At 46.3% G+C, this 67,664-nt stretch overlaps 2 protein-coding genes, 1 non-coding gene and 1 pseudogene across 4 annotated transcripts in view; 1 reads left to right on the top strand and 3 right to left on the bottom strand.

Annotated features, from left to right (window-relative positions):
• Positions 1 to 20,261: 20,261 nt before the first annotated feature.
• On the bottom strand, positions 20,262 to 24,803 carry LOC110297026 (amiloride-sensitive amine oxidase [copper-containing]-like). Its single transcript, XM_021165826.1, has 5 exons — positions 22,922 to 24,803; positions 21,595 to 21,871; positions 21,179 to 21,311; positions 20,797 to 20,935; positions 20,262 to 20,293 (listed from the first exon to the last, which is right to left on the bottom strand). Exons 1-5 carry the CDS (start codon positions 24,801 to 24,803, stop codon positions 20,262 to 20,264), a joined length of 2,463 nt encoding a protein of 820 aa, XP_021021485.1.
• Positions 24,804 to 32,929: 8,126 nt separating this feature from the next.
• On the bottom strand, positions 32,930 to 36,717 carry LOC110296945 (amiloride-sensitive amine oxidase [copper-containing]-like). Of its 2 annotated transcripts, none has more exons than XR_003836980.1 (4): positions 34,962 to 36,717; positions 33,910 to 34,199; positions 33,493 to 33,625; positions 32,930 to 33,240 (listed from the first exon to the last, which is right to left on the bottom strand). XR_003836980.1 is itself a non-coding variant. In XM_021165751.2 (4 exons), the coding sequence occupies exons 1-4, from the start codon at positions 36,520 to 36,522 to the stop codon at positions 33,046 to 33,048; spliced, it is 2,172 nt and encodes a 723-aa protein (XP_021021410.1). In that variant the 5' UTR covers positions 36,523 to 36,717; the 3' UTR covers positions 32,930 to 33,045. The 2 variants fall into 2 exon arrangements, 1 of the variants encoding a protein (XP_021021410.1); XM_021165751.2 differs by having other exon boundaries at positions 33,917 to 34,199.
• Positions 36,718 to 47,553: 10,836 nt separating this feature from the next.
• Positions 47,554 to 63,162, top strand: LOC110295598 (annotated as a pseudogene).
• A 4,501-nt stretch (positions 63,163 to 67,663) lies between these two features.
• Position 67,664, bottom strand: part of LOC115031423 — a 128-nt gene continuing 127 nt past the window's right edge. Inside the window, exon 1 of the small nucleolar RNA XR_003837057.1 lies at position 67,664. This exon is cut by the window's right edge and continues 127 nt beyond it. This is a non-coding gene — a small nucleolar RNA (small nucleolar RNA SNORA17).

Genomic DNA, 67,664 nt, shown 5'->3' with positions numbered 1-67,664 from the left:
TGGCTGTCCTGGCACTCACTTTGTAGACCAGGCTGGCCTCGAACTCAGAAATCCACCTGCCTCTGCCTCCCGAGTGCTGGGATTAAAGGCGTGCGACACCACGCCCGGCTGTCAGCCCGTGTCTTTAACAAGCTCTCGGTTTAGTTTTTTATTTGTTGTTGTTTTTGTATTGTTTTTATTCTATTCTAACAAGATTAAGAGCATCCTTTGAAATGAGTGACTTGTAGGGTTCCACTCTTATAAAAGATGGCTGTTTGGCTTATTGTTTGGATGTGCTAATCTCAGAATCATCTCAGAATGTACCCATCTCAGAATCCTTAGATTAAGGACTTTCATTTTACATCAAACCTGACAAGTGAGGCAGCCAGTCCTATCATGACAGCAGCTCAGCACCTTACAGCAAAGGGCGGCAGGCAGGAAGCACCTGCTTCCCCAACCCCTCACTACGTAGAGCGGAAGAGCTAGCTGCTTACTGGTTACATCTAGGGCAGTGTGGAATGGTGGAGACCCACCAGAATCCACCTGGAGTTACGCCAAACAGCTGAGATGTGTCCCTGACGACAAAATCTTTACTTTCCTACAGAAATGATTGCTGACGGGCACTGTGGCCTGAAGTCTCTGCCTGTGTGTGTGTTAGAGGATATTGTATGACAGAGGCCCGGGAAGCCACTGCTGCAGACCCTAGGGTGATCAGCTGGACCTGCTGGCACACGTCTGTAGTCACAGCCCTCGGGAGTCTGTGGATGGCATGTCAGAGGTCATCCTGGGCTGTACTTTGTCTCAAGACCTTGTCTGAAATAGAATAGATAAGGGGTTTTGTGAGAAGGATTTGTGGTTAAGAACACAAACTTTTTCCAGGGAATCCATGTCCAGCATTCACGTTGGGCAGCTCACAATGACCTCAATTCCAGCTTCATGAATTCTCCTGTAGTCAGATGTTCACATACCTCCCTCAACTTATACACATAGATAAAAATGAAAAGAAACAGAAACCTGGGCCCAACTCTGCTACTGCCAGCAACAAACAGGAAGCCCACACAGAGCACTTTTTGAGGTATCATCTTCAGTTTCAGCTTCCTGTCATGCTTCCTGTCTTCCTTTCCCCTTCCCCATCTTCCCATCCATTGATCTAAATCTGTATCTTAATGCGATGCAGTTTTGAAGTAGGGTCTCACTATGTAGCTCTGGCTGCCCTGGAACCCACTATATAGACCAGGCTGACCTTGAACTCACAGATCCTCCTGCCTCTGCCTCTCAAGGGTTGAGATTAAATATGTTTGTTGTGCCACCAGGCCATGCTGCATTTTTGTAAGTCATTTTATACCCTTTCTAGAACATAATTATGTTAATAAATGTTAATGACAAAATCCAGCCCTGCAAGTTTAAGCATGCTCTTCCAATAAAATAGGAAGATGGTTTAAAATCTATTCTCTTACTCAGTATTGCTGACCTCAGAGTGACAGGGAAGCCCCATGTAGTCATGGGACTTGCTCTGCCTGTTCATGAGCCTGGTGTTGCAATGCCTCCAGGCCACCGACCCTGTGACACCAAGTCAGCATGCCAGGGCTTTGCACGACATCATTGCCATGCTCTTCCTCCTTCTCAGAAGGGTCTCAAATGAAAATCAATTCACAGGCCATAGGCCCTTTGAATTCCCAGTGACCTTTTCTGATGCCCAGATGTGACACATTGAGTCTCTCAGGCCAGCTCCACTGCTTGCCCTTGAGCATGGAAGGTTCCCTAGAACCTGAGGAGTTAAATGTGCATTGGGCGAGTGTGGCAGGGTAGGTAGCACTTTACAGTGGGAGTGGGCACTTTACAGGGGAAAAGACCAAGGGGAACTTCTGTCCTAGGAAGTGGAGTTAGAAAGTGGACTTGGTGGCAATTAGCAGGGCACAACTAGGAATTTGAAGGCAAAAGGGAAAGACAAATTGGAAACAGTTCGTATACCCCTACCCCATCTCCAGAACAAAACAAGCCTTTTAGCAGCAATTAAGCAGAGATGTGAAATATAGTCAAGCTTTAACTCCCTGGAGGGTGTTAAAAGTCAGAAATGTGCTGGCCTAGGGATATGTGTAAGATGATGATGATGATGATGATTCGGAGGAGGGGGAGGAGGAAGATAAGGAAGAGGAGGGGGAGGAGGAAGAGGAGAAAATAATAATCAAGTATCGGAAGCAGAAAGAGCATGTGACATATTTCTAAAACATACTCTGGTAAATCAGCTAAGTAGGAAGCCATGGCTTCGATGTGGCTACAGACAATGCATAATGCAGGAACAGGGCACTGTGGGACAGCCAGGACCATTCGTCATAAAGGCAAGGCATAGAACAAAGCTGAGTAGCCAGGTCCTAGACTTAGGGCTAGATTGGCTCTTTGGAGATAGAAGTTGGAAGGCTATAAACCATCCCCCATTAAAGAGGAGAGGCTAAATGATGGCAGGCTCACACAGTGGGATGGGGCACTATGCAGCTATTAAAAGATTGAGGTAGATTGTTATATTGGATTTAATCTGATGAGCAGAAAGGCACCAGCCTGCATCAAGTGTGAGGGCTTCACTGAAGGGGATTCTTGCGAGGTCCAGGGTGGGGGAAGCGGTGAGGGGAGGCTACTCCAGCTTGGGTCACAGCAGCCCTTAGGCAACAGCAAAGGGAGAAAGAAATTAAAAAAAATTCAATTCTGTCTTCTCCCTCTCTCCTTCCCTCCCTCCTCTTCCTTCCTTCCTTTCTCTCTCTCTCTCTCTCTCTCTCTCTCTCTCTCTCTCTCTCTCTCTCTCTGTCACAATATTGTGGGAAGGACTGAGTGTGATGGCCTAAGTGTGGAGTTTCAGGTTTCAGAAGCTGAGGCAGGAGAATCCCAAGTCCCAGACCAGCCTGGGGTACATGAAGAGACCTTGTCCCATAACCCCAAAGCTAAACCAAAACAAATACCCATCACCAGCACTAATGACAAAATACTGTGGACTGTTACGGTGGAACCGAGGCTGAGGCAGGCTTAACAAGGACAAGGGTAAACCTTACCTCAGGTGACCAAGATAAATTACACAGCTTTCCGAGGGTTTTCCGAGGAATGGGGCTTTCCGAGGAATGCGGGGTTCTGTGCTTTGACTTGGAGGACACGGCAAACAGCCTCATGCCAATGAGATTCCATCTGCTGAGTGGAAGACAATGAAAGAAAGTCCAGCTGCTGCTGTCATGTCCCCTTCTCCACAGTGGCCACAGGAACTCGGCTGGCCATGTGACAGGAAGGTGACAGGATGGAGAGTTCCTTAAAAGTGCGAAACCTCCAACTCAGCAGTCATGAGCTTGGTTGAGGCTGTTGAAGAAAGAGCTGTGTGCATCTGAGTGTGTGCTCCAAAAGGTGTGCCCTGGAATTCTGTTTGTACATTGCTACAAAAGCCTTCCTGTTTAGAGAGAGAGAGAGAGAGAGAGAGAGAGAGAGAGAGAGAGAGAGAGAGAGGCTAAATTAGATGGTTCACACAGTGGGATGCTATATTATGCAGCCATTAAGAGACAGAGGCAGATGGTTGTATTGGATTTAGTCAAGCCAGCAGAAAAGTGTGAGGTCTGGGTGGGGAAACAGTGAGGAAAACTCCCATAGATGCTGTTCACTGGGAGAACCAGAGCACTTCCTATAAGGTCGCAATGGGCTTCCTTTTGAATCTCCCAACTTCTACCGAATCATCTCCTCTGTTTGACCAGGCTCTTGTCTGCCCTTCCTCCAAGAATGAAGTGGGAATTCAGTAAAAGGAAATCAAGTTGGGGGATACCTTTCTTGCACGGGGACAACCATTTGAATAGGACAGTAAGGTCTCAGACTCTATGTGGACAGGATGCCAACCAAGAGAGGTTGGTAGTGTTCCCAGCTGAGCCCAGTCCTTTGCAGAGTGAGTGTGCAAGTCACTGCCAGGGCAATGCAGGACACTTCCAGTTAGATGGTGCCTGCTTGTGCCTGTATCGGCCCAGGAGGCGGGATCTTTATGCCAACAACCTCTCCCCTTGCTTACTTACCTATTGCCTTGCCTCTCTACTGAAACATACCCAAACTGAGAGGCTGTCCACGCCCAAGACCCTACCATGGCTCTCCATTCCCTGCCTACACAATGGAACCCCACGTTTCATGTTGGGGCACGCACGCTCATGAGTCACAGTAGCCCACTGGTCTGCTGGCTGTGTGGCCAGGCGGCCTCCTCACTAACTCAGACAGGTCTTTTGCTCTCCTGTCTTCCATCTTGGCCCTCTGGTTTCTCGCAGTGAGCTACTTCTGCTCAGTGCTTGATTCAAAGCTTACACTTCCCCCAGGATAGTCCTGCTGTGTACTAGGCTTTGAGTTATCCGTCAGTTTCAAAGCATTCAAGATACTACTACCATTGCTTTTGATCTCTAATTACATGTCTGTGATATCCTTCTGTATTCTCACTGGAAAAGCACATTCTTTGAAAGAAGGTGTGTGCTTTTGGTCTTTGTGCTTTGTTTTTGTTTTTTTCTCTTGTTTTCCTGAAGGCCACCAGGAGAAGGAGTTTCTTGGGCTTCTCTGGACAGTGTCCAGTACACTGGCTTACCAAGTTGGTGAACTATGGCAACAAGAGTATTCCCATACTTGTCTGTATTGTTTGAAATTATTATTGCATGGGTTGGATATGTTAAAAGCACTTCTGCTTTTGCAGAGGACCTGAGTTCAATTCCTAGCACCCACATTAGGTAGCTCAGAACTTCCTGTACTTACAGGAGATCTGATGCCCTCTTCTGGCCTCCTTGGGTACTGCATACACATGGTGCACATAAAACAGGCACACATATAAACGCATAAATAAAAATAAAAATAAGAATACAATTATCATTACAGACCTACATTATTAAATAAATATGCAGATTCAGGTGCAATCAAACTTTATTTTGTTGGAGCAATAAAAATATAATTGCCAGGGGGAAAAATGCAGGATGGACAGTTAAATATAAATATAAATTTCAGATAAAAGACAAATACTTTTCTAGGGTAAAAATGCCCTGGATATTGCACTGAACTTAAACTAAAAACTGTTATTATCTGAGATGCACACTGGACTGTGTCTCGGGTTTGTTTCTGCTCAGTGATGCAACTTAAGCACCAGGGTGAGGTAGGAAATCCATCAAATCCTTGCCGCACGGAGACATCACAGCAAACCCCAATTACTTTGCATGATTAGTGGTGTTAATTGAAAAGCTCCTCATAACAGCCTTGGTGAGCATGAGCGGGCCACACTCCTCCCACTTCTAAGCGACTCCCGGGGAGAAGATGAAACGTTCAGCGCAGACTCACACACAAACGTTCACAGCAGCTTTAGTAATAAAAGTTTAAAAAGTGCAGAGGCCTGGGAGGTAGCTTAGTGAGGAAAAGTGTTCTCTTTGCAAGCTCAGGGACTTTTAAATTCAATCTCCATAACCCATGTAAACATGCCAGGCCTGCTGTAACCTTAGTGCTCGGGAGGCAGCCACAGTCTCGGCTCTCTAGGTTGTCTTGTCTAATGTGTTGCCAAACTGCCTTCCCTTGGGGGAAACTCTTAAACAATGCTTACCTCTCCTCCAAAGGTTCCAACACTAAAGTTCATGGGGGAGGGAAGGGGAAAATAAGCTTACTTGGCTTACTTACAGAGCAATGGGTGAGGGGTTAGGAAGGAGAGGAGGTCTCCACCCAGCCAGGATGACTCCTCCTCCTGGCTGCAGAAATGGAAGCCCCGCCCCTCTCCTTCCTCACCTCTGTTATCCATCTCCGTCCCCACAGAACCGGAGGCTACCTGCAATTAGTGATGATTTGCATCCAATTAGTTGGGGGCAAGTGGTTAGACTCTCAGGTTGAGGGTTCCGTGACCCTCCATATCTACGCCTTTCATGAGGGAAGGGCAAAGGTCAGCAAGCCCAGTCGAGGTGATTTTTGGTGAACATGCTAAGATGGACTTCTGAAGATGGCTCTGGTTGGCCTTGGAGGACAGTCCGGTACAACACCTTATCTGAAGGGAGGTAGACAGGATTACTGAGAACAGCACCTGAGGTTGTCCTCTGGTCTTCACCCACACGCTCATGCACAGATGTGCAACTGCACATACCTGAGCACGCACTTTCCCTCACACACTCCAAAAGGTGGGAAGAACGCTCCAGCAGAGGAGTGAATGAATAAAACTGTGCTATCCAAACACAGGGATGCTATTCGGCAACAAAAATGCAGGCTGCCGATGTTTACAATAGTAAGTACGAATCTCAGAATTATTACAGGAGGGAATAAAAAGCCAAGAAGCAATGAATGTACAGTGTGAGGCAGGTTGGTTCTGTGCAAGGGCTGGGGACTGCTGGCTAAGGGGCGAGATAAAGACGATTCCGGGCAAAATGATACTTGTCGCCTTGGGACTTTCAGCGGTTTTGAGGCTTTTGCTTCTGGTAGGAGCTGCAGAAGTTGGGCGCACGGGCTCCATCTACTGTTCAGTTAGCGTTGGTTCAGGGAAGTTGTACCAAGGTGGAGCCTGGCTCAGGGTCAGGACAGGGGACAGGGCAGACAGGAGCAGCCTAAGCTCACTTTCTTCTTAAGAAACACCACCAACCCGAAATTTATGTCTAAATGGCATCTGGATGCATAGCTTATGGTTATATGGTATGTATTTGTATATTAATGTAAGTTTTGGATTTAAAAACTTTCTGGGACTGGGAAGGTGATTTATTGGGAAAAAAATGCTTGCATGCAACTGTGAAGATATGAGTTTGGATCTCCAGTACACACACACACACACACACACACACACACACACAGATTAATGAAGTATATAAACCAGATCTGATATGTATTTATAGATGGATGTAAATCTTTATGTTTAAAATAGTGCTTTAACCATATTTTTCTATCTACATGGTCTTTGTTATTTTTAATAAGGTAGAAATTTCTGGGTTGTTTGGATTTATCTTTTGTAGAGATAGGGTCTGGCTATATATCCCTGCATGTTGGGAACTTACTAACTACATATCTTAGGCTGTCCTTGACCTTGCTGGATTCTCCTGCTTCAGTCTCTCTAATGTGGGGATTCCAGGCATCTTCTGACCTGCTGGGCTGCATGCCTGCTCAGTGGCAAAGGTAGATCCTTTGTCAGTTCCTGTCTGGGACTGAAGGTCTGGAAGACTCCTGGAGAGTTGCTGGTCTTCAGGCTGTGTTGGAAGGTTGAAGAGCTGGAGTCTGTGTGGGTAAAGGACAGTGGCCGCAGAGAGACACAGCAGTGCTCTGCCCCGGGTCTCTTCGGGTTGGGATACAGCACCCATGATGAATGAAGGCTTTCTCTCCTTAGCTAGTCCTTCTGCAAATGTCCCCATAGACCACCCAGGGAGGTCTGTCTCATAGTGGAGTCCAGATCCTGTCAAGGTGACAATAAGATTAATTATCACAATGGATGTGGGGTGTAGCTTGGGTTCAATGTCAATACCAGAAGACAGATATTAGTGTAGACTTCAGAATTCAGACAACTTCACCCCTCCTCTCCCTCCCTCTCCCTTCGCCCCTCTCTGTCTGTCTGTCTGTCTCTCTCCCTCTCTCTCTGTCTGTCTTCCTCTGTCTCTCTCCCTCTCTCTCACTCTCTTGCTCTGTCTCCAGCTCCAGTTTTAGGCATTTTTGCCTCACCCATAGATTTGTTTAACTGCCCCACACCTGCTGACACTTCAATCAAGACACTAAACTGCTCCATTACTGAGAAGGAACTCTGGTGGCTCCTTCACTTATATCCTTGTCCATCTCCTGCAAACCAGCAGGCTCCACCCATCTCTGCAGTTCTCTCTTGTAGAGAGCGTGCTGTCTGAGTGATGTCCCCATGGGTGTTCTCTGACTACTGAGCGTTTACTTGGTGATATCCACCTACCCACAGCTCCTTATTGCCCAGAAGTAGCAATTTTGTTTCTTCAGCCTGCTCAAAGTGTTTCTCATCTGCTATCTGAGGAAAGCTGCTAAGAATTCTAGTCATAAGGCTTTTGTGTAAACATAAGTTTTATTTCTCTGGCATAAATGACCAAAATGTGATGGTTCTTTCTGTTTATACTAGCAAGATACAACAGACCTCATTTCTCAGAATCCCCGTCCTCAGTTCATGCTATCAGTATTGTTTCATGTGTGTGGTGTATGTTTGTGGTGTATGTGTGTGGTGTATGCATGTGTTTGTGTGTGTGTGCGGGTGTGTGCGTTCATACCCAGAGGCCACAGAGGACATCATGTGTCCTGCTCTGTCACTCTTTGAGATGGGGTCTCTCCCTGAGAGCCATGGAACCCCAACAATCCTCCTATCTGTCCTAACTAATCTGTCCTCTCCAGTGCTGGGACCTCAGGCATTCCTGTGGCCATGCCTTCCTTTTTATGTGGGCACCGGGATCTGAACTCAGGCCCCCATGGTCACACACCAAGTATTTTTATCTGCTGGGCCATTTTCTTAGCGTACTATTACACTTTTAAGTCAACCATTCTAATTGATGTTCTTGGAATCTTGATATGGTTTTAATTTGCATTTTACAGTGGGGTGTGTGTGTGTGTTCAGTGAATGCTTTTCTCTATTAGTCCTTTTTTGCAGTGTGTCTTGGTTTTTGAATGAGACACTTCTGTTTTCTACATGGTCCTAGACATGACCAAGGAGCAGGGGCCTGCCCCTCTCTACCTTATGCTTCCTCCCCATCAGGCCATCTTTGCCCAACCCCCAACCCCAGCTCTTCTGGGCACTGGCAGAGACCTGATAGTTAGAGTCAACCACAGGTACAGTCTGGGACCGTAGGCCAAAGTTGTTCTTTCTCTTTTGTACTGAATGCTTTTGTGTCAACTTGACACAGCTGGAGTTATCACAGAGAAAGGAGCTCCAGGTGAGGAAATGCCTCCATGAGATCCAGCTGTAAGGCATTTTCTCAATTAGTGATGAAGTAGGGAGGGCTGGTAGTCTTGCATTCTATAAGAGAGCAAGCTGAGCAAGCCAGGGGAAGCAAGCCAGTAAGTAACATCCCTCCACGGCCTCTGCATCAGCTTCTGCTTTCTGACCTGCTTGAGTTCCAGTCCTGACTTCTTTTGGTGATGAACAGCAATGTGGAAGTGTAAGCCAAATAAACCCTTTCCTCCCCAGCTTGCTTCTTGGTCATGATGTTGGTGCAGGAATAGAAAATATGACTAAGACATCTTTAGTTTTCTAGGTCTTAGCTCCCCAGAAAAATCTAACTCCATCTCAGTGTCTACTTTCTGGAGAACTTCCTGGCATTTTGTGGTACTCAGTACATTTGACTCACTCATTCTCTGATAGATCTGAATTTGCTTCCAATGCCCACATCCATGACACACACGGATGAACAGTTTTCTCGTCTCGTGATAGTCCTGGATGGGAATTTCCTCCAATCATCTACTCCCTTGGATGTGATGTCTGAGTTTTATGGGATGTAGTCATGTTCAACTTCATAATGTGCATTCAGATTGTGCTCCACAGGGTCTGCATCAGTCTGTGTTGGCACCCATGTCAGACCCACTTCTGTCTGTCTCCCAGTTCCTTGCTTATGTCTTGCTTATGTCTTCCTTGATGTATTTGCTATCACTGTGGGTTTCCCTATAGATCACTTAAATACTTTACTGCTAATACAGTGAATCACTGGCTTCTCCTTATTGATTTTCAGAATTCTTTATATAGTTTAATTCCTAAACTTTTGTTAAGTTGAGGAACGAGAAGCATTTCAGCCCATCAGCTTGGTGATTTTGTTTTGTTGAATAGAAGTTTGTAGCCTTTAAAAAAAATGTTTTTACTTTCCTTTTTTCCCCACATGTATAGGTGTTTTGCTTGTATGTCCGAGTGTGCAGTGCCTGCAGCATCAGGAGAGGGAGTTGGATCTCTTGGAGTTAAGGATTGTTGTGAGCCACCTTGTGGGCACTGGGATCCAAATTCTAGTTCCCTGCAAAAGCAACAAGTGTTCTTAAAGCAGGAAGCCATTCCTTCAGAACCAAAGTCTGCTGCTCCACTCCCATTCCATCTTTGTTTACCTCGGGACTTAGGGTTTTCAGGTCTTGTTTGAGAGAACTTGCATTGTTAGATCGATCAGGCAGTGTTTTCCTCCGTCTTTGGACTGACTTCCCATGCAAGGCCTTCACTGCGTCTGGAGCCTACTGTTTCAGTCTTTTCCAGACGGTGAGAGATTTGATCTATCATAGTGCTGAGTTTTCCATTTGTCCTTTTACCTTCACAGTTTACAGTTTGAGGTCTCCGCTTCCATTGTTCTGTGCTTGAGCCGACACCATTTTTTTAAAGAATTCTAGAGCTTCATTGCATACTTTAGTATCTTATAGGACAAGTTCCATTTTACCATTCATGCATTCGAGTTTTTCATACGTCTTAGAAGGAACTCACGAGAGCTCTTAACTACCACAGTTAAGGATTAGACTGGGGCCAGATGCCTTTACGGCGAGAGCCAGAAGATTCCATCAAAGAGTATGGCTTCCTTCTCACTGCATCTTTTTGTGACCAGTGGTTCTTTCAGAACATGGTCTGTGTGTTCTCAAAACTTTAGAGTTTGGGACTTCCTTTACAATCGCTACGTGGTCAGTTTACTGGAATACATACGCTCTGTGTGCACGTTCTTCCTCTGCTGAGGTTGGAGGCCCATATGTCAGTTTGCACTCATTAAATGCCATTCAGAGAACCTGTATATTTGCTTATGTTTTTATAATGCTGGTCAGTGCCTGAGAGTTATATACTGAATTCGGTCACACTGTTGGTTTCTTTTTTTGAGCTTATACTTGAGAATAATTACCCGTATGCTGTATCTTGATCTCACATTTCTTCTACAAAGATGCATCACACCTACCTTGAGCGATACAAAAGGAGAGTGAAGGATGCAAGGAGCCTCCTAAGACTTGTCCAGCCTGACAAGTCACCGTTTGTCCTCTATGTTCTATAAACTCTTCCATACCTTAAATTGAAGTAAATGATAAATGATACATGTCTTAAGAGTAAACATACGTGCACCTATTCATGAAAAACAAATTCTTTAGAAAACATAACTGAAACAGGATCATGTGTCAAAAACAGAGTTCCCGAATACAGTGTCTATTAGTAAAGTTTTACAGCTGTCTCATACATTACAGTTCTCCTCACTTTGTCTTACCAAGGTTTCTACATTGTATTTGGCTAATCTGCCTCTTAAGTCTGCTTGTCCCAAGTTGCAGAAAATATTAAAAAAGTGAACCTGCCAACTCTCCATGGGGTCAGAGAACCCCTGTTCCTGCCACTCACCAACTGGACCACAGGGCTCCAGCGGGCCATCTCTTGGACAGGTGCTCTCGAGTTCTTCTGCTTGCATGCAATGCCCCACACACCCTATGATCAGCCATCTCAACACCCAATTACCCAGTATAAACATGACTCTTAAAGCTTAATTATCCAATCAGATTTATATAACAATAAGATCACAATTTACAAGATGCCAATACAATAATTTCAGAGCCGATTGATAGTGATAAAAGCTTTACCCCAATTATTCTAACTTTGTGAAAATCTTAGCTGCTTGTGGCTGTTTAAAACCACGTGAGATCAGGATCTTCTTCCTGTCCATCTGCCTCCATGTTGACTTCTCCCCCTTCTCCTCCTTCTGAGACCTCTCTAATCTGTCTCCCCAACTCCTAGCTCTGCCTCCCTTTTCCTGTCCAGTCACAGGCCTGCCACTGCCCTAATGTGATTGGAAAGGGAAAATCCTGCAACAGTCCCATTGGTATTGTCATCAGCTCTGTTTTAAGGAGCAGAACTGATGACTGAGCAAGGAAACGTAATTTGGGTTATAAAATTCTTGTTTTAATAAAAATTCCTTAAACAGTACAAAAAAAAAAAAGATTGCTGCCTTGTGATGAAAAGCCTTTGCAAAATTACAAAGGCAGTGTCTGAATAAATGATTATAAACTATTAAAACTCACATGTATGTCATCCCTTTTATTTATGTAGATGAAATCACATGATGTTGGTTGTCCCGTGACTTGCCTTTGTTGCTGAACAGTAAATATCTCAGAGTATTGTTTCTTTCAAACAATTATAGCTTTAGTGGGATTTAGTTCACATACAACTGAAGTGGAAACTTTAAGGGTTCCTTGGAGAGTCAGTTGTGTTGAATGGTGTTTTGCTGGGACAAACACATGAAGAAGGAATGTTTTCCTGTAGTAGACCCAGGTGAAAGACTAAGGCAAACTCATGAAGGAACGTTTCACTAAAGCAGACACAGGAGAGAGGATGTTCTACTAAAGCAAACACGTGAAAGGACACGTGATGGAGGATTCTTTGCTAACAACACACATGCATTGGTCCACCTTACATTGCGTATTTGAGATCCATTGTCAGGACTCCACTGACTTGAACTGCACGTGCTGAGGCAAGGCACATGGAGGACACGAGATGTTTGGAGGGTATAAATAGGACTCCATGGACAGTGACAGAGACAGAGCTTGGCTTGCTGGTACGACTAGCTGTGCAATGTTTGTGGGTCTCGAGACTTTGCTGATCTTTGCTTCCCTGAGAGAGGCACAGCTGAGAACTTCTCCTGGTGTTCCTGCTGGTTCCTCCGGCTGACTGCTGAGGCCTGGATGTCTCTGCTAGGTAGTGTCACTCCTGTTGCTAACTCAACTCTACAGAACTGGACTGCTGGTGTATCTGTGAAGTGTTTGTGAGTGGATAGAGCTGCTGCTGACCTGTGAACTGAACTGCTGATTTCCAGACAAAGAACTTTTATAAACATATTTACTTTCCCCGTATCCGTTCTTTTTCACTACCTCTGGTGGGTAGTGGTGTACAATGGAGGTTAAAGCATTTAAGAACCATTATTAAAAATAGGATTTGAAAAAAATTAAAGTTCCCGAGTATTGTTATTTTCAAGCAATAATAACTTCAGTGGGATATAGTTCACATAAAACATTTATTCTCTTAAAGTGTATATGCAATGACCTTTAAGCATATCCAGAGTTGTATGCCTCTGACCACAATCATTCAGAGCATCTTCATCTCCCCATCTCAGTCAAATGTTTTATTGCTGTGAAGAGACATCATGATCACATCAACTTTTATGTAAGAAAGCATTGAACTGGGGCTGGGTCACAGCTTCACAGGTTTAGTCTGTTATCGTCATGGTGGGGAGCCTGGCAGCACGCAGACATGATGCTATTCAGTAGCTGAGAGCCTTACATCTGGATCCTCAGGCAGCAGGGAGAGAAAGAGAGAGAGAGAGAGAGAGAGAGAGAGAGAGAGAGAGAGAGAGAGAGAGAGAGAGAGAGACTGGGCCTGGCTTGAGCATTTGAAACCCCCAAACCCACCCACAGTGACATACTTCCTCCAGTGAAGCCACACATCCTCCTACGCCTTGTCAAGCAACGCCATTCCCTGAAGACCAAACACTGAAATATGTGAGCCTCTGGGGGCCATTCCTATCCAAACCACCATAACCGCCAAAACCTCTTACATTTTCTCTCACCTACAAAAGTGTCCATATTTTGTCCTTTACTGAGGTCTCAGTTGGGACCATTCCTCAGCCAGGGACACCACGAGTCACATGGTCATGTAAGGCTTGGTCCTCAAGGGCTACCATGAGCTAATGTCCTGGTGAGCCAGAGGTCTGTACTGGCAGAAAAATGGCCTTTTTGATGCAAGGAATTATCTTTTATGGGGTCATGCTTTGCAATTTAGTATAGATGGTCAATGTGCAGCCTGTTAGTCATGCTGCCTGAGTGACAGTCCTGGAAACTGACATAACTAAGGACTAGCAATGTCACCTTGACTGTGTCTTTCAGGTCCCCATTGTCTCAACTATTAGTTGGGAAAGATAACAGCAGCATGCTCTGCACATGGCAAACCCTGGAGTTGCTGAGAGACACAACCCTCAGAGTGAATACAGTATCTGAGACAATGCCAGCCTTCTGGAAACACCCAGTGTCAGTCAGTTCTTCCTTTTCTAAAGAGAATCCCAGTGATACAATATGGATCCCAGCAGATTGGAGATTCTGAGAACTGCAGACTCTCTGGACTGAGTTATGGGGTAAGGATGGAGACAGCATTTCTCCCCTTCTCTAATCTGGCCTCCCACTGTGGGATACTCTAGTCAGTGTCTGTGTGCCATCCAGGTGATAGAAGCACCCCTGTGGGGTCATTCCAGATAGTGAGCCAGGGAAATAGCACGGCCGGGATCTGTACCCCCTGATTCTGACCCAAGTTAGCAGTAAGATACTCCACATACACCAGGGCAGGGATGTTTGTGTTGTTGTGTATGTGACACCATATCCGTGGTGTCTCTACCTTCTTTAGTAGCTGGAAGTGGGGCTTTGCTATGTGCAGAGTATCTGGGAGACCTTGGCTCTTGGGTATGTCCTGGCTGCTGTCACACTCACAAGGACTGATTTTTCCTGACTCCAACCTGACCTTGATGCTGTAGGGCCTCAGCAGGAAGCTCTTTCACATTTCATCTCTCGGTGGAACTTCCTGAGGTTGGAAGCCTCTGCAACAGTGGCTTTTTACTCAAGGTCCCTCTGGGTTTCTAGCTGCTCTTCTCACACCTGTGGGTGGGGGTGAGGGCCTGAGACTTTACTTATGTTTGGACTGTGAGGGGGTGGGGAGACTTTGCTATCTACCATAGGCAATTAGTTGCCCTGATCAGAATTGTTTGGGAGAAGACTGGGCTGAGAAGTCATCTCCATGTTCCAATCACCCACATGGACTCTCAAGTTGGCCCAGTCTTGCCTCTCAAGTGTTGGGGAGCAATCCCCCAGACCATTTCCTTTTGAAGCAGAAGGATGCCAGTCACTTCAGAGAGTGCTGTGTAGGTGGGACCAGATGGTGCCTCAAGTACCAGAGTTTAGTGATATCTTCAAGTTTCAGGGTGTGGAAGCTGTTCTTGGTGCTTGGAACAAGAATTGGAACAGAAGCCCCGTCCCTTGACCCAGGGATCTCCAACATATCCAGGGCCAACTGCCAGTAGGAAGCCAAGGTGGGGACAGGAGCTGGGCTTAGCAGTGTGCACAGGGAAGCTAGCATACAAATCCCACAGGAGTGTGGGGAAAGTCTAGGAGTAAATTATGGCCACTGCCGCAGTTTCAATGAGACAGTAGCTGGTTTTCTAGGGAGCTATGCTGCGGTCAGTCTGCTGGGTTTAACCACGAAGCAGAGGCAGCTTGTGTTTCTGAAGGCCTGACAACCATCAGTATACAAAGAGCCAAATGGGTAGGTACTGAGGAAGCTGCTCATCTGCTCTCAGTGGCCTTGTTCTGCTGAGACTGATGTCAAGCGGACAGCCCCGGCATTTCTCAGTGGCATCACCTTTTAACACCAAGAAACACATGGAGCATCCCCAGATGATGCTACCATCTCACAGTGCTAGGCTGTGAATATTTCTCACCTCCGTGGCATTCTCCCACTCTGTGCACCACTCCGCTTATTCCCAACAAGAGCAGACATGTACCTCACATTCAGGGTACTCGAGGGCACCATTCTCTGCCACCATTTTTTCCAGATGTGTGCAGTGTTTTATTTCACATGGAAGCAGGCTGAATAAATACTTCTGATTTTATGTCAGAGAGTCTTGGATTTGGCTCCAGTGGGTGACATTATTGGTAGGAAGCAGCTGAGTAACTGGGAGGGCCTGGTCTTAAGTCCTACCTGCCATACCCAAGTCAACTTGTTAATGCTCTTGGTGGGAGTAGATATTTCCTAGTATGTGAGTATGCCAGTGGGTGCTGAGGTTAGCCCTACCCCCAGGGTGGTAGGAAGTGGTGTGTCTGTACCTGGTGGTGTGCATCTAGGCCTCTGCCTCTCCACTAGGATAGAATATGTATAGTTCCAGATATAACAAATTATAGACTATGTTTTTCCCAGCACCTCTGTGAGTCTCCTCAGCCCGGCATAGGTATTGAAGCCGTCTGTAAAGCTGGACTTCAAATGCTGCCTAAGAGGCACCTATGGGCATCTTAAAGACACAGAGGGCTCATTGAGAGTGGATGGGACAGTCAATGTCATAGAGGTAGACGACATGTTGAAAAGTAGCTGTGGCTGGTCATTGATGCCAGGGGCTAACTGGCAAGTGACACTGTCTAGACCCCAGCTCACATCCATGTACTCAGTCTGCATGATGTCTTCTGTTCAGTGCCCCAGCTGTTTGCATGCTGATCTCATAGGTGATATGTCCACCTCTACAGAGCACATTAAAGATCTGCAGCTCAAAAGAGGGCTGCAACTAGAAGGAGGAGCTCTGGCCTCTACAGAGAAGGAAGGAGAAGCTCCGGTGTCCACTGAACACAGAGTCATGTTTTAGGTCATGAGTAGGGAACACTGGGCAGGACTACTTGAGGGCCAGCCTTCTGATGAACTGTGGTGACTGCTCTGTGCTCTTGGGCAGTGAGTCCTTGAGACCACCATGTCCACTTCTCCATCTGCGTATTTCTGAGCCAGTTCCTCTGGGCTGTTGTAGAACTTGCCGCGTTATACCAGAGCTATTCCACTCTTTGGTCCTGGACATCTGTGCTGCTGTGAACCACTAGGACCTCTAGCCCTGTTGGGGACAGGAAGTGTCCTTTTGCAAAGCGTTGCCAGATAAACCATATAAGATGCCTGCTGGACTCCTCTGCATGAGGGGCCACATAAGCGAAGGTCAGGCAGCAGCCATTACAGAGTCCTGTAGTGAGAAGCCACTGGTGTGTAGAAAATCTCTAGCAAGGCCTTGGTGGCCTCTTTAGGGTGCTGTAGAGGAATGCAGACTCTACTTTGGATATGTCTGGATGCTTAAGACAGCTGATGCCAGGCCGGGGCTCAGATGTCTACACTGCTGAGTGTCCTCCACTCTCCTGGATGGGGCTAGCATCTGGGTAAATCTCACCTAAAATGAGTTGCAGGTTAAGATGGAGGCAAGAGAAGTTATACATACTTATCAGGCATACCAGGGAGACACTGAGCCCCAGAACCTGAGCATCGTGGATGCTTCATGTTTTCTATTTGAAAATGGGTTTCCTTGTCAGGCATGTGCCTTCCCCAAGGGTTGGAAACACATACTATGGGTACATGAGAGTGCAAAGTTTTCTGGAAGATTTTTTTTTCTTCCAGAGATGCTTTCTCCCTTAACTCTATGCCACATTTATACTCAGCCCCTTTTCAAAGTTAGCTAAAATCCTGCCCCACCAAGGGACTTCCTGTCTTGGTCCTGGGCCTGGCTCTGTTCACATCCTACTCACTGCCCCTCGGCATGTTGGTATTTAGTCTGCAGAAAACGAGGTCAGACTGTAGCAGTGAAGGTGTGTGCTGCCCCTGCCCCATCCCCTGTGAGCCGTGGGAGCCCCAGCTCTTCTGTCCTGTGTCTGCTGGCCCTGATGATCACTGCCAAGGCTGGTCTGAGAATCCTTTTACATTCTCCAATTCTCCTACCTGTGGATCATCATGGTTGTTTGGCTCCATGGACATCATGTGCTCTGGGAACGTCTCTCTCTCTCCTTGTCTTGCTCCTTGACTAGCCTTGCTGAGCCCCTGTAATTGATCAGGGGTTCACAGGGCTCCAGGCTTTCAGGGTCCACCTAAGAGTGGGTGAGACAGGGGATCTTGGTAAACCCAAAGCCAAGAGGCCGGCAGGAAGAGCATGAATTCTAGTGAAACTTGGTCATGCTGCCCTTAAACAAACATTATAAACTGGATTCCATTTCTCTCTTTCGCCCCCTCTCTCTGTATGTGTGTGCTGGTGGATGAATATATATGTGTGTTAGTGTGTTACTGTGTGTGTGTAGTATACTTGTGCATATTCACTTTTATACACATATGTATGCGGGTCAGGAGACAGAGCATACATCCTCACCCCCTTCCCCCTTACTTTTGTTCCTTTTCTTTACTTTCATTTTTTTATAGACAGTATCATGGCCCAGGCTTTGTGCATCTTATCCTCGTGCCTCCACATCCCCTGTGCTGGGATTGTAGGTTAGTAACAGCACACTGCACCTTATTTTTTTCTTTCCATTTTGGAACAGGGCATCTTATTAGCCCAGAGCTGGACAAGTCCACTAGGGAGGCTGGCTAGGGTGCTTCAGGTATCTGTGTGTGTCTCCTGCTCTTCACATCTGCGGTTACAAGTATGCACCACCACACCCTCTGTTGTCCTCTGGGTTTTAGATATCAAGGTGTTGTCCTTATTTTGCAAGACTGTCACTTAATTCAGCTATCTGTCTAATCTCTAGACTTCATCTAGAATGTTTTTATGAGAAAATATTAATTATATAATTTGAAGGGATATCTTATACATATACACAGTGTACTCTCTCACATTATTCTCTCTTTTATTCCTTCAAGTGCTCCGAATCTCTCTCCTCCTCCATCAGCCCCTTCTATTAAATGCCCCCTCCCTCCCTCCCTCCCTCCCTCCCTCCCTTCCTCATTCCCTCATTTCCTTCCTTTTGTTAATCCAATAGTTTTGTTAGTGTGGCTTACTTGATAATGGGTGAGTTTTGTGTACATGAACATGGGTGACTTGCCAGAGACTACACCACTGAAGGAAAGGACTCCTTCTTCAGTCAAGTGTTAATTCCATATACATCTTCAGGGAGAAGAGGGCCACAGGGACTCCCCCCGCCACCTCCCTGTCCACGATAAGGTGTGGTTGGGCCTAATTTTGTATGGTCTCAGACATCATTTGTGGTTGTTTTCAGGGGTGTAGAGCACTGCCCCACATCTCCTCCCTATGTCTTATGCCTCTCCCACTCTAAGCATCCACCCTATGGTTCACATGCTACAGATTCTAAACCACAGAGACGCTTCACTACTGCCCAGCATCTATTGCTATTCCAGAATTCCTGCTTGCTGGGCAAGCACGTGACATTGAAGGGTCAGAGAGTGTTCTCACAGATCCCTAATCCTGAAACTCTCTCGTTCTTCCCTCCCTGCAGCTCAACCTTTGCCTACCTCTACTCTTAGCTGTCTTTCCAGAAGGGAGCTGGAACCATGCATTCCTGATGCTTTCTTGTCATCTATGGCTGACTTCCTACTTTCCAATCGCTCATCCCCAGATGTCTTTTTTCTTTGCCCAGAAGGCTGAAAGTGTGGAAGAGGCTGAGAACAATCTCTTCCAACATAATAACATGGGCATCCCAGGGAAGAACACTGTGGCAAAGGAGCCACAGACAGGAGGCATGCCTGCTCTCCAAAACATACTTACTAGCAATGCCATCCTCTACCACGAGTGGCCTGGCCCTTGCTTTCTTGGCCTCTGTGTCTTTTCTCTTTCTCCTGTTCCCTGCATCATACCTGGTCCTCTCCCTCCCTGCTAGCCTTCTTAGTGTCCTATTGGATGTACATGTGAGCTCTGGTCTGTCTGCCTCTGCACCACTAAACCTCTACACACACAGTACGAGCAGACATCGGGAGAAAGACAGGATAAACATGACAGGTAGTCCTCACATCTTTTATCTTTTTGCTTGTGTGTACTCTCTGTGTATTTGTATATGTTGTATGTGTGGCCATGTATTCTTCGGTGCATATGCATGAGGCAGAAAGTGGCAGTCAATATTACGTGTCTTATTCATTGCCCACATTTTGTTTTTTTGTTTTTTTGTTTTTTTGTTTTTTTGTTTTTTTGAGGCAGGTTTTCTCGGTGAACCCAAGTTCACTCAATTCTGCTGGAGCAATTGGCCAGCAAACTCAAGAGATCACCCTGCCTTTGCCCTGCCTAAAATCAGTGCTGGGCTACAGACATGGGTCACGGTGCCTGACTTTGCATGTATGCTGGCATCTGGACTCAGGTTTCTATGCTTGATTGCAAGCACTTTGCTGACTGAGTCTCTGTTCCTCCTCCAGCCCTGCAGTTCTCTAGGGCTGGGTTCCTAATGGACACATGAGGGAAAATCTGTTTCCTTGCCCTTTTCAGCTCTTCAAGGGCATCTGTATGTTCCCCTTTATTCCTCCCATCCTTACACACCACAGACACACACACATGCACATACACACTACACAGACACATACAGACAATATGCCCATAGACACACACATACATACACACAGACACAAACAAACATACACACACACACACACACTGAGTGCAATACATACTAGTCCTTTTCTATTTTCCTTTGCTACTTGTGCTTGGTATGCCCTCTAGGGTTCTTCTGTAGATCACAGATGTAAAAGTCACGAACTTCTTTCATCATCTGGCACCACAGTGGTGCAGTGCCCTTGTTTATTGAGCTATTTTTCACTTCAAATGGAAAGTCAGTCGTCTCCAGGCTTCTGTTGTTATAGACAGCGATGCAGCGAATCAGCACACACACTGGGCATGAGTCATAGAGGCTAGAAGAACACCCAAAAGGTGAGATGCTGGTAACCATGTCACATTTCCCATAGCAGCTTCCTTCTGCCTACCCATCATTTAGTGGGACGGTATCTCAAAAGGCTCCCTGAGAGGGATCTGAGAGTGATCAGAGAGTCTCAGACACTGAAAACTCACCTGGTAGAGGACTCCAGTGTCTCGCGCTGCTTCCTTTCCCCTCCCTAAGGTAAGTCTTTTGGGATGCAGAAGGGAAATGTGAATGGAGCCCATGGCTTACCATCTGAGCATGTGGCTCACACTCCCCTTGGCCCCCAGCCCCTGCCCCCACCCCGATGCCTCTGAGAGCCAGGATACAATGATAGAGACCGAAGGGTTTGTTGTCGCCTTTGTGGGGTGCGGGTGGGTGTCCCTGGAGCTATTAGGCAGAAGCTGGGCCAGACACAAGACTGTGTCTCATGTAGCTGAACTGTGCAGGCATTGAGCCTAGGGAATTTGGTGTCTGATGCAGCTGTGGCTTTTGTACCTGTATATCTCCGGAAGCTGTTGTAGAAATCAAATGGCTGGAGCGAGAATCCCGCAGAGTTCCCTGGTGTAGCCACACTGGGGACAATCTCAGAATGGTGATTGTGTGAGAGGCCGACTGTCACCCAGGCCACCAAGTCCTATGGCAGAAATATGAGTCTCAGTGGGCAGGGCAGTGCTGAATACTGGCTAACTGAGGACCCTGGGAATTGGGATATATATATATATATCCCAAGATATCCTTAGCCTCATTTAAAAGAGGTGAACCCATCTGTCTTGACCTCTGAACTTGCCCTACACCGCCAGCCACAATCCTGGGGCCTAAATCTCGTCATTGACTAGTAACCAAACCAGAGGTAGGCAAAAGGAGACTGGATCAATACCTCATCTTCAATGTTTTCATTGTTGTGAATGAAGTTCTCAAAGACCATAGGATAAGCCCAGTGATGGTTCTGGTTGTAAAGGCTACTGTGGAACCGCTCAGACTCCTGGTACTTAGTCACTGCCAGCTGGTACCTGCAAGCAGAGACGCATACGAGTAACTTCAGAAATGAGGGCTGCCTCTGATCCCTTCCTAGAGACACCATCACAACCAAGGATAGGGAAATTGTGCTCCCTAGAATGAGTGATAGTCTTCATGGACCTGAAATGTTTTCCATCTGTCTGTCAGCCGGAATTCCCATTAGAAGGCAAACTCAGAGGCCAGCAAAAACATGGCCTCTTGGACAGAAACTGATCATACACAAGGTCACTGAGGGAGCCCTTGGCCTTCCTCAGCAGTTTGTCTGAGTCCCCTCACCTGGGCCACGTGAAAGCGGGGGAGGTCTGCCAGCCTGGGGGTAACACTTGCTCAGTCATGGAGGGGACATGCAGGCGGTAGCTGTGGCTGAGACCTGACACACTTTTCCCAGTGTTGCTAAAAAGCAGGTACTTGGGCAGAGTCTGCCAGAAGTGGAAGGCAGCCTGGCGTTCCCAGGAGTACTGGGTCTTGTCAAGGATGGGTTTGACCTGCTGGCTCCAGGGGTCCATGATGTTTTCCAGTCTCATTTTCAGTGTCTGGAATCTATTCTTGGTACCTATATCATGAGGAGAGGAGGGCAAGAATCAGGGCTGGGACAGAAACTTCCTCCCCATTCTGTATGATCTCCATGCTAGGCCATACCCACAGTCAGCCCATAGGAAGAAGCTGGGGCCAGGCACTCGGTTAGCACTGTGGGAAGAAGGGAGGCCTACAGATGAGCTAGACAGCTGTGTCAGAAGGGTGCCCACAGACTTCTAGAGATCCAGTCAGTTACCTTAGAGACATGAGTACTCAGGCATGAGTATTACTGGTATACTCTGGGATAGAGGCCAGTCAGGGTGGAGACAGTGGCAGCTACCCATCTGGTCCTGATAGCCATATTGAGGATGTTGTTCTGTTGTAGGATTTGATGTCAAGCATCACAGCCATGCTATGCCTCTGTGATGACATCATTACCCAAGAAACACTGGACACCCAGATGACACTGTGGTCATCTCAGTGCTGGGAGGTAGCATTTCTTTCTTTTTATTTATTATTATTATCATCATCATTATCATTATTTATATTTTACTTATTCACTTTACATCCCGCTCACCCTCTCACCCTCTCCCACAATCCTTTCCCCAGACCCCCTTTGGGACCCTATCCCCCCACCATGGCACATTAATACTCTGTGAGGCTAGGTGCATCCTCTTCCACTGAGGCCAGATAAGGCAGCCCAACTAGAAGAACATATCTTACATACAGGTAACAGCTTTTGGGACAGCCCCTGCTCCAGCTGTTTGAGACTCATATGAAGACCAAACTGTACACATGTGTGTGTGTGTGTGTGTGTGTGTGTGTTAGCATTTCTGACCCTTCATGGCACTTCTTCCCCCAACCTTGTATACCATTCCACTCACACTCAACAAAGGGACCACACATCCCACATTTAGGGCCATCCTAGAGTACATTTGTCGTCCCCATTTTTTAGGGGTGCATGATGTTTCTTTATGTTAGAAGGCTGAATAAACATGGCCGATTTTATGCTGGGGAGTCTTAGCCTGTCTCTTTATGAAGTGTTTGGACAGTTTAGTGCCTGGGAGGGTCTGGTCTTAAGACCTACCTGCCACATCCAGGTCAATGCGGTAATGCGCTAGGTGGGAGTGGACATTTCCAAGTAGGTGGGTGTGCAGGCGACTGTGGTAGAGCAGCCCTTCTGAGCTGTAGAAAGTGGCATGAACATACCCGGTGGCGTACATCTTGCCCTCCATCATGCCATTGGAGTGGAAGATGAAGTCCCAGATGTAATCATGATTGTGGATTGTTGATGCTGTCCGCAGAACCAGCATGGGTCCACTCAGCTTGGCATAGGAACTGAAGCTACTTCTAAAGTTGGAGTTAAAGTACTGCCTAAGGGGCATTTCAAAGATACAGAGGGCTCGCCGAGAGAGGACAGGACCATCACTGTCATAGTAGTGGATGGCATCCAGGAAGGTGGCTTCATGGGGACAGTCAATGCCAGGAGTTAGCTGGTGAGTAATACCTCCTAGGCCCCAGCCCACATCCATGTATTTGGTCTTTCTGCCTGCAGCTGTGTGTCCTCTATACAGCGCCATAACCTCTTGCACACCAACCTCATAGGCGATGCGTTCACCTCTAAAGTGTACATTAAAGAGCTGAAGCCCATAAGAAGAGTGCAGCTTGAAGAAGAAGTTCCAGTCTCCGTAGAGCACAGTGTTGTGTTTTAGTCTGTAGTGGGGAACATGGGGCTGGGCCATCTGAGGGCCCCCCTTGCTGATAGGCATGGGAAATTTAGCCTTGGGCTGGACTACTTGAGAGCCACCCTTGCTGATGGGCATGGGAAATTTAGTGTGGGGTGGGGCCACTCGAGAGCCACCCTTGCTGATGGGGATAGGAAATTTAGGATCAGGCTGGACCACTCGAGGGCCACCCTTGCTGATGGGCATGGGAAATTCACGATAGGGCTGGGCCACTTGAGGGCCACCCTTGCTGATGGGGATAGGAAATTTAGGATCAGGCTGGACCACTCGAGGGCCACCCTTGCTGATGGGCATGGGGAATTCAGGGTAGAGCTGGACCACTCGAGGGCCATCCTTGCTGATGGGCATAAGGAATTCAGCATAGGGCTTGTAGGTGGAGAACTGTGGAAACTGCTCTGTAGTCTTGGGCAGTGGGTCCTTGAGGACCACTATGTCTACTTCTCCATCTGCATATTTCTGAGCCAGTTCCTCTGGGCTGTTGTAGAACTTGCCATTATACCAGACTTGTTCTACTCTCCAGTCCCGGACATCTGTGCTCCCATGATCCAAAAGAATCTCTAGCCCTGTGGGCTGCAGGAAGTAGTCATTAATAATGCGTTGCAAAAGAAACCAGCTATGGCGCTTTCCAAATGTCATAGCACGAGGGCCAACATTGGTAAAGGTCAGGCAGCCACCATTGCAGTCCTGCAGTGTGAAGCCAGTGGTATCAAAGAAAAACTCTTGTAAGGGCTTGGTAGCTGTCTTCAGGGTATGGAAGAGGAGGGCAGACTCTACTTTGGACATGGGTCTAGATGCCCATGACAGCTGCTGGCCTCCCTTGCGGTTCAGTTTTCGCATGTACATGGGCTGTTCAACGGGCCCCACAGCATACTCGGTGACATTGGGGTACTCCTGGGCACCAAAGTAGATCAGAACACGGGCTTCCCGTAAAGGAAGCACGGCCCCTTTATCTAGGAAAGCCAGCACCTCATACTTCTTGGGCATCAGCATCTCAATGAGGAACACGGAATTCTTGGCCAAAGTCAGTAACGTGGATGGCTGCAGCTCCAGCTCCTTGATGCTCATCACGAAGTTGTGCACAGCCTCCATCTCCTCGCCATTTAAGTCCCACAGCACCCAGGGCTTGGTCCTCAGTGCCCACCTGGAGTGCTTTGCCACTGACATGTGTACCACCAAGATGGTAGTCATCCAGCCCAGAACCAAGGTCCTTCCTACCAGGCTCATGGCTCTGAAACACAGCAGAGGAGAGGAGAGCTCACCTCAGAGCCCCTAGTTCTTAGGTGAACTCCTTCCTTTGTCCAGATGAAGTCAGAGCTTTCCTCAGTGGTATCTAGGCTTCTCTGTGCATGGCGTTGTTTCCTTTCTTATTGCCAAATCTCTTATACTCTCTCTTATCTAGATAGTGCCCATGTGTTTCTCTTTTTCTCAGGGTTTTCTCTGCAGGAGAGCATTTATCAACCAGAAATGCCATGAGTCACAGCAGCGGAGCCTTGGTCCTCACTGGCTATGAAGCACTTCTGTTCTGGAAAGACAGGGGCCTGGGCTGACAGCAAAATTCCCTTTTGAATGCAACCAATTTAGTGTGACTGTTCAAAGTGCAGATTCTGGGCTCAAGCTGCCTGGGATAAAGTCCTGGGAAGTCACAAGGCTACTGTGTGAGCTTGGCCGGCTTGTGAAATTCTCTGAGCACCCCACTGTGTTCACCTGTGAAGTGGAAATGGTAGCAGCAGCATGCACACCCTTAAAGGCTCTGGAGAGAAAGAAGCCGATAAGTGTGAATGATAAGTGTGAACGTGTGGATGTGGAACAGCACTGGCCTTCTGGAACTCACAGCATGCTGTCTACTCTCTTTAAAGTGAACCCTGATGATAGTCTGGTCCCCCGCACACTGCATGCTGGCTGGACTGAGTCTGGGCTGTGGAGCAAGGACAGGGTAGTCAAGGCTATTTGAGCACGCCTGTAAGGTTATCCTATGAAGTACATCAGGGAGTACCAAGCCAGGAATATATCATCCTCTCCTTGGAGGAGAAGGCATAGTCAGACATTTTATTGTTCAACAAGGTCCCCCGAACAGCAGTAAAGGATGTCTTGTCATGCTGGCTGTCATGCTGCTCTCTCTTGTACTTGCGGGTGAGGTGGGCTGGTCAGTTGTGATATATGCAGAGTGTATGGAGCCTTTGTCTCTTGTGTACATGTTGCTACTGTTACCACACCTGGTCCTTTCAGATCCTAACCTGATCTGGATACTGCTGAGTACCAGCAAGCTCTTTTTTGTGTATCTACATACACAGGAGGGACCTCACACCTGTCCTTGACCCCACTCTGCAATCCCACTCAATGGTCCCTCCAGGTCTCTAGCTGTACTCCCTCTTGTAGGTTTGGTGAGGTTCAGAGGACTGAATTATGGCTTGGTCCTCAGTGTAGGTGGAAGGATTCTGAGAGATCCTTGCAGTCACAGGTTAACTGCCTTGAGTTTCGTTGATTGGCAGGAATCTGGAGAAAATGCCTCTGTTGACGTATAGAAGTGGTCATAGGTCAACACTGCTATGTATTCTCCACCAGTAATAGGGTAAGGGGCCAAGGACCAGGGCGAATTTCACCTAAAAATGGCTTTCAGGGTAGTAATTAGGCAAAAGGAAGCATAGGTGCTCACGAGGGACATGAAGGAGGAACTGGATCACAGGCCTGGGCATCATGGATGCTTCATGGTTTCTGTTTAGAAATGTCTTGTGTTGTATGTGCCTCTCACAAGTGTCAGGAACAGCCTGTGTGCTCACAAAGTGCTGGTTTTCTGGGGGGGGTTCTGTTCAGAGAAGTGTTTCCACTTGATTTCCTCATGTCAAGTTTGTATCCTCTGTCTTCCTTCAAAGTTGGTTAACACTCTGCCTTACCAAGGGACTTCCTGTCTTGGTCCTGGATGTCCCACTCACTGTCCCTCAGCACGTTGTTATTTAGTCTCCAGGGAACAAGATCTTCTGAATGCAACAGTGAGAGATGTGTACTGTACCTGCCCTATCCCTTGTGAGCTGCTGGGCTCTGGGGGTTCCTTTGCATTCTCCTAGCCAACCTATAGAATATCATGCTTGTTTGACTTAATGGAGATGGTCCACCTAGAGGACTTCTCTTTGTTGCCTTGGTGCCTTGTGGATGAGACAAGAGGCTTCTGGATGAACTCAGAACCAGGGAGGACATGAACTTCAGTACGGATTTACTAGCTATTTTTAGACAGGATTCTTTATTTAAAAGTGTATTTCATATCTTTATGTTGCCCCCTCCTCTGCTTTCTTACATAATCTTGGCTGGTTTCCCTATACTGTTCAGGATGGAAACCATGCCTAGTACTGTTAACTAGGTCAAATCCCTCCTAGGAAAAATCTAGTACTACTGTTGACATATCTGACATAGTTCCCTAAGTTTTATTTTTATACCATAAATTAGTGTATTTCTCTTCTCTTTGGAGTAGATGGTACTTAATACAGACGCACACCTGTTAACATGTAGGGATAAAGAGACCATGGGACATCTATATTATATCTCTTCTCTACAAAGCTTGGGACAATTTTAGAAGAGGGAGCAGAAAGATTATAAGAGTTAAGGGAGTCGATATCTTGAGAGACATAGTATTTGCTGGACATGATGGGGCCATTGCACACATGAATCACACTAGCTGTTATTGATGGACAAGATTTTCACAAAATCAAGCCAGCCCCAATCCTAGCATGGATGGGGGGGGGCTTATAACATCCCAGTACTCTCTGAGAACTATTGATAATTGAAGGCTGCTAGGAGAGAGTCAGTTTTCTTCAGGAATGTGGGCCCCGATAGCTACCCATGGTCCAGTAGACGCTCTCACACTCCTGCACATATAAGCAGAAAGAAGTGGACTGGATGGGTATTAACAAAAGAGCACATGAAGAGGAAAAATGGGGGAGTAGTTTGGTCCAAACACATTATATTCACATAAATATATATTTATTTTGAGTAAAAAATTATATCAATATATAGTAATGTTATAAATATATAATGTTTAGTGGATAATAAACATTTAAATTTTATTGCCTCTCTAACTCCAGCTCATCCTTTTCCATTTTCTAGATAGACTCTTATTCTTTTTGAGTCCATAAGTATATGAATTTTGTGACCAAATGAGTTTTATTATAGTTGTTTACAATAGCACAAGAGCAAGTATGCATACATGATTATGGGCGACTTGATGGAAGATAGACTACTGAAGAAAATTTCTCCTTCTCTTATCCTCAGGGAGATTGGGTCCCCATGAGCCCCTCTAAATCTTGTGGAGATCTAGACTTCATGTTTTGGTCTGAGACAGGGCTCACTATATAGCCCTGGCTCCTTTGGAACTTGTTATATTGATAAAGGTAGTTGTAAACTCACAGAAATATGTCTGCCTTCGCTGCGCAAGTGTTGGGATTAAAAACATGCACCAGCACAGCCAGCTCGGATTTCTTGTTTTTGAAAATGTGTTTAGTCTTTCACAATTTCACACCTCTACAACATCTAACTTCACCAGCCCTTCATTGTCCTCTCCTGTGGCACCACCTCCAACTAAATGGCTTCTCTCTCCAATTAATCCCTCTCTTCATTTCATGCCTTTATTTTTGTAGCTCACTGAGTTAGTGAGGTTGCTTGCACAAGCACATTTGATGGTTATTTACCTGACACAAGTAACTGAGGAATATGACTTCAGCAACCATGAGCTGCTTAAAGCTCCCAGAGGAAAACCGGCTTTATGACTCCCCTGCCCTCCCATGAAGGGATGCTGATGTGTCTGTAGACTTCATTTTTAGAGGAGTTTTGGCATCATAGCAGTTTGAAGAGGAGGGATAGGGAGCTAGCTACTCCATATCTTTGACTCTTCCCCTGAGTCTCTCCACTATCAGCATCCAACAGTGTGGTCCATGAGTGACAATTGCTGACCCATAGAGACACTCCATTGGCACACCAAACTCATACTTTATGACCGGGGTCATCTTGCCACGCATCCAAAGAATGCTGACAAATGTGTAATGACAGTCCCATGCCATCACAGTACTGAGGAGTGTTCGTTCCAATGACCTTAAATCCTCTACACCCTCCCTGCTCCCCCTCCCTGCAGTTATACCTCTGCCAACCACTGATATGTTTCGGTCACCCTGGACAGTATGAATCCTATAGAAGGGACTGTGTTTTCCTGTGTCTCCATGTCCTTCTCAGCTGATCTCCCTCTAGCATCTCTTATCTCCAAATGTCATTTTGCTTTGAGGAGGAGGAAGAAGACAAGGAAGAGGGTTTAGAATCCTTTTCTCTGACGTAAAGTGGGCAACAGGGGGAGGGCTCCAATGGCAAGGGAGTCACAGGATAGGGGAGAGCTTAGCAGCCAGTGACCCTCCCAGCTGCAGATCAGAGACATGTCTGCTCCCTGCAACCCCCTTCCTGACTGTGCTGCCCTATGTTCCATCAGAATGCATTGAAGTGACCTTTAGTTTCCTCTGTTCTCCTGGCTTTCTTGCAGCCTTCTCAGTGTCCTATTCCATGGGCCTCTAAGCTGTGCTCGGCTGCCTCTGCTCCCACTCAGCAAGAATCACTGAATCCCTACTGCATGCACAGTACCAGCTGTCAGCTAGGAAAAGTCAGGATAAAGGGAGCCGTGGCTTTCAGTCAAGCTATACATTATGTGGCTGGAGTGGTAACCACACACACACACACACACACACACACACACACACACACACACACACACACACACTCGTGTATGCACAAGCAGTTGTGTATATACAGCTTCCTAAGGCAAACCATCATTTAGGCAGGAAAATATACCCACAGCCTCCATGAGAGAGACCCAGACATTCCAGACAGTGAAAAATTCAGTACCTCATTTGGCTTCCTTTGCCCTGGACATGGAAGGAGGCTGTCTTTGGACAGTTGATGGCAGAGGAGCTACTTTATAGGTGATAGTACCCAAGCCACATATCTGTGGTCTTGGTCAGCTATCCTGTGGGGGTGTCTTCACTATGCAAAGCCATAGTCTCTTGAACACTGACCCAAAGGGAACAGCCCCAGCCTTTGGCAGATTTCAGTGTTGTCTCCTAGTCTGTATTAGGGACCATTGGCTTGTTCCACATGAGGAAGGTGCCTTGGGAAATTTCCACTAAGCTGATTAAAGATACATGGCTTCTCTGTGCTCTTGGACAGTGGGTCCTTGACAGTGAGTCTGCTATGTTCACTCTCCATCTGCATATTTTTTGAGCCAGTTCCTCTGGGCTGTTGTAGAGCTTCCCATTATACCAGACCTGCTCTACTCTCCATTCCTGGATATCTGTGCTCCCATGATCCACAAGAACATCCAGACCTGTAGGTTGCAGCAGGCGATCTTTTACAATGAGCTGCAAAAGGAACCAGGTGGCCCGATGTCTAGACTCCACACTATGGGGGGCCACATGGGTGAAGGTCAGACACTGGCCATTGCAGTCCTCTAATGAGAAGCCAGTGGTGTCAAGGAAAAACCCCTTTAAGGGTGTGGTTGCTGCTTTGATTTTGTGGTAGAGAAGGCTTTGCTCTGCTTTGGACATGGGTCTGGATGCCCAGGATCGATGTTTCTCTGGCCTGGGGGACAGTTTTCTCATGTAGATGGGATTTGGTAAGGTCCCCTCCTCCCTCCTAGCAAACTCAATGACATAGGGTGCTCCTGGGTACAGTGAATCTGACAACATGGGCTTCTTGCACAGCACATTTTGTTCCTTATCCAAAAATCCTAGGACATACTTCTTGGCCAGCAGCATCTCAATGAGGAACAAAGAGTACTTGTCTAAAGTCTGTGTGCCTGATGGCTGCAGCTCCAGCTCCGTCCTGCTCATCAGAAAGCTGTGCACAGCCTCCATCTCCTGGGCGCTCAGGTTTTCGAACACCTGGCCTTGCCATTCAACATCCAGCTGGGGTACTCTGCCATGGTCACCTGTAGAACCAACAAGGATGGCAATGCAGCCCAGTGCCAAGCTCCTTTGTGCCAACCCCATGTCTCTGGAACTCAGCAGGAGAGAGGAGAAAACTTAGGTATATCTGTCTCCAAGCCAGCACTCCAGAGCTCCTTGTCTCTAAGCCCTGACTTTCCCACTAACTGTGCTTCCTCCCTTACCCAACTGAAGCCAGAGTTGGAGTCTCTGGGTCCTTACTCATAGTTCACAGTGCTGTCTGGGTCTCCATTTGCATCCACCCATTTCCTCCCTCATCTGAAAAGCTCTTATACTCTTTCTTATCTAGATATCCCCACCATCTCTCTATTTTTTAGTTTTCAACAATCACAAAACATTCATGAGCTAGGGGTACCACAAGTTATAGCCAAGGCTAGCCCAACAAGGATTAAAGCTGCTTCTGCCCTGCTTCTGTCGAAGACATTAGTGAGAGAAAAATTCTCTTTCCCATGCAACAAATCAGCTTTTATGGGGATGCATGTTGAAATTTAAGTTAATGTTTGAAGTATATGAAGAGAGAATGATACAGAGGGAGGAAGGAGACATAAGGATGTTTGAAAATACAAATATTATTTCATATGCTTACCAAAACTTACATTTTATTTACTATATTACATATATAGTATAAATATAAGGTATAGCTATGCTATTTGGGATGAAACTGTTTCACCAAAAGGTCATGAACAAGAATTCTAGTGGCAGGCACAGTGTGCTAGCTGTTTTTTGTTTTTGTTTTTTGTCAACTTGACACAAACTTTAATCTGAACTTGAGTTAGGAAGAGGAGTCTCAATTGAGAAGAATGCTTCCATTGGATTGCCTATAGACAAATCTACAGAGCATTTTCTTGATCAATGATTGTTGCCAGAGGGCTCAGCTTACAGGTGCTGTGACCTGTAGGCAGGTGGTCAGGGGTTGCCTAAGAAAGCAGTCTGAACAAGCTAGGAAGCAGCACTGTTCCATGGCCTCTGTTTCAGTTTCTGCCTCCAGGTTCCTGCTCTGACTTTCCTTCATGAGAAACTGTAAGTTGTAACATGAAATAAATCCTTACCCGCCACCGTCCCAAAGCTGGTTTTGGTTATGGTGTTTATCACAGAGATAGAAACCAAACTAAGAAACATTCGAGCCCATTCTTCAAGTTATTGGTCAGGGTGGTTTAAGAGACTCCCACAACAGTATAGGGACTTCCATTGCTCTTGGTGGCCATCTACAGCATGAAGGTAAGGACCTATTGATGAATACACTCATTGGACTCAGGACTTGGGAGAATAGAGCTGGAATGGACACAGAAGTCTCACCCCTGAGGACTAGCCTTCACATGTCAGAAGGTGCAATTCAAGCAGCCAAGGGAGAAGATCAATCTAATGTCCTACCCAGCTGAAGAGCCTATGAATCACAGTAGTGACCAGCCTGGCAAGACATCCCTGATGGTGCAATAGTGACATTTTTATCTCAGGGTAAGCAATAGGTATCTAATTGGACTTAGCTTCCTCTCAGTAGGAAGGAATTTATACTGTCTACCCAATAGATTGATGGTCATAGACCCTAGAGGAGAACCTACTGCTGTCATTTTCTAAAATCAATGTAATTTCTAACTGTATTCTAAACACTTGCCCTTACACCCATGGGTAAGTGTAGCTCTCATCCCTCATCATGGAAGCTTTCTTTTTGTAACAGATGGTAACTGTTACAGAGATCCACAACTGATCAAAATGCAGAGAAACTGTGACCTTGGAGTGTCCAGTCCTAGCTGGTACATCCACAACACAACTCCCAAGCCCTGGCAACAGAGGCACAGAGAGGAGCGCAGGGGTCTGTGTTACTGTGCCTGCCCCAGGAGACCAGGGAGCACCGCTGTTCCCATGAGGGTGAGAACTGGGGTGCATTTCAGTTAGAATCCAGTTTTAGAGCAGGAAATGGGCAAAGGGAGCATAGGCACTCATCAGGGCCCTGTGTTCTTATGTCATATGTCCCACTCACAAGTATGGGGGTCACAACCGTTGTCTCCAGACTTTGCTTGCTGCAGACAGCTCTACTGTGACCAGAACACACATACATTTTGTCGTTTGTTGATAAAATGATCTTAGGGAGAAAACTTTAGATGATAAAACAACAACAAAAGGGAGAGATGTTGGTCATCTTTTAGATTTCCCCTTAACAGCTCTCTTCTGCACGCCCAGCATTGAGGTGTGACCGTTCCTATAAAGTTACTCTAAGAGGCATGGCAAAGTCTCAGATATTGAAAAATCCATCTCATAGAAAATCTTTACCCTGATCATAGAGGCCTTTTTGGCATGTAGTATATAACTGTATACAGATCCCACGGCCACATATATGAGTATGTGGTCCACACCCTCCACAGTTCTAGAAGCAACACAGAAGGGAAGAATGTCAGTATTTATTGAATGTCCTTGTGGGGGTATGGGTCTGTTGAGCAGGAGCTGGGGCTGGACTCTTGACACAGGGTTGTAGGTCCCATTGAAGTTGAATAGTGGAGGCATCAGGCAGACCCTGCCCCCAGGGATCCAGTGTCAGATACATCTGTGGCACTTGGACCTGGATGTTTTTCAGGGATATAGAAGAAGTTGAAAGGCAGGAGCAAAAAGCCTACGAAGTTCCTAGATGAGGCCATATATGGAGCAGCTTCAGAGTGGGGCCCATGAGAGAAGCCTACTGTCACCCAGGCCACCAAATCCTGTGGGAGAGACAAAGTCTTTAGTGGGTCAGGAGGTATTAATTGTGAACTCTGGAAGGTCTGGGTCATTTTAAGATGTGTCTACAAACTTTCCCCCAGAGAGTCTTAGCCCTATTGAAGAGAGGTTGGCCCATCTTTCATGACTTCTGAACTTGTCCTCCACCAGCAAGCCACACTCCTAGGAGCAGGGACAGGTGGAGTTGGAGGGTAGTGATAAGACCAGAGGAGGGAAGGGAGAGACTGGTCTAGTACCTGGTCTTCAATATTCTCACTGTCCTGAAGGAAATCCTCAAAAACCACAGGGGGATCCCAGGGGTGATTCTGGTTGTAGATGCTGCTGCTGTACTGTTCGGAGTCTGAGTACTTGCTCACTGCCAGGGAGTACCTGCAGGTTGAGAAAAAGCCAGGTGGCTGTGAGTGCTGGGGCACCAGCTAGGGCTCAGAACATCCTCAGGGCCACAGATGGGGAAGCTGGTGTTTCCTCACAATGCATGGTGATCTCCTGGACTTTGCAAGAGTACTCAAAGCCATCTGAGGGCCAAGAGCCCTGTGAGCACACCCCTTCCCTCCCCAAGGGCATGAGGATGTACACTCAGACTCACACATGGACTCAGAGTGTCAAGAATGGAAACAGAGAGACATTTACAGCCAGTGAGGTGCTCCCACGACTCCTCACCGGGCCCAGCTGAAAGCCAAGTCCTCTTGGGTTTCAGGGGTCAGCCTCTGCTCAGATGTGGAGTAGATCTTTAAGCGGTAGCTGCGCCGGTATCCCCAGATGTCCTTTTTGGGGCTGCTAAAGAACAGGAATGAAGGCAGAGTCTGTCCAAAGGAGAAGGTGGCCTGGCGCTCCTGGGAATACTGTGTCTTCTCCATCATGTCCTGTACCAGGCGTCTTGGGCTGCTGGAGTTGGTGGTGTTTTTCTGCTTGGCCTGCAGTGTGTGGAAGCTGTTGTTGGTGCCTGGAACCATGGGGGGAGAGGAAGGTTTAGAATCAAGCTTAGATTGGAAGTTTTCTCCCTCCATCCTGGATCTTCAACATAGACCACACCCACAGCCAGCAGCCAGCCAGAAGCAGTGCTGGGGGCAGAAGATGGTTCAAAAACATGGGCTGGGGAACTAAGTGAATCCGAAACCACAGGAGCTAGAGGACAGCTCAAGGGTCAGTCCTGGCAACTGAGGAAGTTTCAGTGTGACCCGGGCTCTTTCAAGATACAGCCTGCTTGCTGTAGTTTTAACCCTGGAGAGGGGGGATAGTCTGTTGAAGGCCTGAGTCTTCCTGCAGCAATACTTTCTGGGCCATAAAAACAAATGAGATTTATGGGTGACAGACATCCATCTTATCCTGATGGCCTTGTTCTGTTATTTGCTTTGATGTCAAGTGTCAGAGCCATGACACTGCTCTGTGGTGATAGTATATATCGAGTACAGACTGTCTGAAAGGGCTAGACAGTGACATTTCTTCCTTCTCACCCCATTATACTTCTTTCTCCCCTCCCTTCTGTACTATTGAATTTAGAGCCAGATGCACGCCTAAGATTCTGGGTAACACTAGGGTACAATTCACAGCCACTATTTTCTCAGATGGGGGCTGGAGGGGGGAGACTCTGAATACTTACATCAGATAATAGTTAACATCAGGGCGTCTCAGCCCTATCTTTGTGAGGTAATGTTAATGGTGGGAAGCAGCTAAGTGACACGGAGGGTCTGATTTCAAGTCCTACCTGCCACATCCAGGTCAACACGGTAATGCACAAGGTGGGTGTGGCTGTGGCCAAGCTGGTGAGTCAGCAGGTGAGTTTCTCTCAATCCTTCATGGGTATAGATGGTGGTGTGGATGTAACCTGTGGCATGCATCTTGGCTGAGATCGTGCCCGTTGTATAGAAGATGAAGTCCCAGATGTAATCAAAATTGTAGAGCGCTGAGGTTGCCCGTAGCACCAGTTTGTGTCCCATCACATCTGAAAAGAAGTTGATTTTGCCTGCAGAGTTGGTGTTAAAGGTAGGCCTAACAGGCACCCCTGTGGGTATCTCAAAGAGGCAGAGGGCTCGTGGATAACGGACAGGCCCATCAGTGCCATGGTAGTGGATGACGTCTAAGAAGGTGGCTGTTTCTGGACAGTTGATGCCAGGGGCTAACTCATGAGTTACAGTGCCCAGGCTCCAGCCTAGATCCATGGTTTTGGTCAGCTCTCCTGCAGGTGTTTTTTCTCTATGCACAGCCATAGCACCCTGCACGCCAATCTCATAGGCTATATACTCATTCCTGAAGTGCACATTCAATATCTGCAGCCCAGAAGATGGTCGAAGCTGGAAGGAGAAACTCCAGTCTTTGTAGATCACAGTGTTACCATCTAGGTGGTATCTGGAATCATTGGCTTGTTCCACATGGGACCCAGATTTTCTGAGGGGCGCTGCGAATTTCCCACCAGGCTTGTTAAAGACTTGTGGCAGTTCTGTGTTCTTGGGACGCAGGTCCTTGAGGACCACCGTGTCCACTTCTCCATCTGCATATTTCTGAGCCAGTTCCTCTGGGCTGTTGTAGAGCTTCCCATTATACCAGACCTGCTCTACTCTCCAGTCCCGAATATCTGTGCTCCCATGATCCACAAGGACCTCCAGACCTGTAGGTTGCAGTAGGCGATCTTTTACAATGCGCTGCAAGAGGAACCAGGTGGCCCGATGTCTAGACTCCACACTATGGGGGGCCACATGGGTGAAGGTCAGACACTGGCCATTGCAGTCCTCTAATGAGAAGCCAGTGGTGTCAAGGAAAAACCCCTGTAAGGGTGTGGTGGCCTCCTTGATTTTGTGGTAGAGAAGGCTTTGCTCTGCTTTGGACATGGGTCTGGATGCCCAGGATCGATGTTTCTCTGGCCTGGGGAACAGTTTTCTCATGTAGATGGGCTGTGGCAGGGGCCCTACAGCAAACTCGGTGACATTGGGGTGCTCCTGGGCACTAAAGAAAATGATGACACGGGCTTCCCGCACAGGAGGTCTGGTTCCTTTATTCAGAAACTCTAGGACCTCCTTCTTGTTGGGCAGCAGAGTCTCAATGAGGAACACAGAATTCTTGTCCAAAGCCTGTGTGCCTGATGGCTGCAGCTCCAGCTCTGTCCTGCCCATCAGGAAGCTGTGCACAGCCTCCATCTCCTGGGCGCTCAGGTCTGAGAACACCTGGGCCTTGCCATTCAACATCCAGCTGGGGTACTCTGCCATGGTCTCCTGTAGAACCAACACGATGGCCATGCAGCCCAGTGCCAAGTTCCTTTGTGCCAACCCCATGTCTCTGGAACTCAGCAGAAGAGAGGAGAAAACTTAGGTATATCTGTCTCCAAGCCAGCACTCCAGCACCTTGTCTCTAAGCCCTGTCTTATCCCCACTGACTGTGCTTCCTCCCTTACGCAGCTGAAGCCAGAGCTGGAATCTCTGGGTCTTTACTCACAGTTCACAGTGCTGTCCAGGTCCTCATGTGCATCCACCTACTTCCTCCAGGGTAAAACCTTTTATACATTTTCTTATCTCCTACTGTTTTCCCCTTTTGGTGTTATAACACGGAGGAACATTCTTCAGCAGGGTGCAGTGATTCACAACAGCCCAAGGCTTGCTCCTCAAGGGCTACACATGGCCTGAGCTCTGGTGGCCAGAGGGTTGCAGTGAGAGCAAAATTCCACTTGTGAGTCAACAGATGATCATTTAGAGGGCTGCATGCTAAAATTTAGGTGAAACATTTAAAGCACAGCAAGGAAGGATGGTACAAGAAAGTAAGGCCGGTGGGATGGAGAGATAATGTTTGAAAAAGCCACAGGGAAACATTTTTATAAGCTTACTGAAAAAACACTTCTCTACACAGAGACACAGACATAGACACAGATACAGACAGAGACAGAGACACAGACACAGACACAGACACAGACACAGACACAGACACACACACACACACACACAGACACAGACACAGACACAAAGACATAGACACAGACACAGACACAAACACAGCCACAAAGACAGACACACTTAAAGAGAATTACACTACCCAAGATGATATTGATCCCTCAGAAGAGCTGTTGACCAACAGCAAGCCCTGTGCCAGCCCTGGGAAGCTTCCCTTTGGGTTGTTGGTCAGGGGGATGTCCATGAGACCCCCCAGAGTAGTGTAGGCTATTGGCATTGCCATTGGTTGCTTCTCACAGCTTGAAGGTAAGACTCAACTGCTGGAGACATTACATCCTTCAGATAAAAGACCTGAACGTATTTAGTCTTGTCTGACTTGGAAGCCTCCTACTTAAGGACTGGGTCTTATGCTTTCCCAAGGTCAGTTCAAACTTCCCAGAAAGAAAAACAATCAATAGTCCTACTGAACTGTAAAGCATACAAATGAACAGCCTGGCAAAGGCAGCCTAGCCTGTATGGTGCAATAGTGACACCTATGTTGGGGTGATGGGCAGCCATCTAAATGTATCTAAGGCCCACGCACAAGGTGGGAGTTGACAATTGTAAATCGAGTCTATTCCCACCAGCTAGAAAGGCAGGGATTTTTGTGGTACTCACAGACCTCAGCCCCTGCAGCCCTGTTCTTTCTTGTACCTGCTGGTGAGGCTTCCCGCCAGGTCCTGCTGTATACAGCGTTCCCAGGACACACTAGCTTTACACACGAGCTGGCTGCTGTCTCTGCCATTAGGCCTTGCTTCTGCAGATCCTGACTGGGGTGTTCCTGGCCTCCAGATGAACGCCCCTCCCCAAAGCCTTGCACTGGTCACAGATGTTGGAAGCCCCCATCTGACCTTTGCTCTCCACTCAAGGCTCCGTCTGAGTCTCGAGCAGGAGTTTCACTCATGAGGCCTTGATGAGGTCAAGGCTTAACTTGCGGCCTGTGAGGAGGTGGAAAAATTCTGAGTGGTCCTTTTTATCATAGGTAATTCATTCTTTTGTGGAGAAAGCCAGTGAGGGGCTCAGAAGCCTGTGGTACTGGGCCAGTTACAGGGGTCCTGGGTACAGTCAGCAGTTCTGATGGGGAGTTTCTTGTTTGTTTGTTTTTTTTCTCAAGACAGGGTTTCTCTATGTAGTTTGAGCTATCCTGGAACTTGCTCTGTAGACCAGGCTGGCCTCCAACTCAGAGATCTGCCTGCCTCTGCCTCACAAGTGCTGGGATTAAAGGTGTATGCCACCACGCCTGGCTATAAAATTCAATCTTAGAACAGGAATTTAGCTAAGGAAGCCTAGGCACTCTCCAGGGACATGGTGGAGAGCTGGGCATAGAACCTGTGCACTGTCAACACGTTTCTGTTTGGAAATGTGTTTCCTTACATCACATGTCACACTCACATGTGTGGGGAGCACAACTCAGGGTTCAATTTTCTGTTGGCTTCTTCCCCAAAGACAAGCTTGCCCACTTGTTTCTATATACTAAGTTCATATTCTGTTCCTCTGGTCAAAGTTGTCCAGAACCCTTGCCCACCAAGGGACTCTCAGTCTTAGGCCTGGGCTTAACTTCATTAAAGGGCCACCCACTGTCCTTCTAGCGATTTGTGCTTTAGTCTGTAGAGGGTGCTGTGAACATTCCCATACACCCCATGCAACTTCTTAGCTCTGGGCTCTTTTCCTTCATGTTCTTCTCTGTCTCTGTCTCTCTCTCTGCCTCTCTCTCTTTCTCCCCCTCTCTCTTTGAGTGTGTGTGTGTGTGTGTGTGTGTGTGTGTGTGTGTGTGGTGTCTATGCATGGGTCTGGAGAACAGAGGTTGACACTGTCTTCTCACTCATTTTCCACAGTAGTCTTTGAGGCAGGATCTCTCATGCAGCCTGGGATTTACTGATTCTGGAATACTTGATGCTGAGCAGGTGTCAGGGATCTGCCTGGCTTTGTCCTTTAACTCCAATCCTGGGCGGCTGTCATGCTACATGGTGTCCCATTTTCCATGTTGGGAATGTGAACTCAAGTCTTCATGCCCGGTGACAAGCACTTTTCTGACTGTCTTTGTCCCACTTCATTCCTGGAGTTCTTCGAGGCTGTGTTTCTAAAAGGAGAAAAATGGTTTTCCTTGTCCTAGCTGTTTGAGAGCACCTCAGCACCTTCCAATTTCCATTTCCGTAACTGGGAACTTTAGTACCCCCCTGTTTTTTCCCCACAGCTAGCACATGATGTATGTTATTCTCTGACATTTTCTTCCCCGACTCAATATATCCTGCAGGGTTTCCCTCCAGCCTGCAGACTCACCAGTCATACAGGTTTTTCCTGAATTACTTGGCACTCGGCACACACACACACACACACACACACACACACACACACGTATATCATGTGTTTAAAGAGAGATCTGTGGGGGTAACTTTACATGCTGGAACAATGACCAGGCAAAGGTATTGGTGATTTTGTCAACTTTTCTATAGCAGCCTCCTTTCGCATACCCATCATTGAGGTGGGAAAATTCCCCCATATAAAGGGAGTCGAAAGCCTCAGACATTGAAAAGCCCATCTGATGAAGAAATCCAGTATCTCATGGACTTCCTTTGCCCAGATCATAAAGGTCTTTTGCGGGTACAGCAGTGAACTAGGAATGGGTCCCGTGAACACATCTGCGCATGTTGTGCAGAGCTCCCCACAGCTCTAAGAAGCTTTACACAATGGTGGGAGTTGTCCTTGTGGGGATTTGGGGCTATTAGGTAGGATCTGGGGCTAGACTTTTCACACACAAATATGTGTTCTATTGTCAGTGAAAGGAGGAAGTGTCAGGCAGGCCCCGTGTCCAGAGATTTAGCTCCTAATATAGTTGTGACCTTTGTACATGGGCCACGCGATCACAGCATCTCTGAAAGCCATGGGTGGGTTTTCTAGGAAAAACTTCGAGCAAGAAGGCCATGGAGCTCGGAGGCGTGACCTTTTGGAGACCGTGTCAGAACAGGCTATATGAAGGAAGTCCACTATAAACAATGCCACCAAATCCAATGGGGAGACAAGGGTAGAGTCATGTTGAGTACCAGTCATTGGAGGGGCTTCTGACTTGGGGCTTACTCAGATGCACCTACAACCTTCCTTAAGTGCCCTCAAGTTCCATTTGAAGGAGTAGGCCCATGGGTCATACTGTGGAACTTGTCCTCCACCCTTCAAGCTACAGTCCACGGAACAGGAAGAGACCCATGTAGGGCTCAGAGAGAAGGCCAGAGGAGGGGAGTGTCAGTGTCATGACCCACTGTCCTGAGTGAACTCTTTAAAAACCATGGGGGGATCTCAGAGGCTGTTTCAGGTTACAGACTCCTGCCACCCATGCCAAGCTCCCAGTACTCGGTCAGGGCCACAGGGTTAGAATCAGCTGGGTAGCTCTGGGTAATGGCACGCACTCTCTGATCCTCCGAGTACTTGAGCATGCCCACCAAGACACACACACACACACACACACACACACACACACACACACAGAGACCTCTGTCCCATACCAGGTGCCTCTCTGATAGGAGATAGAGATTTTTGGCTTTCCTTTAGCAAGCATGCATGGGTTTAGAGAAAGAGAGAGAGCCATGCTCCAAGCCCAAAGTCAGTTTAATTTTTAATAGAATTAGGACCACATAAAGACCATTTGCTACTTATGTCTGTAGAGGGCAAAAGGGACGAGATGGAGGTGGGCGGTGCCACTTGGCCAATTTACTCTTTTTCTTGGGACATTTCTCCTCTTGATGATTGTCTTTTCCTTCAGATATTGCATTTGTCTGGTGGTCTCTGGATCCTTTAGTTGGATGCTCTTATTCTCCTGGAAAGATAAAAACAATCCCCTACCCCAATCCTAACTCTGGGGAACTCCCCCCCTTTTTTTTTTGACATTATCTCTTTCCTAGGGCAAAAGGTTTTTGGCAATAGAAAAATTATTATCTTTCAATTAAAATTTAAAAAATTCTTTTGAAAATTTGAAACTAAATTTACTTTATTGGATAAATATACCTATTTTCCACTTTCTACACACACACACACACACACACACACACACACATACATACACACACATGTATATAAATATATGTATATATATGCATACATACATATATATATTCAAGATTTAAATATGTTTATTTGTAGGTCACATGGGGCATTCACTTTGAATTTCAGCCTACCTTTTGTAAGAGGCTTTTACATATAAATAATTACAATTTATATATGCCTGCCTCTGCCTTCCAAGTGCTCCTGTTAAAGGTGTGAACCACCACTATCTTGTTCAGTGTAACTACAGAATTTAGAAACCAACTAGCTTTTAGGATCCTCCTGTCTGCTGGGATTAAAGGCATGGCTACCACCTCCCTGCTCAAATATTTTATCTTAGCTCCAAATCTCTGTAACTCTTAGAGATTTAGAAAACAAGTTTGAACTGTAATAACCCTTTGAATTTACTTGAAACATTTCAAATTTCTTGCCTGTTTTAAGAATATTAAACAAAAAGAGTTTTTCCTCTTTTTATTTAAGAGGAAAATTCAAAAGCTGAGTCCAAGGTGGAGTGGGCCGCTTGCAATCCGCAGTCTGACATTCTAGCATGGAATTAAGACAGGTGATTTAAGGAGACCCATTTTTCATTTCATGCCAGCAAGGCAAGAATGCATTTGGTAAGTTAACTTAACTTAAGGTAGGGAGGTTGGTAACTTTGAAAGACCAACTCCTGTCATGTCCTGCTTATGGACAATCTGGACAGTCTGTGATTGTTCTTGGTAATACCATTTAATATTTTTCTCAGAAGCATTTTTTATTTTATGGTGGAATCCCACCCCTATCAGGAAAAGGAGTCAATGTAGAATCCGACCCCTTGGTTATGTAAAGCCCCTTGGCAAAGCCCCCTGGTTACGAAAAGTCTCTTGGAAAGTCCCTGAGAATAACCTTTGGCAGAACTCTTTAATGACGCACATTTGTACTTTCCTTACCCTGTTCCCCTTTACCCCTTCTCCTATAAAAGCCTGTGACAAATCTGGGCAAAGGGTCGAAGCTCATCTGCACCTTGATGAGTGCATGGGTTTCGACCCCAGAGGCCTCTGGTCCATGTGCTTGCTTGTTGCTGCTTTATAAAATCTTACTCTCTGCATCTTGAGTTCGGTCTCAGTGTCTTCTTGGGTGCGCGGCTGACCCGGGGCTTGAGTGAGTGCCTCCCTTTGGGAGTTTTGGAGTCTTTCAATATCAATGCCTTAAGCCTGATTTCATTATTCTATCGCATTAGCTTCCTCTTTTTTTTTTAACCACATTCACTACTGTAACTGAGAACCAGTCTCCAATATTGCTGTTGCCAAATCTCTCCAGTCTTGGGGGTAATTCTGTCCTGAGTTGCCCATGAGTTTAATACCTGCTTTGCATAGGGTGAATGTAAACCATAGAAAATGACCACTTCCCACAATCTCCTCAAATCTAATATTTCTACAGGATTCTGTTAACTTCTTCATAACCTTGGGGTTACTTGCTGTATCCTGGTAGACCTTGTATAGTAACTGGATAAACTAAGGTTGGTTTTCTAACAACCTTGGGCAGCTCCCATTCAGTTTCATTGTGTGGTGTCATGGTAAGGTCTCATCTAAATTCCTCTGTATGTATATGAATATTTTTTTAGTCTCATTTATCAGTCTTTTAAAGGTTTGTCTAAATTCCTCTTTCTTTGTCTGAATATTTTGCTCATATTCATTTACAAGTCTTTCTAAGGCTTGTCTAAATTTCTCTATGTCTGAATATTTTCCTCATTTTTATTTATATGTCTTTCTAACTTTCCTTATAAGACTTGTATCTTATCAATACACTTTTTATATTTTTCTTTTTCCTGTATCTCTAAAGATAGTTTTCTTTGAGCAGGTACAGAAAGCTACTTTGGCTATTAAGGATAAGATATGAAATACCAAAATGATAATAGTCATAAACAGTATTGAGTCAATTTCAGTTAGCTTTTTATTTCCTGCTTCCATTTTCATCTAAAGTATCACTATACAGGGTCCTAAAGCCTTCTATTATTATGGTACTTCCCATCCTTAACTCTCTCCTTAAGGACTTCCTAGGTGACTTACCAAACCTGATGGCATATCAGTGTGTCTGCAGCTGGGGAGTGCTTTTCCTGTCTTAGATCTTTGGAGTCATGCCACAAATTGGAGTGCCATTTTTTTAAATCTCTATTTTTAAAAATTGGATATTTTCTTTATTTACATTTCAAATATTATCCCCTTCCCAGGTCTCCCCTCTGGAAACCCCCTCACCCTCGGCCTCCCCCTGCCACTCACCCACTCCTGCCTTCCCACCCTGGCATTCCCCTACTCTGGGGTATCAAACCCCGTCAGGTCCAAGGGCCACTCCTCCCACTGATGTCCAACAGGTCATACTCTGCCACATATGTAGCCAGAGCCATGGGTCCCTCCATGTGTATTCTTTGGTTTGTGGTCCAGTCCCTGGGAGCTCTGGGTGGTCTGGCCGGTTGACACTATTGCTCCCCCGATGGGACTGCAAATCCCCTCAGTTCCTTCAGTCCCTTCTCCAAATCCTCCATCGGGGACCCTGTGTTCAATTCAATGGTTGACTGTAACCATCCACCTCCGTACTTGTCAGGCTCTGGCAAAGCCTCTCAGAAGACAGCTATATCAGGCTTCTGTCAGCAAGCACTTCTTGGCATCCACAATAGTGTCTGGGATAGATCCGCAGTTGGGGCAGTTTCTGGGTGGCCTTTCCTTCAGTCTCTGCTTCCACTTTGTCTCCATATTTCCTCCATTGAGTATTTTGTTCCCCCCTCTAAGAAGCACTGAAGCATCCACACTTTGGTTTTCCTTCTTCTTGAGCTTCATGTGGTCTGTGAATTGTATCTTGGGTATTCTGAACTTTTGGGCTAATATCCACTTATCAGTGAGTACATACTGTGTGTTCTTTTGTGATTGGGTTACCTCACTCAGGATGATATTTTCAAGTTTCACTCATTTGCCTGTGCATTTCATAAAGTCCTCTTTTGTTTTGTTTTGTTTTGTTTTTTTAAAGAGCAAAATTCCAAACGTTCAATTTACCAAATGAAGACAGAGGAGCCAAACACTTTGGTGGAAGCCTGCTAGCTCAGAGGTGCAGAGAAAGCACCTAGCTGATCCTCCTACTCTACCAACAACCCTGGAAGAGAAGGAAAACACTCCTTCTCTTTCTCCACACTGTCTTAAATACCCTTCAACTCAAAGACCATCCTTTCTTTTTCCCGGATTTTCTTATGTTCACTTCCTATCAACTGGTTGCTTGCTCTGCCTCTTGACCTGTTGTTCCCTTTATTTAGTTCTTGTTTACAGAAAGCTCGTGGGTTAAAGGTGTGTGTTAGGTTGAGCCACACCACAACTATTTGTTTACAGAAAACAGAAAGCTCTTGGGGTTAAAGGTATGTGCAATTGGCTAAGCCACACCAGAACAAGAAACAGGGTTGTCCAGTTCACAATCTCAGGGTTTGTAATATGACCAAATATCCTGAAACACATCTGTCCTTCATTACCCCACTTGAATAGAAGATGAAGTTCCAGACATGACTGTAGCTATGCACACAAGCCCCTCTACTCTGCTCACCCCCAGAGTGTCTGAGGATGCACAGCTAAATGCAAGCATAGACACAGAACTTCAAGGAGAGCAGTATAGATGGACTCCCACAACCACTCAGGTGAGTCCCTAACCTCTTCTCCATACTCCCTGGGTCTCCTTATCTCCTGTACTGGCTCAAATGAGAAACATCCCCCATACTCTTGGGCATTTGAACAGTAAGTCTCCAGTTGGTAGTGTTATTTGGGGGAGGTTTAAAGGGTGTGGCCTTGTTGGAGGAACTCCATTCCTGAGGGTGGGTTAGAGAGCCCAAGTCTCACCCTACTCTCAGTTTGCTCTCTCCACTTGGGGCTTACAGCTAAAGAAGTAATTCTCTTCCTTAGAATCCTCTTCCTGTCACCTTGCCTGCCGCTCGCTGCCATGTCTCCTTGCTATGATGGAGTCTTAACCCTCTGGAAAACCATAAGCTTAAATAAATGCTTCAATAAGTTGTTTTGGTCATGGTGTTTTATGATAGCAATAAAAAAGTTAATGGCTACTCCAGGTGACAACACCCAGCTCCTGACGAGCTAGTGGCCGCTGCAGTTTGATCTTGAGGTAGATCTGAGGCTATAGTTATGTCTTTGGCTTCAGAGGTTATTTTGGGGACTTCTAAGGATAGAGCTTTTTGGAAGAGTCTTTCTGTGGTAGAAGGTGGCCCAGCACTCTCTGGAGGACTGGGTCTGCTCAGTTGTGAGCCGAGTTAGGCAATGCCTGTCTCTTCAGGCAATGTCTGTCTCTTCAGGCAATGTCTGTCTCTTCAGGCAATGTCTGTCTCTTCAAGGGTGGGTGAAATATTTTCCTGCTGATCTTCAGAGTCTAGCATTTGTTTTTTTATGCTGAAGACATGAGGGGAGAAGGATGGTGAGAATCTAAGCTAATGTTGGAACCCCTGCCCTGGGACCTCCAACATAGACCACATCCAGCTACCTACCATTAAGAAGCAATGCTGTGTGCAGACACTGGGCTAGCAGCGTGAGTGTGTATGCTAAGCAAACCAAATATCAGAGAGACTAAAGGACAGACTAACATGGGTCAGTCATGGCAATTATGGCAGTTTCAGTGGTTGTAGACTGTTATATGGAGAGTTGTGATAATTCTCCCCCAACCCCTATTGTTAACTCTTGAGAACATCCAGCCACATTTGAGATCTGCCATTGTAGAGTTGGCTAAAAGGGCAAGTGGGGATAAGCAGTGGGAACCATCTATCTGGTCCTGGTGGCCAAGTTTAGTGTTAAGGAGCACAGCCATGCTACTCCTCTGTGGTGAAATTATTTATCCAAGAAGTGCATGGAACATCCCCAGATGGTACTATAACACTTTCATAGTGCCAGGCAGTGACATTTCTCCCCTCTATGGCACTTCCTCCCCTCATTCTGTACTGTTCTATTCTGTCTCCACTTAGCAGCTGAACACCCTACATTCTGGGAAACTCTAGGAGACCACTCACTGCTGCTATTTTGGAGGTGCCCATTGTCTTCCCTATTAAAGGAGTTAGTCATAATGAGCAGTCTTGAATTGATACCAGAGATTCCTAGCTCCATCTCCTGTGGAGTGAAGTTATTGGTGGAAAACAGTGGAGTGACTGGAAAGATGTATTCCTGAGTCCTAGCTATCATGTCCAAATTGACATGATAATGTATAGGAAGGCATGGCTTTTGTCAAGTACATGTATGTGCGGGTAAGTGCTGTGTGTCAGCCTTTCTGGGGTGTAGAAGGTGGTATGTGCGTAAGTTGTGGTGTGAATCTTGGCCTTTATCATCCTGTTAGGTTAGAAGATAAGATTCTAGATATAATTGGAAGTATAGACTGTTTGCCTGCAAAACCAGCATGTCTGAATTTACCTCCACATAGAAGATGAAGGCCCCTCAAAAGCTGGAGCTAAAGAAACACCGAAGGGACAGCCATGTTGGCATCTCAGAGGCATTGAGGGCTCATGGATAGCAGACAGTGTCATAGTAGTCCTGGATCCCATAGATGGCATCCAGGAGGGTTACTGTGTCAATGCCAGGGGCTAACTCATGAGTGACATGGCCAAGGCCCAAGCTCATACCCACCTACCTTGCCTGAATGTCTATAGATGTGTCTTCCAGATGTTGCTACAATTATGAGACCTTCTAGGCTTTAGGCTAAACACCAAAGTATTCGTTAATGATACACTGTCAGAGGAAGAAGGGGGAACCCCTATTTCCCATAGAGCGCACTGCTGTCTTCAAGATCATAGTAAGCAGAGGGAGTGGTCTGTGAGGGAGTCGGCCACACAAACAAACTTGCCCTGGAGCTTGTAGTAAGAGACGAGTGTGGACTGCTCTGTGCTCTTGGGAAGTGGGTCCACTTCTTCACCCTCATAATTGTGATCCAGTTCAGAAACAGCTGCTGCATGATAAACTACCTCACCACTGGCTGGACTTGATGCCATGCTGGACCACATTGGCAAATACCAGGTATTTGCTGTTACAGATCTGGAGAAGCCAGTAGCATCAAGAGAAAACTGATGTGGGGGCTTTGTGGCCTCCTTCAGCATATGATAGAAGAAGCCATACTCTGCTCTGGAGATGTGGAGATGAGTCTGGATACCCAGGATGGATGGTGCTCTGGTCTGGATGATAATTTTTGCATATTGAAGGGCTGTGACAAGAGCTCCACAGTAATCTCAGAGATGGTGGCTCTTGGGTTCCAAAAAATGGTGAGGACAGGGGCTGTAACACAGGAAGGATGTCTTGTTCCTTTATCCAGAAAATCCAAGATTGCTTCTTGCTTGCCAGCATCTCATTAAGGAACATGGAGTTCCTGGCCAAAGTCAGTGCACTGGATGGCTGCAGCTTCATCTCTGTGTTGTTCATCAGGAAGGTGTGTAGGACATTCAGCTCATGGGCACTGAGTTCAAAGAATACCTCTTCCTTGCCATTTTGGGCTCACTTCCAATGGGGCTCTCTTCCATGGTGGCTTGTGACACCAAGATGATGGTAGTTCACCACAGCACCAAGCTTATTTGTGCTACCTCCACGGCCTGGAGGAGGAGAGGCTGTGGGTAGTCTCCCAGAGTTCCTTGTCCCTAAGACACATCCTGTTCCTACCCTGGTACTGCAGCTGAAGCTAGAGTTGAAGTCTGTTGTTTTCTGCTTCTTGATCATCCAGGTCCTGTGAGAATCTGCTCATTCTTTGTTCTATCCACTAACCTCTCAGACTATTTTGTATCTACAAAAACTTCTAAGTGTCAGCGGGCAACCATTTCCTAGGACAACCACATCTCGATTCACAGAAGCCCAAGACTGTCCTCAAGGGCAGCAATGTGGTTGTGAGGCACTAGGAGCTAGACAGATCCCTGACAGACAGACAGATAGGGAAGGGCCACACATAGGTAATGAGGAAGGCAGACTTCTGGCTCCTTCCTCATCTTCTGACCCCAGACAAAGGCTTGTAGGTATTTCCTTTCTCCAGCAGGGACCTCTCTTCCTGACCCATCCAGGCTGGCAGGACATGTCCAAGGCTGGTCCTGAACATGTTTACCTGAAGCTTCAGGACTGCCAGCTCCCCTTTCTTTGTTTAAACTGACCAACCCAAAATGACTGGAAGGGGACTTTCCTGGCCTCCAACACCATTTAAAACCTTCATGGAACAAGTTCCCACTGTGCTTTTCAGAGCCTCTCTGTCTTCCTGCCTCTCTGTCTCTGTTTCTCTGTCTTTCTGCCCCTCTCTTGTCTTTCTCTCTCTGCTCCCCCTCTCTGTCTCCCTGCTTCTGTCTGTCTGTCTGTCTGACTGTCTGTTTCTCTTCACCCCTCTCTGTCTCTCTCCCTGTCTGTCTTTTTCTGTGTCTCTTTCCATTTCTCCTTCTGCCTCTCTGTCTTCATCTCTCTCTTTCTCTGTCATCTCTGTCTTTCTTTCTCCATGTGTCTCTTCACTTTTAACAGTTTGTATATGTTGCTGCCGGCTGTGTCTGGGATTTGCCCTACCTTTTAATTCTCTAATTATCAGTGAAAATGTCCCCAATCAAGATCCATAGATCATAGCACTTACTTCCTGGTGAGATAGAAAACTGAACTAACAGCAAAATCAGCCTTTGGGGTCTCTGGTAGTCTCTCTGATGAGTGTGCTTTGGAATTCAGTTTAGTCATTCAAGTGCTGACCCTGAGTCAAACTGCCTGGGTTCAAGTCCTGGGGCTGCACAACACTGAAGACTGTCTTGGGACCTTGGCCATATGGTTTAAACTCTGCTCACTAAAGAGTCCAGGGTTTCTGCACAGGATGGGTTTTTCTGCTATCCAGAGAATGCAACACATCATAACTGAGCATCAGCGTCTCCCAAGGCACATGGAGTTATCACCTAAGTAAGGTGCCTTGGGTGGCTCTGCTTCCAGATCCTCTATGTTAATCTGATAGGTGTTCATGGACCCTAGCCCATGACAACTCAAGTCCTAGAGTACCTGTGTCTGCCATTCAGGGTCCACCTGGGGCCACTTGTAGCATCAAGGTGGTACTCACCTGTCTCAGGGCCAAACAGTCCTTCAGCATCCCCACAGCTCTGGAACACAGCAGAGGAGAGAGTGAGTTTCCTTTCCTGCCTAGCATCTCAGAAGGCCTTGTCGCAAGGTTGTTTTTTTCCATCACCCAAGCTTCCTTGCTCTAGCTAAGGCCATAGCTGTAGCCTCTGGGTCCTTACTCAAGATTCGCAGGGCTGTCTAGGCCCCTGTGTGCATCATTTGTCATTTCCTCTTTCCTTGAAAATCTCTTAGTCTTTCCTATTCAGATAAAAGTATACATTCCCCTCTATTTTGGGTGTCATCCAAGTAGGGAAACATCCTTTCCCCCTAGGTGTATCCTGAGTCACAGTGCTAAAATGTGCTCCTCTCCTGGTAAGGCAGAGGACGATGCTGACAGCAGAACTACCTTTGATTTTAAAAATTAGTTCTTTGAGAATCTCACGAGGTGTACTGAACATATTCACCCCTCTTAGTGACACAAATGGTGTGGGACTAACCAAGTGTTTTCTCATTGGATTGAAGGCCTGCCCCACTGACATGGAAACCATACCTACCACCATTAAAGGGCCAGTGACATGTGGCTAGAAAGGTCAGAGGTCCTAGGGGAGAACCCCATGCTATCTACCACTCAGCTACACTCCTAATGACTTACCATTATACTCACAGACCGGAATGTGTTTTGCAGTAGATGATAATTAGCAGAGGCCCACATCTGGTCACATGCAGAGGAAAAAAAAGTACCACAGAGTTCTCAGAACTCCTGTTTGGTGCAACAAATTGTCTTTTTGGGGAATATGTTTTGAAATTTTGTGTAGACTTTCCAAGTCATCCTCGATTGAGGTGTGTGGGCATGGGTCCCGAGAAACCACAACCTGAAACTTCCTTAGTGTTGGATGTGAGAGTTGTCATGGGTGGGAGCTCTGTGTAACCTGAGAGTCATGGTGTTGGAAGAAGGTGCAGGGTCTCCTTGTCTGTTTGCTTTTCTGTGTTTCTACGTCCACAGTATGGGGCAGGGATGTCCACATTCACCCATTTAGTTCTTCAGGTTGCCTCATGTGCCTTGGGTAACGTCTCTCTGGATTGGGATCTTTCTCTCTCTCTTTCTCTCATGTGGTGAATGTGTGGGCATATGTTCATGTGTGTGAGTGTGTGCATGTGTGCGTGTGTGTATGTGTATGTGTATGCATGTGTGTGTGTACATGCAGGTGTGGGTACCCATAAATGTATGTGCTTCCTCCAATGTATCTGTGGGAGGTCAGAAGCAGATAGTGGGTGTGTTCCTCATTGACTCTACCTCATTTTTTTGAGATAAGCACTTTCACTGAGCCTGCAGCTCACTGACTCTACTAGACTGGCCAGACAGTGAGGCCATAACATCTGCCTCTCTTCTCTAACCCCACGTCAGTGAGGGAGTTACAGGCAAATATCACTGTGTCAAATTTTATGAAGGTTTGGGATCTGAACCTGGGCTTTCATGGTGTGGTAAGCATGCTACTGACTGAGCCATTGTCCCAGCTCTGGGTTCTTCAGGGCTGTGTTTCACATAAAGCCATGATGGAGGAGTCTGTTCCCTTTTCCCTCTGCTTTTCCTAAATGCCCTCCTACCCCACCTTCATGCAAAGATGGCTTTTTCTTCCTTTCTTTTTTCCTTCCTTCCTTCCTTCCTTCCTTCCTTCCTTCCTTCCTTCCTTTCTTCCTTCCTTCCTTCCTTCCTTTCTCATCTTTACAGAAAGTCATCTTACTATCATGTAATCTGTCATTTTTCCTCCTCCCATTTAATACCCACCTCTGGGTTTCCTTACCATCCCCAGACTTTCCTGACTCATAATTTTCCCCCATCACCTGGCACCAAGAACAACCATATCCCAGCTCATTGAAATGCTTATCCCCACAGAAGGAAAGTTGGTTATAGACAAAAGTGCAATGAAGCAACACACACACACACACACACACACACACACACACACACCCTTCTTGTGTGCTTTTATAGCTATGTCTTAGGGACATCTCTGAGGTGATGGACTGAGGTACTAGCATTTTTGTTAATTTCCCTATAGCTGCTACCTTCAGCATGTGAATCCCTCCTATCATACAGTTCCCCTGCAGTCTCCATGAGAGGGAGCCAAAGGCCTGAAAACCCAAATGATAGAGAAATCTACTATCCCAGTGGAGTTTTTTTGTCTTGACCATGTGGCCTTTTGGGAGATTTCTGTACACAAATGAGTGAAGCCCAAGGTCCTCCATCTGCTCCTAGGATTAAGTGTGCTAGGGTAGACACTGGGAGGACTTTTGTTTGAATCTGTGGGCCTTTGGGGCTGTTAGCCAGGTCCTGAGGCTGGGCTGTTTCACACTGGATTATAGGTTCTTCCTTCATAGTTGAAAGGAGGAGGCATCAGGCAGTCCCTGCTTTTGACTGTCCACTTTCTGACAGAATTGTGGCCATTGTTTGTCGGTTTTTCTGGATGCCATGGGAAAAGTTGAAGGTCTGGTGCAAGAAGACTGTGGAGTTTCCAGGTATAGCCATGTTGGGGACGTCTTCATAATCAGGGCTGTCCAGAAAGGTCACAATGACCCAGGCCACCAGATCTCATGGGACAGACACAGGCTCACTGGGCAGGGACATATAAAGTACTGACCTCCTGAAGGTACTCTGGCTGGGGAAGTTTTAGATGTGTCTATAAACTTCCTGAGATATCCCTTGCTCTCTGTCCTGCGAAGGACCACACTCTAAGGACCAGGACCAGGTCCACATAGAGACCAGTGAGAGGGCCAGAGGTGGGCAAGGGGGACTGGGTTAGTACCTCATCTTTAATGGTGTTATTGTTCTCAAGGAAGCTCTCCAAGACCCAAGGGGCTCCCTGGATGGTCCTGGTTGTATAGGTTGGTGCCAGTCTGCTCAGGCTCCTGATGCTTAGTCACTGCCAGGCAGAACCTGCAGGTAGAGAAGAAACCAGGGAGACGATAGCACCTTCTGAGCCCAGGGCAGAGGTGTAGGCAGTAGCTGTGCCTGTGACCCTCCAGGTCCTACTTGGGGCTGATAAAGAACAGATACTGAGGTAGAGTCTGTCCAAATCAGAAGGTGGCCTTACACTCCTGGGAACACTGCACCTGTTCAGCTGCAGGGACTGAACCTGGTGATGTCTTGTGTTCCTGGGGTTAGTGATGTTTTCCTCTCTGGTCTGCAGTGTATGGAAACTGCTTTGGGGGCCTAGAAGCATAAGGAGAAAAGGAGGAGCAACCTATTAATTTGTCTTTGGAACAGAATGGTTTTGCCCTGTGCAGGGTCCTCAACATTGACCAAGTCAACAGCTGCTGGAGTGTCTCGGGTTGTAGGTGCTGTTGCTGCCCCAATTGAATTCCTAATATTTGGCCAATGCCAGTGGTATCTGCTTGGAAGTGAAGAAGCTGAGTGGCTCTGGGCATGGGATTGCCTGTTAGCACTTTTCATGAACCATACTGTGGGCCAAGGATTTTAAAGTTGCCTCTTGCTCAGGAATGATTAACTGCTAGGCATTTGGAAGGCTTCTCATCATCATCTGCCATCCGAGGGCCAGAATGTCCATGAGTGATTCCATCCCATCCTTGAGTGCATGGTGACATACGACCAGATGTACATATGGACATGTACAAGACTGGAGGGTGGAAGGACATATAGACACATACAATAACAGGAGAACCTTCAGGCATTCTATCCTTCCTCTCTGGGCCTTCCCACCTGGTCCAGGTGGTAGCTGACTCCTTCCAGCCTTAGGGCAGCATCTGCCTGGCTTTGAAACTACTCTTTTTTTTTTTATAAAACTATTTTTTTATTACATCTTTTCCTCAATTACATTTTCAATGCTATCCCAAAAGTCCCCCATACCCTCCCCCCTACTTCCCTACCCACCCTTTCCCATTTTTTTTGGCCCTGGCGTTCCCCTGCATATAAAGTTTGCATGTCCAATGGGCCTCTCTTTCCAGTGATGGCCGACTAGGCCATCTTTTGATACATATGCAGCTAGAGTCAAGAGCTCCGGGGTACTGGTTAGTTCATAATGTTATGAAATTCATAACCAAATGGATGGACCTGGAGGGCATCATCCTGAGTGAGGTAACACAATCACAAAGGAACTCACACAATATGTACTCACTGATAAGTGGTTATTAGCCCAAAACTTAGGATACCCAAGATATAAGATACAGTTTGCTAAACACATGAAACTCGAGAAGAATGAAGACTGAAGTGTGGACACTATGCCCCTCCTTAGAATTGGGAACAGAACACCCATGGAAGGAGTTACAGAGACAAAGTTTGGAGCTGTGACGAAAGGATGGACCATCTAGAGGCTGCCATATCCAGAGATCCATCCCATGATCAGCATCCAAACGCTGACACCATTGCATTCACTAGCAAGAACATTATGAAACTAATCTTTAGGCAGCAGTTGCTTCAGTGGCTCCGGGGCTCTCGTTGGAGCTGCTAAAGAGCAGGTGCTTGGGCAGAATCTGTTTGAAGTAGAAAACCACCCAGTGTTCCTAGGACACTGTCTGCTCCAGTGTGTGTTGCATGATTTGGTATCTCAGGCTCCTGGGGTTGGTGGTGGTCTGTCTCCTCTTCAGTGTCTGGAAGCTGTAGAGACATGGGGGAAAATGAAGGGCAGGAGCCAAGTGTTGGAGCAGAAAGCTTTTCTCTATTCCAGGATGTCTCCAATGCAGACCACACTGTGGACAGCTTCTAGGGAGAAGCATTGCTTGGGCAGAGATTGCATTAGCAGTGTGGGTGGGAGGTGCAACAGATCCCCAAACAGAATGATAGGGAACAGTGTATGGGTCACTCCTGCCAACTGTGGATGTTTTAGGGCGAACTTTGGCTGTCTGCTAGAGAGCTGTACTCTAGGGTGTTTGCTAGAGTGTTTTTAACATTGGAGAAGGGGCAGCCATGTTGCCACAGGCCTGGGGTTTACTAGATGTGGTCTTGGTGGCCTTGTTCTATTAGTGGATCTGATTCCAAAATCAGACCCATGTCATTCTTCTGAGCTGACATATTTATTCAAGCAATACACCAATCATCCTAGATGTTATTGGAAAGTATCTTAATGTGCTAGACAGCAGGATCTTATCCTCACAGGCACTGACTGAGTCTCTATCACATACATATCAAGCCAAGGCTAGGGCACACTCTCACCCCCACATACAGGGTTACCCTAGGGCTAAGTTTGCTGCCAACAATTCTCAGGGGCACATGTTTTATGTTGCCTGGTAGCAGGTTGAAAGGATAACCTTGGTTTCTTCAGAGTCCTATCCCTCTGGTCTCTGTGCAATGAAGATGATAATGAGAAGCAGCTTAATGCCTGGAGAAGTCTGTGTTGAGCATCAGCTGCCCCACCCCATCCAGGTTGATGGAGTAATGCATTAGGTGTGTGTGGATGTTGCCATGCAGTTTTGTGTGCAGAAACGTGCCTTAGGGAAGCCATATTGAAGGCTGCCCATCATTAAGTTATGAATATGGAATCTCATTAGCCTTTTGATGCAGGCATTTATTGTTATAAACTTCCCTCTTAGGATTGCCTTCATTGTATGCTGTAGATTTTGTTATGTTGTATTTTCATTTTCATACAATTCTAGGGATTTGAAAAATTCCCTCTTGATTTTTCCCTTGACCCAATTTTCACTTAGCAGTGTGTTGTTTAGTTTTCAAGAGTCTGTGTCCTTTCTGCTGTTTATGTTTGTGCTGATATCCAGCTTTATTCCTTTGTGGTGAGATAGGATGCCTGGTCTTCCTGTACTTGTCGAGACTTGTTTTGTGTCGCAATACGGGACTTATTTTAGAGAAAGTTCCATGGCTGCTGAGAAGAGTGTGTATTCTTTGGTCTTCGGATGGGGTTTTCTGTAGGTGTCATTTAGATCATTTGGTTTATGATGTCATTTAACCCCAGAGTTTCCTTATTTCTTTTTTCGTCAGGATGACCTGCCTTTTGTCAGGAGTAGGGTATTGAAGTCACTCACTCTCACTGTGGTAGGGTCTGTGGTTTTAGATACAGTAGTGTCTCTTTTATGAACTTGGTGCCCTTGATTTGGTTCACAAAATGATGTTATAATTATAACATCATCTCAGTGGGTTTTTTTTCCGTCAGTGAGTATGAAATGTCTTTCTCTAGCTCTTCTGATCAATTCTGGTTTGAGACAGATTTGTAAAATATTAGAATAACTACTTCTACTTGTTTCTTTGTTCCATTTGTTTAAAATACCCTTTTCTTTCCATCCCTTTACCCTAAGACAATCTGTCATTGATGTAAGCTGTGTTTCTTGGAGACAACAAAAAAGATGACTCTGTATTAGTCTAAGGAATTATTAATCATTATCCAATTCTGCTGCCTAGCTTCCATTACTTTATGGTAAAATTGGTACATCTTTTATGAAATATGTATGAGCTTATAAGCTACATATAAATAAAAGCCCTACTCCAACTTGAAAAGCAAAGTTAGTAGTCTCTCTCAAAAAAAAAAAATAAAAAGATCCTGTTTTCTCTTTTCTGATCCAATCTGCCAGTCTGTGTTTGGGGGTTTGAGACCATTACTATTGAGAGTTTCTATTGAACACTGTTTCTTAACTCCTATTGTTTTGGGATGGCATTTTTTTAGATTTCTTTTGGTTGGCTGTTCTGGAATTATTTATTCTTTGTGTCCTCTTGGGTATTGTACTGGCTATTTTTGTGTCAACTTGACACAGCTGGAGTTATCACAGAGAAAGGAGCTTCAGTTGAGGAAATGCCTCCATGAGATCCAACTGTAAGGCATTTTCTCAATTAGTGATCAAGGGGGAAAGGCCCCTTGTGGGTGGGACCATCCCTGGGCTGGNNGTCTTGGGTTCTATAAGAGAGNAGGCTGAGCAAGCCAGGGGAGGCAAGCCAGTAAAGAACATCCCTCCATGGCCTCTGNATCAGCTCCTGCTCCCTGACCTGTCTAAGTTCCAGTCCTGACTTCCTTTGGTGATGAACAGCAGCATGGAAGTGTAAGCCGAATAAACCCTTTCCTCCCCAACTTGCTTCTTGGTCATGATGTTTGTGCAGGAATAGAAACCCTGACTAAGACAGGTATGTTTAATCTTTTCTTCAGACCAAAGTAGTTATTCTAATGTTTCCCATAGAGCTGGCTCAGTAGACATAAATTCCCAATATCTGTTTTTCTTTGTCCTTCCAATTATGACTGATACTTTTGCTGACATCTGTGGTCTTTTATAACTTGTACAACATCAACAGATCCTTCTGGCTTTCAAAGTCTCTATTGAGACTTGTTACTGTTATGAATCTGCCTTTATATGTAACTTGATCTTTCTCCCTTGCAGCTTGTAATACCCATAATTTGTTTTGTACTCCCAGTGTTCTGCTTATTATGCACTATGGGAGGTTTCTCTTATGGTCCTGTCTACTTGATGCCATATATGCCTCTTGCACCTCAATTTAGCACCTCTTTCCTTGGATTTGAGAAAATTTCTTCTATGATTTTGCTAAAAAAAGTACTTTCAATGCTTTGACCTGAGTCCCTTCTTCTATGCCAATGATTTATCTATTTGGTCTTTTCATGCAGTCCTAGATTTCCTCAATGTTTAGCCCCCTTCTAAGATTTAACATTTTCCTCCAGTGGGCGATTTCTTCTATATCTTCCTGATCTGAAATTCTCTATTCTCTTTGATCCATCCAATCCCTTGTTGAGGTTTCCCTCAGAACTCTTTGACTTCCTAGTTTTTCAAGTTTTTGGCTTTTCTCAGAGATTCTACCTCTTTATTAAGATCTGTGGCAATATCTTGAAATGTCTTCATTATTTTATTAAACTGTGTATTGGTCTTTATTCAAACATTTATTCATATTCTCTTTTGTTGGGAGCCAAAACTAAATTCTTTATAATAATCCAAGTGAACTACCAAGTCTTAAGACATAAAGTTGGACCTCCTCCCCAGGCTAAGTCCAGATGAAGGTCACCAACAATTACCACAAGATGACGCCAGACCTGACTGATGCAAACATCATAACCACAAGATGAACTTTTAGATATCATGCCTCCCCTTGTAGTCACCAAGGAAAATTACCACTGCCCCCTCCCCTGCCCTTCTACGTAAGGGTTATTTCCCCTTTTTGTATAAAAACTGCAAGTTTTGCTGAACACAATGAGATCTTGACAAGATTCAGATTTGGCTCTGTGTTATTTCTGTGCTTGGTCTCCTTTCTCTCTCACCCCCATTTGGTTTTAGGAGGAGTCCCCTTGAGACCCACAAATAACTGGACCTGCTGGACGGGTCACTCTTTGAGTTGCTTGAACATATTTACAATCACTATTTTGAAGTCATTGTCTTGTGCATCAGCAAAATTTTTCAGGGAAAACTCTAATGAAGATGCTAATGTCTGGATCAGAATAACTGTCTTGGTTATTCAGCTTTGTGTTTGAGATCTGGGTTTTAGAGTAAATTAGTGCTGGCATTTCATAGTATGGATATATGGTCTTAATTTTGTTAACTGAGTGGTTGGATTTTTGTTTGCTGTTATCCAAACGTATCAGGTTGCAAGCAGTTGGTATTCGGGTTTGAAGCCACTCTGGTGTTTCAGGTCAGATCCCACAGGTCCTGGAGGTGAGTGGTGGGTGGATGACTGGGGGAAGGGGGCTGCCTCTGGGATCTCTAACTGTTAGGGCTCTGCCTCAGAATCCATGGGTCTTGGAGCAGAGTGATGATTGGGGTGGCCAATAGGTTCAGGGGCTTCTTACATGGCATTCTGACTCAGACTGTATTCGGTCCATGTTGGCATGCTGGCATGCTGAGTCCAGGAGAGAACTGGCTTGAGAAGTCTACAGTGGGATTGCATGTCAGACTCGGGAGGTTCTCAAGCTGAATGGTGGTTTGGGTGACTGAGAGGCTTAGCAATGCTTCTTTTGGGGAAGCAGCCTCTCAATGAGGAACACAGTGTGCCTGGCCAAAGATGTGTCTTGGATGGCTGCAGCTTCAACTCCTCCATGTTCATCAGGAAGATGTGCTCAGCTTTCAGCTCCCAGGTGTTCAGTCTAGAACATCAGTTTCTTGCTATTCAGGGTCCATTTGGGGCACTCTGTCATGGATGTCTGTAGTTGTGCCAGCCAAGAGGCTCTGAATATAGCATCAGGGAGGAGAGGAGAGGAGGGGAGGGGAGGGGAGGGGAGGAGAGTAGAGTAGAGGACTTGGTGTTTTCCCTTTCAAGCTAGCACCAGGGTGTGTTTTCCCCTGTGTCTCACCATTTTTCTATTTCATAAGCTTCCTATGCTCCCTTTAGCAGAAGGCAGAACCGGGGTCCCTGAGTCCCCATATCTGGTCCCCAAACTGTCCAGGCTGCTTTGTGTACCTGATGATAATCTTTTGCCTTTCAAAGTCTTAGGTCTCACTTACCTACAAACACACCCTCCTTTTGCTCTTCAACTGGGTTTTCTCAATTGGGAATTTCTCTTTTTAGTAAGAAGTACCATGAGTCATGGCAGTCCAAGGCTAGGTCTTCCAAGAGCTAAAAATGTGGTTATGACTTGGTGTGGCAGAGGGGTGTGCTAATACCAGAGCTTCCTTCTGATGGAACACATTATCTTTTTAGGGATCACATTTTAAAGTTTAGTGTAGACTTTCAAAATTTGGTTCCTAGGTTCATGTCCTGATAAACCACAAAATAAATCCCCTCTTTGGTGCTGGCTGTGAGTCTTGTCACAGGTGACAGCTCTGTATAATCAGGGAGTCACCGTGTTGGAAGGAAGTGTGAGGTTCCCTTTTCTGTTTTCTTTGGCATAAAGGCCCAGGGTAGAAAAGCTCACATCCATATCTGCTTTTCAGGTTGCTTAGAACAATTTCTATACATCTTGGGTGACATTGGGTGACATCTTCTCAGCTCCAGAGCTCTTCTGTGTTTTACTTTATTTTCCTCTTTAGTGTGTGCAAAGGATGCCTCTGTGTGTGTGTGTGTGTGTGTGCATGCATGTTTGTGAGTATGCATATGTATGTGATGTATGTATGTGTATAAGAAAGTGCATGTGTGCATCCATGTGTGTGCATGTATGCATGTGTGTATGGGTGTGCATGTGTATGTGTGTGTGCATGCATGCATATGTGTGTGTATTCCTATGGTGGTCAGAGGTGGATATTAGGTGTGTTTCTTATTCCTTACCCTATTTTTGAGACAAGTTTTCTCACAGTACCTAGGTCTCACTGAGTCTGACAAATGGGATGGCCACTGCGCTCCTGGGATCCACCTATTTACTCTCTTTCCCAGCAGAGCAGTTATAAACATTTGCTGCATCACACAATTTCTCATGAGTATTTGATGGGTTTGTGAACTCAGCTCCTCATGCTTACATGGCAAGCCCTGGAGAACACCTAGATGTCTTCTACCTTCTGTTCCTGGAAAGATGGCTTTTTATTCCAATCTCACCTCATATAAAAGTTACTTTACTATATATATATATATATATATATATATATATATATATATATATTACTCTCTATCATCTTTTCTCCTACTTAATATACCTTACAGGGTTCCACAGAGTGACCTAATCCATGCTTTCTTTATCACCTGGCACCACAGTACAGCTGGGCTCTAGCTTGTAGAACTGTTCCTTCAGACAGATGGGAAGACAGTTGTCTACAAACTGTTGCTGTTGCAGATAAGAATAATAACGCAACAAATGAGTTAGCATAGTCTTTCCTGTGTTTCTAGAGAGCTCCCAGGGTGAACCCTGGACATTGGATTAGTGGTCAAAGTGTGAAGGTGTTGGTACTTTGTTAGGTTTCCCACAGCGGCTTCCTTAGGTAGACCCATCATTCAAGTGGGACAGTTCCCCAATAGTCATGTTGAGAGGAAGCTGAAAGCCTCAGGTATTTAAGAGATCTGATACGAAAATTCATGTTGCAGTGGATCCCATGGAAACACATCCGAGCCTGTGTGGCCCACACCCTCCTTTGCTGCTAAGAAGCTGCATACTTGGGTGGAAGCAAAGGATTTATTGTTTGTCCTTGTGGGGTTATGGGGTTCCTAGACAGAAGCTGGGTCAGACTCTTCACATAGGATTGTATGCTCCATGTTATCTAAAGGGAGAGCCTCAGGCAGACCCTGTCCTCAGGGATCCATTGACCAACATAGTTGTGGTCATTGTATGTGGGTATTATGGGATGCCATAGAGTCCCAGATGTGGCTAAGTTGTGGACACTCTCAGAGTGGTGCTTATATAAGAAATTCATTGTCACTCAGGCTACCAAATCCTGTGGGCAAAACAGAAAATCAGTGAGCAGGGCAGTGCTGAGTACAGACCCCTGAGATATTCTGGCTTGGGTCATTTTTATGTATTTCTACAAACTCTCCAAAATGCCCCCTGTTCCAATTAAAAGGGGTAGGCCCATCTGTCATGACCCCGTAAGTTTCCCTTTACCCTCCAGTCCACGAACAGGTCCAGAAAGAGGCTAGTGACAAAGCCAAAGGTGGAGAGGGAGGCTAGGTCAGAACCTCATCTCCAATGTTGTCATTCTCAGGGTTCTCAAAGAGCACAGCAGAATCCCAGGGAAGGTTCTGGTTGTTTAAGTTGAATATTGGTCAACTCAGACTCACGATACTTAGTCACCACTGGGAAGAACCTGCAGGCAGAGATGAAACCAGGGTGCCTGAGCACTCTCAGGAGACACCCTCAGGGCTGAGGATGGGGAAGTTGGTGCTGCCGTGAATAAGCTGTGATTATCTCCTAGCAGTGTGCTGGACTTCTCATCGGCATCCAAGGCCTGGAGCCCCCTGAGCTCATCCTCTTCTTTCCATGTGTAAGTCAACACCCAGAGGTATGGCTTCAAAAGGGAAGCTTGGACAGACACAGGAAATCACCGAGGAGTGTCCAGCATTTCCTTCTCTGATTCTTTGGTGCTACCCACCTGCCGAGATTGCAGCCTACTCCTTCCATGATAGAGGAGGACCTGCTTCCCCTGGAGTGGATTTGTAGGTGGCAGATTCGTCTGTGACTTCAGATACCCTTTTAGGGCTCCTAAAGGGCAGGTAGTGGGGTAGAGTCTGTCCAAAGTAGAAGATAGCCTGATGCTCCCAAGGATACTTCTGCCTGCATGGGTGTGAGCTGGACCCCATAGCACCTTCTGCTGTCAGTGTTGATGATGTTTTTCCTACCTGCTCTGCAGTTTCCTGAAGCTGTCCCCAGTGCCTATAGGCATGAAGGTGGAAGGAGGGTGAGAATCAAGCTTTGGATCTGCCACTTCTTCCCTTTGACATAAGATAAACAGCAGAGACCACATCTACAGCCAGTCCATGAGGAAGCAGTGCTGGGCTCATGCGCTTGCTTAGCAGGGTAGTCATGGAGAGTAAGTAAGCAAAACCCAGTAGAGCTAGAGGACATCCCATTGTAGTCATGGGGACTGCAGACCTCAGTTTCAGTGTGATCCAGGCTGGGGTGTGCAGCTTTAGTACAACTGTTTGCTGTGGCTTTAACCTTGAAGAAAGGGCAGCCCATGTTTCTGTAGGCTTGAAGTCTGTCATTTAGGCTGACGGGTCATAGTGATCTTAAGGCCTGTATGACACCTACCTGGCCCTACTCTGTTATGAGATTTGACATCCTTCCTTGTACTTTGAGGTAAGTGTGACCTAATCCATGTGACCAGTGTGACCAGTTACACAGTGTATAGACTTCTGGGAGACCTCGGTTCTTGCACACACAATGGGTCACTGCCAACAGTCATGGTTTTCCTAGATACTGACTTGACTTCCATGATGGTAAATCCCTTACCCATGGCATTGTTTGACATAGGAGCAGCCTTGTACCTGTTGCTGATGCCAGAAAGTTTTGTCAGGGTCCCACTCAAAGGTCCATTTGGGTCTCTGCACTCTTCACTCCATAGAAAGGGGTGGTTCTAGAGGCCTGGCCTATGACTTGGATCTGTGAGTGGGTGAAAGGACTCTGAGAGGGCCTTGCTGTAATAGGTAGTAATTGTCTTGGGCTCCCCAGATTGGAAGCTCTTAGAAGAAATTTGGAGATAGGGACATAGTAAACAGCTCAGGGGTTTGTCACTGGGCCTGTCCCAGGATGTGACCAGCAGTGGGCACAGAGGAGGAACTAGGCAAAGGGAAGCATAGGTGCCCCCCAGGGATATGTGGGTGGGATTGCACTACAGAATCTGAGTATTACAGACACTTCATGGTTCTGCATTTATGAGTGTTTTCTTATGTCACATGCCCTATTCACAAGTGTCCAAATACAGCCTATTTACTCACAAGAGGCCCAGCTTTCATTGTAGATCCTTTTGACCAGTTAAACGATTTCACTCAGGGCTGAAGAGATGGCTCAGTGGTTAAGAGCACTGACTGCTCTTCCAAAGGTCCTGAGTTCAATTCCCACCATCCATGTGGTGGCTCACAACCATCTGTAATGAGATCTGATGCCCTCTTCTGGTGTGTCTGAAGACAGCAACAATGTACTCACATACATAAAGATTTCACTCTCGCCTTTTCTAGGGTGGTTGCACAGGCGGTGGCGGTGCAAAGACAGCCTCAGCCAACGTGTACTATAAGTTTAGTAGGTCCACACAGAAGTTGGCTAGAGCTTGGGCTTCGAAAGTCTGTACTCTGCAGGGGTTACAGCTGGTTTCCATGGAAACACCACCTATCATATTTGCAACACCAACCAAACCGACCTCCAGTGCAACAGCATATGATTATGCTGGGAAGAACAAATTTCCAGAGTTGCAGAAGTTCTTCCAGAAGGCTGATGGCATGCCCGTTCACCTGAAAGGAGGCCTTCCGGACCAAATGCTTTACCAGACCACTATGGCTCTGACAATGGGAGGGACCGTCTACTGCCTGATCATCCTCTACATGGCCTTGCATCCCAGAAACTTGCTTGCCTGTGGAGGGCTGGTTCACTTTGTGTCACAAACCCTTTGAATTCTCAAGTTTCAGGTTTTCCACTTGGATAGTCTACTTAACATTTTGCAAACAAAGGAAAAGATAACAATACACTGTTTCAGTTTGTTTATGGCATGCAGATGGCCTGTCAGATGTCAGAGCTTGTTTGACAGTTACAACTATTGTTTAAGGAAATGGCCCTGAGCCAGCACTGAGCTGTGATTTCCCTGGAGTTCTGGATGAAAGTTGCTCACGAGCTCATTCATGGCCAGCAGCGCTCAGGGCCTCCGGGACTCAGGTGGTGTCTAAGCAGGAAGCACAGAAGCCTTTTTGGGTGTAGGTGTGATTGAGGAAGGAAGACCAAAGCCAGGAGACAGGTGGGTGAAATGAGGGTTTGAGTTTGCCATCTGAGGGATAGCTCTGCCTTGCAGAAAAATGTTAAAAGAAATTATTTGCAACCCGCCTCTATTTGTTGGGCAGTTGGTTTCAAAGGGTTGTTTGCCTCACCCAGACCTTAGGGAAATGTGTACTTGTTCCATCATGGGAAGAGCACCTGTTAGTGTTGCACTTTAGACAGCTGTACCAGGAATTCTCTTTAATAATGCTGTGGTTTTAAGTTATGATTTACTTGACTGCAGAATAAAGACATGAATTAAAAAAAAAATAAGTCTCAGATCTCTGTACAAAATTCAGGATCTGACCTGTGTCTCTGGTGAAAGCTGGCTAGAACCATAGCCCACCAAGAGACTTTATGCCTTGGTCCTAGACATGATTCTGTCCCCCTGTCACTGTCCCCTAGCACAGTCTGCAGAGAATGAGATCTCCTAAGTGGCAGTGAAAGGTCTGTGCTGCCACTGCCCCATCCTCTGTGGGACCCTCAGCTCTTCTGTCCTGTGTCTGCTGGCCCGGGTGACCACTGCCAAGGCTGGTCTGAGAATCCTTCTCATTGTCCCAGCCTGTTATTTCTAGACTCTCAGGTTTGTTTGGCTTCATGGAAATGGCCCAACTTGGGGACTTCATGTGTTGGTCCTTTCTTGTGCCTCTGGAATTGACAGTAAATCCAGAGACTCATGTTAGCTTGTGCTTTCAGAGTAGCATAATACCCCTGGGTGAGAAGAGAGACTTCTGGGGGAACCTAGAGCCAGTGGAAGGACATGGCCAGGGCTCTTGTTATATTGTCTAACTTTAGCCAGACCTATTTTATTTCACAGTAGAGTTCACTTTGTGTGTTTGTTTGTGGGTGTGTGCATGGGTATTCATGTGTGCTGGTGCACTCGTGCCTCTACATGCTTGAACAAGGAGGTCAGAGGTTCCCCAGGGGCTCTCTACTGTTTGTTGGCATGACAGTGTCTCACGTAACCCTGGTTGCCCTCACACTTGCTACGTAGCAGAGGATGGCAGTGAAACTCTGACCATCTTGCTTCGGCTTTCCAGTTTCTGGGATTATAGGTCTATACCACCACATCTGTATTTTCCTTTTTTTTTTTTTTTTTCCATTTCTAGATTAGGTGTCTCATTGACCTGAATGTCTCCAAGGAGGTAAAGCTGGCTAGTCACGGTTCTCCTTAGATTGTCCGTCTCCTCAGCTCCTGGATTAAAAGTGTGGAATAGCAACCAATTTTTGCCCTTGTGAGTTCTGGGGGAACTCTTGCTGCTGGTCTTGTGTTTTCAAGGCCAGCACTTAAATGACTGAACTGTCTGCCCATCCCCTAGGTTTCAGCTTTTTATAAGTTTTTTAAAACTTTTTATTGGTTCTTTGTGAAGTTTACATCATGTACCCCAACCCCACTCATCTTCTCCTCCCCTCATACTCACCCACTACCCTTGCAACCTCCTCCCCAACAGAGAAGAAAAAATTATTGTTGTGGAAGCTGTAGCCAGTCACAGTGTAATCCCTACGTTTCTGCTTGCAAACGTTCATTGTAATAACTCGTTGTCGGGTACGAGGCCTCTGGCTTCTGCTGGGGTCCAACCCCAGAATGCTCTTCTTCTTTGTTGTGGGGTCCTCTTAAATCAGCGGAGGGGAGAGGGCTGGTGCAGGGTAAGACTTTTGTCTTAATGGATACTTAGGATTGCTGTATAATAATAACAAGTCTACTTATCTAGGTTACTTTGCTGCTGAGCTGACCTGCCTTCTGTGTTTCTCTGAGGCCAGAAACTCCAGTCTCTGGCACTTAGCACCTCATCCTAAAACAACAACGGATTAAGTAAAGTAGCCTTTGTTCTGTCTCAGCAGGAACTGCACTGTTCTAACTTTCAACCTTGAAAGTGAATTTAGCGTTTATTTCTAAGTTGTAAATGTTTCCTATGAAAGCTCTCGAAGAAAAAAGGGGAAAAGCAGAAAGACCCTAAGCAGGGCAAGGGAAATTCTCACTCCTTTCTTTGTCCTCAGCACTTATACATCTTTCAGAATATAGGATCACATGGTAAAAAGTTCATTACAAATTTACACATAAATTTAAATCATAAATCGAATATGAAGTTTACAACAGAGAATGTTTACATGCATATCCATTAGGAGTAATTAGCTGATGAAACATCCATCACCTGTCACAGCCCCACAGGTTCATGGAGAGTTAAAAACCATAACTAAGTTATTAGTGAAATTTTGTATAGATATATCCAGTCAATATTTTATCTTCTAGATTTAGTACCTATAACAAATTTTAGTTCCCTTTTTTATAACCTTTGGTTAATGGTTTTACAACCTTTTGGAAAGTGCTCTGAGCAATAGAAGCAATTAACTGGTGACGGAGATCACTAGAGTCCTCATTGCATTTGACTATCAGAAAGGACCTAATAGCAGTCCCACCATAAAAGAGCTTAATAAATACTGATATAATTTTAGGAATTATTATAGGATTATTATTAAGAATTAAGAAGCCTGTATATCATCACTAAGAGACAGTACATCTTTGTAGTCTGCAGAGAGCTGCCCAAAAGGGTGGGCTAATACTTAGTGATTGATATATATGTTTGTTAATAACAGGAAAAGCATAATATTAATAGCAGGCATCTTTTCTAAAAAGACTTTCTCCTGGGTCTTGCCTATGGATTATTGTGGATTATTTATTAACCCAAAGTAGACTCATCTCAGGAAGATCACCTGCTAGTTATTAGCTTGTCCTATGACTCCTGACAGGCTTCTGCTGCTCTATCAGTACTGGAACCTCACTAGAACTCCTCTCAGATATCCTGCTGTTACCCTGTATGATGGAGATCCTGTAGTTTTGGGTCTGTAGGATTGGCCCCTTCAAGCACTCCAGCAGTTCATCAATGGAGTAAACTTTGGGGTGGGCCAGTTCAAAGCCCTGGACCTAGACCTGAGAGGTATCTGAACTGGCCAGCCCACCAGCTCTCAGGCACCCAAACCACAGGGGTGAACTCTCCTGCCCATCCCTGTCCAAAGCTGCAGACACAAAGGGCAGAGCCAGCTCTCCTGTTCTAATACCCTCAAGGATGGCTCATCTGTGCCCACAACATCAGGGTCAGCTTTACTGTGCTCCCCAAGCAAGGTGGAGAGCCTGCACTCTCTCCTTAGTGCTGCAGCAAGCAAGAGGCTAGGACAGTTCTCCTGTCTTCACACCCTTGGGGCTAGCTTACCTGCCTACCATAGGTGGCAAGGGGTGAGGTAGGGGGAGGGTATCTTTCCCTGGACAGTGCCACTGTATAGCAGATAAGTTGTAAGACCAGTTCTCCCATCCTTACACCCTCAGACCAGCTTAGCCTTGCCCCTGCCATCAGGGTCAGTTCTACTGCGATGCCCAGACAGGGTGCAGGACCTGTTCTCCTCCTCTTCTGCTCTCATGATCCTTGTGGAGCCAGCTCTCCTGCCCACCACAGGTGGCAAGACCAAAAACAAGGGGAGAGGATCTCTCTCTAGCCCATGCCAATGTACAGCAGACAAAAGGCAAGGCTGGTTCTCTCATACTCACACCCTCAAGACAGACTCACATCCTTGGAGCAGACTCATGGGGGGAAAGCTCTACCATGCTGCCCAGGTGAGGTGCAGGGCCCGCTCTCCCAAGTGCTTAGTAGGGGAGGGGCTGGCAGCACAGGTCAGGCCCTCACCACGGTCCTAGGTGGCATCACTGGCTATGCACATCAGGCTCTTCCTCACTACCCCCTAGTCTCCAGTTCTAGTGCCCACACCCTTCTGCTTCTCCTTCTCTTCCATTTCTCTACCACTTACTTGCTCCTCTGAGTGCAAGGGTCTCTGAGTGTCTGAGCCATCTCAGGAGCGGACTCAGGAGTGCTGTGTCCAGCCTTTGTATTATGGCACCAGGCAGGGGTCATCTCATATAATCTGCCCCCGCTGGCCTGTGCAGCACTGGATTGGTGGTCACCTCAGGTTAGCTCCCTATCAGGGCCCCATCTTGGGCTCGCTCTTTGCCTGGATCACCCACATGGCCCCATTTGGGAGTTCTTCTAGTCTTTGGCTAGCTGTCTTCCTCTTATCTCTGGCTTGCTCCCCTCACTGGGAGCCCATCTGGGCCTGCCAGGTGCTGGACTGGTGGTGGTCATATTGAGAATTTCCAGGA

Source organism: Mus caroli, chromosome 6, assembly GCF_900094665.2.
Source record: "Mus caroli chromosome 6, CAROLI_EIJ_v1.1, whole genome shotgun sequence".
NCBI classification, from domain to species: domain Eukaryota; kingdom Metazoa; phylum Chordata; class Mammalia; order Rodentia; family Muridae; genus Mus; species Mus caroli.
Note: the sequence above shows the minus strand (reverse complement) of the source record. Positions and strands in the feature narration are given on the sequence as shown.

What these genes read in the sequence shown, in the direction of transcription:
- LOC110297026 (XM_021165826.1), bottom strand. Translation starts at nt 24,803, where the DNA reads ATGAGCCTGGTAGGAAGGACCTTGGTTCTGGGCTGGATGACTACCATC. An exon ending in CATTGACCTGGATGTGGCAG is followed by an intron (nt 21,872 to 22,921) that starts GTAGGTCTTAAG and finishes CTCATGATATAG; the next exon opens with GTACCAAGAATAGATTCCAG. An exon ending in CAGCTTCCGGAGATATACAG is followed by an intron (nt 20,294 to 20,796) that starts GTACAAAAGCCA and finishes GTGTTCTTCTAG; the next exon opens with CCTCTATGACTCATGCCCAG.
- LOC110296945 (XM_021165751.2), bottom strand. Translation starts at nt 36,522, where the DNA reads ATGGGGTTGGCACAAAGGAACTTGGCACTGGGCTGCATGGCCATCGTG. An exon ending in TGTTGACCTGGATGTGGCAG is followed by an intron (nt 34,200 to 34,961) that starts GTAGGACTTGAA and finishes CCATGGTTCCAG; the next exon opens with GCACCAACAACAGCTTCCAC. An exon ending in GTGAGAATATTGAAGACCAG is followed by an intron (nt 33,241 to 33,492) that starts GTACTAGACCAG and finishes TCTCTCCCACAG; the next exon opens with GATTTGGTGGCCTGGGTGAC.